Source organism: Lithobates pipiens, unplaced genomic scaffold (genome assembly GCF_037356315.1).
Source record: "Lithobates pipiens isolate NorthernLeopardFrog02 unplaced genomic scaffold, aLitPip1_a1.2 Scaffold_27, whole genome shotgun sequence".
NCBI classification, from domain to species: Eukaryota; Metazoa; Chordata; class Amphibia; order Anura; family Ranidae; genus Lithobates; species Lithobates pipiens.
In genome coordinates this window covers 124,936,888-125,008,976 of record NW_027507788.1, presented here as the reverse complement: position 1 = coordinate 125,008,976, position 72,089 = coordinate 124,936,888, and the positions used below count along the sequence as shown (strand labels likewise).

At 42.7% G+C, this 72,089-nt stretch overlaps 1 protein-coding gene across 1 annotated transcript; it reads left to right on the top strand.

Moving 5' to 3' along the window:
* The first annotated feature begins 17,283 nt into the window (after positions 1-17,283).
* TMEM143 (transmembrane protein 143) lies at positions 17,284-65,251 on the top strand. The gene is made up of 8 exons (XM_077457429.1): positions 17,284-17,384; positions 24,276-24,496; positions 44,192-44,299; positions 45,419-45,616; positions 48,095-48,231; positions 53,319-53,598; positions 57,810-57,999; positions 64,365-65,251. Exons 2-8 carry the CDS (start codon positions 24,296-24,298, stop codon positions 64,529-64,531), a joined length of 1,281 nt encoding a protein of 426 aa, XP_077313555.1. The 5' UTR covers positions 17,284-17,384; positions 24,276-24,295; the 3' UTR covers positions 64,532-65,251.
* Positions 65,252-72,089: the final 6,838 nt, after the last annotated feature.

Here is a 72,089-nt window from a genome sequence, read left to right as displayed (position 1 = left end):
CCTCTGTCTGCTACCCAGCCTGATGTATCCCTGTCTGCTGCCCAGCCTGATGTATCCCTGTCTGCTGCCCAGCCTGATGAATTCCTGTCTCCTGCCCAGCCTGATGAGCCTCTGTCTGCTGCCCAGCCTGGTTTGTTCCTGCCTGATGAGCCTCTGTCTGCTGCCCAGCCTGATGAGCCTCTGTCTGCTTCCCAGCCTGATGAACCTCTGTCTGCTGCCCAGCCTGACGTGCCTCTGTCTGCTGCCCAGCCTGATGTGCCTCTGTCTGCAGCCCAGCCTTATGTGCCTCTGTCTGCTGCCAAGCCTAATGTGCCTGTCTGCTGCTCAACCTGATGTGTTCCTGTCTGCTGCCCAGCCTGATGTATCCCTGTCTGCTGCCCAGCCTGATGTATTACTGTCTGCTGCCCAGCCTGATGAGCCTGATGAGCCTCTGTCTGCTGCCCAGCTTGATGTGTTCCTGTCTGCTGCCCAGCTTGAATTGCCCGTGCCTGCTGCCCAGCTTGAAGTGCCCGTGCCTGCTGTCCAGCTTGATGTACCCATGCCTGCTACCCAGCTTGACGTGCCTGTGCTACCGCATGAAGTCCCGATGTCCCAGTCTGAAGTCCCAGTGTCTTAGTCTGAAGATCCCATGTTCCAGCCTGAAGATCCGGTGTCCCAGTCTCAGCTTGAGGTTTCAGTGCCCGTGTCTCAGCCTGTCATGCCAGTGTCTGTCATCCGGCTTTCTGAGCCAGTGCCTGGCGTCCAGCTCACTGATCCGGGGCTCATTACCCAGCCCATTGGGCCGGGGCCCGTTACTCAGCTTGCTGAGCCGGTGAATGTTACCCAGCCTGCTGTTACGGTGCTCGCTGCTTGGCCTGATGTTACAGTGTCTGCCGCCCAGCTCAATGACCCAGAGTCTGTACCCCCATCTGTTGCTCAGCTTGATGCCATGGACTATGGACACTTACAACTAGTTGGAGCATCTGGAGGCCACTCCTTTGAGAGGGGGTACTGTCAGGAAAGGGTTCTCCCATTGGTGGCGCTGTCGGTCTCTTGGATCGCAGTACCAGTGTCAACCAGCAGGTGTCTTCCAACACTTAGGATCTGTAGTGGAGGGATTCACCTGTTGGTGGCACTGTTGGAACCTTGGACTGTAGTACCGATGTCCGCCAGTGGGGGTTTCCCAGCAGTGTGGAGCAGACAGCACCTCCTACGTTCAGGTGTCACTTGAAGCTAATCACAGGCATACATATAAATACCTGGCAAGCACTCACATGTTTGCCTTGGTTTCATTCTGACCTGCTAGCCTATAACCTGTAACCTGAACCTGAACCTGAACCCATACCGTACCTGTACCTGATCCTGAGCCTGTCCTGATCCTGTCCTCCTGTGTTCCAGTTCCCTTTCATCCTTGCCTTGGGCCCTGATTCCCATTCACCTTTCCCCATCTACTGATTCCCTGTGCATGACCCTGGCTTGGCTTACGTTTGTGATTCTGGAACTGCCCTTGTTTATCTGCTGATCCTCTGTGTATGACCCTGGCCTTGTTTACATTTTTGATTATGGTATTCCCCAGCTACTTTATATATTATTTGTATGTCTATGTGAGTTTATTGTCACTGTTTGGCATTGGAGGTGTTGTGTACTTATATATCACTCATCTTAATAAACATTTATTTACACTTTACATGTGTTTCTCTCTTTTGCAGTCCACACAGTCTGGCCACACAAAACATAGTAAAAATAAAACATTTTTTAACGCAATCTGTGCCCAAAACATATATGCTGAAGCATGGGGGCAATCCGCCCCTATTGTTAGGAGCAAATCGCTCCTCCACCCCTGCCCCCATGCTTTGGCATATGTGCACGGCTTTACGTATCATGGAAGCAAACGTTGTTGCTGTCAGAATATATTAACCCATGCTGCAGCTAAATTGCGTATCTGCTAAGCAAATGATGATTAACAATAAAACAAAGTAACATTATAGTATAACAGTAAGATATACCATACCTTCAAAGCAAATACAATAAAACAGTAAAAATAAAACATTACAGTTCTAAAATACAATAACAATAGAGATAGAACAATCGCTATAGAGCAATAAAGAGCGAACAATAGAGCGGACAATAGAAAGTAAACATAAGAGAGAAAACAATAGAGAGAGAAGAAAAATAAAACCACAACAATTAATTTTTTTGTGTTTTTGTGTGTGTTTTTTTCACTTTTATATAAACTGTAAATGTTCCAGATTAGGGTCTCTCAAAATGTGATGGCCATCTCATCTTTCAAAACCCTGTGTAAGTGTGCCCTAGGATCGTGCAATGCTGTACCCTACAGTAATACTCCACTAGTGTGTAGTAGCGTTCAAAACATTAACCAATACAAAGACCAGGTTGGTCAGGACAGGAGGGACAATAAAAGTGGGTGTCACACCTAAATCCGTGCTTTCTACAGACACATCTTCTTTGAGGATTTCTTTGGGTAGGGGTACTAGGGAGGACATATGGAAAATTCCTCTCATGCAGCCAGCTCACTGCATTTGGATCGGGAAGTTGGGCCACAGCACCGCCTGGAAACAGAAGGGCTGTGATGATCTCTTCCTAGAATTAAAGGAAGTATCCAGTTTGTCCTGAAGCTTTCTATAGCATATAAGCATTCAGCAGAGCCAATTGGAATAAATATACAGACACTTTTTTATACCAGCGTCTTCACCTATGTTGGGGTAGACGTTTTCGGCTCATGGTCAATCATCACTTGGAGAACTCGCGGTGTAGCTGCTGATAGTAAAAGGTGGGCTGTATTGTTTACCTGCCTCAGAATTTGAGCAATACATATAGAAGTGATCGACACTTCCTTCATATGTGCCTTACGAAGATTCTTCTCTGTCAGAGGGCCGATCAAGCAGCTGAAATCTAACTGTGGTTCCAACTTTGTTGGAGCGTGTAAAGAGCTGCAGCTGGACAATTTCCTGGCCAACAATGGATGTACTTGGTTAAGCCTCAACATTCTTCCCATATGGCAGTATCCTAGGAACGAATGATTGGAGTAGCATGAAGAATTCTTGACTCCATGTTGCAGAGCCATACGTTTTTACCATTCACCCATGGGACTTTGTCTACCTTTCCCGCTGAAGTGTCTGCCATAGAGAATGCAAGACCTTTAGTGCCGGTATCTTCAGATCCTGATGCTCCAGTGATCCTTACTCCAGTTTTACTTCTTACTCAAAAGATTGGGACTGCTGTAATATCTTCAAGTGAGATCGACCCCAAGGATATCTACAGGTGTCAATGAAAGCCAATGTGTTTTGACATCTAGCCAATGTGTTTTGGCATCGCTGGAGGAAGGATTATCTTCATCACCTTCAAGGTCTTAAAAAATGACAAACATCTAAGCCCTTGTACACATGGTTGGAAATTCCGACTACAAAATCCATCATGATTTTTTCAGACGGATTTTGTCCGAAACTGGTGTTGCATACACACGGTCGGACAAAGTTGTTGGAAAATCCGATCGTTCGGAACGTGATGACGTTCGTTCGTTCGTTACGACGGGACTACATTCAGGCTAGTAGCCAATAGCTTTGGTCTCGTAATTTGATCTAAGCATGCGTGGCACTTTGTCCGATCGGAATTCTCTATAAACGATCGGACAAAGTCCAATCGGATCATGTTGTCGGAAAATTTTCTATCCAGTTCTCAAACTTTGTTAGTCGGACATTCTGACGGAAAAAGTCAGATGGAGCCCATACATTATTGGATTATCCGACAACACGGTCCAATCAGACATTTTCTGTCAGAATTTCTGACCATGTGTACAAGGGCTTAGACTAGTCTCAAGGTTGGGAATCTCATCCTTCTAAAAGACAAGGAAGTTTGTGGTAATGAGTAGCCTATGGGTCACATTACTAAAGTTATGCCCAGTGATGAGAACAAAGTCAGGAAGGTAGAAGTCAAGAGGACCGACACAAACCTTTTACTCGGCCAATTACAGATTTAGTACTCCTTTTGCCAGGTGAGTTACTTAAGCAAGGACTAGCCCTGCTATTGGCACGGTGGGGAGTACATTGCTGCTAACTACAGGAACTACAGGTTCTACTTGGAACGTTCACATTCTCTGAAGAAGTCATATGTCGGACTACTACATGTTCTTCAATTCTATTGAACAGATGTTTTGCTTGTTGCATGTTTTTCATTATAGGTTCCAGGACATTTATCAGTATGGGACTTATTGAATATATATATATAAAACTTAAAGTTGTGAACTCTAAAGATTTCAGATGGGGAGTGTTGTGTTACACTATGTGATTTATTGTCATTTCATCTGTGTTACACTATTTGCATTATTATTGCTTTGTGTATTTAAACCACCTGCTTCTGCCTAAGCTGAACCCTCTCTCCCACTATACTTCTCCATATCCCCTCCCCTTTCTGCTCTCTGGTTCATTGCTCAGTATTCCACCATGCTGTATTCATCTTTGCATGTGGCTAACAACATCAACATTTTTCTACCGAAGAATATCCTTCATTAAATGGAACATTTGAAAGCCCTCATCGTTTGTCCCCTCAACATTGAGTTTATTCATCGAGTTAAGCTGCCTGAATTGATGCAAGGGATACAAAAGGTCATCGGGTCCTCTAAGCCCTATATGTTGCTGAAGATAAAGTACATGGCCTTGTAGTTGAGTCAGAACAAGGAGAATATTTGATTTCTTTTAGGACAGGGGTAGACAACTTTTAAGAGGTAGAGATCTACCTGAACAACATTAAAGAGATCAGTGCAGTGTCCTTTTTGATAAAAAAAATAAAATAACTAGCAAAGCCTAACTAAATAGTAAAGGAAACTTAGAAAAATATATTATCACAAATGTCACTTATAAACTTAATATTAAGTAAGCCTACCTTAAAAGTGGACAGTGTCAGCTAGTAGAGCATTGGACAGTATCAGTAGCGCAGTGAACAGTGTCAGTAGAGCAGTAGATGGTGTGTGGACTGTGTCAGTAGGGAAGAGGTTACTGTAGTGTCAGTAGGGCAGAGGATGGTGTCAGTAGAGCAGTAGACATTGTCAGTAGCATGGGATCCTCATTAGCATGACAGTATACATTTATTGAAAGAAAAAAATAGCATACTTACAGTTAAAATTCTTCAAAATCAGCATGGGTAGTAGGAAACATCAAGATGTGTACAAAGCAAGGATGTGTGCAGGTACAGCAGCTCCAGATTCCCTGGTCGATATCACAGGGGCCTGTTCTGACAGCTGTCAAAAAGACCGCCAATAAACAGAAATCTGTGCCACTGCCGAATGCCTCGTGATGATTTCTACATGTTTGTGGAAACAGGAGGCAGTAACATGTTTCAAAAGACAATCCCTTCTTTCACAAACCTCTTCACATCTCCCTGTTATTTATAATCGGAGGCATAGTAAACTAAGTTTCCTATGCTTCAGTTGTGAATGAATACAGTGAGTAATCAGTAGCAATAATTTTACTGCGTTCATTCAGTCCAGGGTTGGTAAGGAAAGGACGCAATCTACCAGTCACCTATCCATGAACAACAGGTTGTCAACCCCTGCTTTAGTGGATTAGTAAGAAGTTTGTTTCCCCAGCTGAAGCAAATTGGAAAATAAGAAAAAGAATGGCAAAACCAAAGGAAACTGAGAAGACTGCCGCTAGGCATAAAAAAATATAAAGTCCACCTTTGTGCGAGGTCCAGGAATGTACAGGAAAACATCAGTATTAACTTGTTGGCCTGAGGAAGGAGCAGGCATGCTCCACAACGTGCATCCTATCTCACCACATCTGGAAGTGATGTCACATTTGCCCCTCCACTCTGCTGTGTGTTCCACGCTGATCCAGGAAGTTCATGAGGCCTCCAAGACAACAGGCCCAGTGGCTCACAGTGCATCCATCCAGCGAGATTGGGATTAATGTCAAGCCTTGTTCCATACCTTTGTGAATATAGGGCTCTATATAGAGATTTTCTATTTATTAATTTTTTTATTGGTTGAATGGGATGGACTTGTTTCTTTTTTCAACCTGAATAACTATGTAGCTATGTGATTGCTTCTTTTATGTAGAGCTTTTAAAATCTTACAATGACTTGCATTTTTGCTTTAAGTGCAGAGATCGGAAGGCCAAATTCTGCAAGATATGTAAGAAGCCTACTAATGATTCAATCTGCCTGCAGCTTCCTAAAACAAAAATATCAATATTAACTGACCCTTTAATTTTCTTCCTGATAAATTTATATCAGGTCATGTATATACAGTATGGTGGAAGGGCTTGTAATAATGTATTCAGTGATTGATTCTGTTTTCAAATTCCACATTAGCACGTAGCTCTTAGCAACTTCATTGAATAAACAAATCAATGTGATTTCTAGAGCCCAACACAAATTGATCTTGCACATTTTCCTGAAGCAAACTAAATATTTCATAATTCATTACCATGAACTATATTGAATAAACTGCTGAAAAATAAATAAGGAAATAAGTCACATCTAATATTTTAATGCCAAAAGAAATAAATTACATCCAGTTCCAGTATGGTATTGCTAGAAAGATTCTGAAAGTCTTAAGATTGTGCAGCTCAAGCCTAAATAAAATTAGCAGTAAAAATTTAGGCCAGCACAGCCCTTAGTTTTTCACAGATATATTTTCATTACACTTAAACCCAGGTGGGAAAAGTGGTATTCTCCAAACTGGGGGTCGGCAACCCATCGATTGTGATCTACCTGTCAGTTGCAGGCAGGTGACTGGTAGACCGTGTCCCTTCCTTGCCGACCCCCTGCTGCTCTTCCCACATATTCAGAGCGGTGCAAGGAAGGAACAACATAGTATGCTGTGCCACTGACAAGCAGAAGGAAGGAAAACCTGAGCAGGATGGGTGACAGGGGTGGCATTTACCGGAACTGACTTCCTATAGGTACCTACTGCAGCAGCTGAAAGCGGGCTCCTCTACCTCTCCGCCATACCACTTTCAGCTGCTGTAGGGGGGAACTACAGGGAATTGGTTCAAGTAAACGCCACCCCCACTGCTCGTTCTGTCCAGGTTCCTCTTTCTTCTGCTGCACTGGCACCTCTGTGTCCCCCCAAACCCACCACCACCCCACCTATACCAGTTTTCCCTCCTGTGCCTCCTACTGGCAGCTGCGGATATCATTCCATGATTCATGATAGAGAGCAGGGAAAGGGGTACCGATCACTCACTGTGTTCATTCCTAACTAAAGATAGTAAACTGGGTTTACTATGCTTCAGTTTGTAAATGAACAGAGAGACAGTGCAGAGCTCCCCCCCCCCCCCCCCCCCCCCACAGGGCTGTATTGTAGACAATAATTTATAGACAATAAATTGTAGACAATAATTTAAAAAAATGTAAAAAATTATAACAAAAATACAATAATAAAAATAAAAACCTACTGACACCATTCGCTGCCCTACTGACACTAACCTATGTCCTACTAAAGCTGCCCACTGTTGAAGTGACACCATGCTCTGCCCTACTGATACTGTCCTCTGCCCTATCGACACCGTCCTCTCCCTACTGACTGACACCGCCCACTACCCTGCCAACTCCAGTCTCTACCCTACTGACACCGTCCACTACTCTATTGGCACCGTCCACTGAACTAATGACAGTACTCACTGCTCTACTGAATAGAGAACTGGACAGAGGAAACCAGAGCAAGCAGCTTCAACTCTCCTGCTCTCTGCACCCCCTGTGTTAATTAGGAAGCTCTTTGTTAATTCCAACCCCCCCCCCCCCCCCTGTATGATAATTAACCGCCATTCTGCACAGATGGTAATACTCCCATGTTGTGGTGCACTGCTTTTTGGTAAAATTAGTGCAGGTACATTTTTTGTGTGTTGAGGATAAGTAGGGGGCCATTTGTTTGGAATTAGCTGACAAAGCACAAAAAAACACACAACATAATGCAACACCCAACACCTCTATTTAGAAAGATCTGATTCTCAAAACTTGCATTGCATATGTGAGGAGGGGGATTGAAATTTGAGTAAAGATTTATATACTCAGATTTCAGATTTCTTGAGGCACTATCAAACATAAATACCCATGTATCTGATGTTGAGAGGAGCTGCGAGAGTCGCCAGGGACCCCAGAAGACGAGGTTTGGGCCACTCTGTGCAAAACGAGCTGCACAGTGGAGGTAGCGAAAGTGAAGTGAAAGAAATTAAGGCCTGAGGCGCATGCACGGCAGATCCTAAGATGGCCACATAAACTGGGAGCTCGGCACTGCTCCGACTGCCTAGCGCCCATACAGGCATACAACACACCCCAACACCCACTCCACTAACGGCCATGGAGGGACAACAAGTCACAGCTTTGCATGTTAGCAGGACCCGTCCGCAGGTCCCTGGATGCACACATTTCCAGAGCTAGAACCGCTCCTCAAGAATCCAAGATAGCAGCAGCGAGCCTGCCTTACGCACAGGATACACAGGGTCTCTTTGCACACAGCATAGCTCCGAACTCCCTGCTCTTCAGTCCAGTCCCACAGGCATCTGTGAGTATCCACCACTCAGGGGCAGTCTCACCAGCTTCCACAGAATCCCTAATAGGACACACTGTGGAGGATTTTTTGCTATCCCCTATGGAAGAAAGCTTCATTCTCCCCCAGATGAGGGAGAACCACCAGGCCCTCCAACCCGACCTGCCCACTAATATAGCAGATATGTTCTCCAGATTTTCAGACATGCTCAGCATTGGCCTGTCCAAAATCGCAGCTAAAGTTACAGGGGACATAAGGCGGAAATGCAGAACTTAGGATCCCGCATAGAAAAAATTGAATCGCACCTGGACACAACAATCACCAGAACAAACTAAAACACGGATTGAATACAGGATCTATAAGACCAGCTTGAATCAGCCATATCCAAGACAGATGAGCTCAAGAATAGATCTCGCAGATATAACTTCAGGATTAGGGGCCTTCCTGAAACTGTCATGGATGTGAATGCTGCAGTTCATTCTCTCCCCTCATTCCAGATATTCCCTCTCGCAGATTGGAAATGGACAGGGTGCATAGACCTCTGGGCCCCCCTGTCGGCAGCCCAAACAACTCTTCCTCCCAAACAAAGCCTCTGAATAGCTAGACTCATTCACCAACAAAAACTAACAGATATCTGGAGAGATCTCAATCCCCAAACATGAGACTTCACGCACTTTTCACAACCACACCAATCCTTTTCCAGAATTGACCACATTTTCTTGTCCACATTGTACATACTCCTAGCGCACAAATCATTCATAAGAGACTCAGTGTGGTCAGACCACTATATATTCCTTCTTTCACAAAGACCCCAAGTCCTTAGAGGACACAGTCACTGGAGGCTTAATGAATCAATCTTTAGTGACCCGGTGAGAACTAGTGAAGTTGAGAGACTCATCAATGACTATTTCTTCCTAAATGACATGGAAGGTGTAGCCCCAGAAACATTACGGGCGGCCCATAAAGCCACCATTAGAGGGAAACTTATTCAGATCTCTTCTCAAATTCGCAGAGCACACAGACTGGACAGAGATAAACTAGAAAAATAATTCCTTAATATTCTCAAGCAACATAAGAGGGACCGTAAATCCATACCAGCAGCTAAACTAGACGAAGCTATATTAGCGTTAAATCCAAGGCAGAAAAGAGTCTACAATGGAGTGGAGCCCGATTCTTTCACATGAGGGATAGAATAACTCCCAAGCCTTGCTCTCACACTCTTCCAAAAGTGTTCTTTCCTAATGGCACGGGGACGCATAACACACAGAGAATTATGGGCACCTTCCATGATTTTTATAAAAATCTTTATAGAGGAGGAGCACAGGAAGACCGCACTAGCGTGGAGTCCTTTTTAGACTCTCTACCTATCCTCAAGCTAGAAGGCAGCCATATAAAGGAATTAGAATCTCCAATAAAGGCTGAAGAGGTAGCCCTGGTTATCAAAAACTTGAAATGAGGACCTGCCCCTGGGCCTGGTGGCTTCTCAAATCCCTACTATGAAACATTTGCACCCATCCTTTCCCCATACTTAGCATGCTTCTTTAACGCATTAAGAAAATTAGCTACCTTGGAACGCTCACTTAATTCAGCCTTTATCACTGTAATCCTGAAACCAGGGAAAGACCCAGAGGAGGTTAGCAACTACAGACCCATATCATTGATAAATAATGACCTGAAGATATTAACCAAGATTCTAGCAGAGTTTCTTATTTCATAAGCTTATATATTCACAAAGACCAGGTAGGGTTCATCCTGGGCAGACAAGGCCCAGATCAGATTAGATGGGCAATAAACGGACATTATTTCGCTGTTGCGCTCAGGATAGGATGGGGCAACCACAAGATGAACTTTTTTTATCTATAGATTTGCAAAAGGCCTTTGATTCTGTTTCCTGGTCTTATCTATTTAATATCTTACAACGCTGGGGGTTCGGCCAGAACTACACCAACATTCTAAAAGCATATTTGTTTCCTGAAGCCCGTGTACTATTGATACTATCTACTATGATACTACGTGATACTATTCAGAGCTTTTTCTGATTTCCAAAGGAACAAGGCAGGGTTGCCCCCTATCCCCCCGATCTTCGCAATAGCAATTGAAACTTTAGCAATAGCAATAGAAACCCAGATATCATACATGGTGTATGTTGTGGCCAAAAACACACACAAATGTGCACTCTTTGCAGATGATACGCTGCTCTTCATCACATCACCACCTATCTCCTTACCAAATGTCTGCCGCCTATTGGACGACTTTGGTAAAATTCGTGACGCCTAGTTAACATGTCAACGTCACAGTCCCTCAACATAAATCTTCCAGACTCATTAGGCTCCTGACTAAAAAGCTATTTTCTCTTTTTATGAAATGAGAATAAGATTCCTTATCTAGGGGTACATCTACCACAAAATATAGATCAAATATATGCAAGCAACTACCTGCCATTAATTAAAAAACTGATCAGATTTGTGAGACTGGTCTCAAATCAATCTATCTTGGCTGGGGAGGATACATTCCATAAAGATGACATTGCTCCCACAAATCTTATACCTGTTTCGATCCCTATCCATACCTATTAAAACAGACCATCTGCAACGCTTCCAGGTGAAAATTATTAGCCTTGTCTGGGGTTCGAAGGGACACAGACTAGCTAAGGGGATCCTTTTTCAAGTCTGAAATAGAGGAGGGATGGGTCTACCTAAACTACTCAAATATTACCAAGCAGCCCAGTTAGCCCAGATATCGTTTGTTTACTCTCGGTTTGCTAAACCCGGGTGCATATGGAAAGAGCAGCAGTTCCACAATTCATGCTAGACTTCTTGATGTGGAGTCACCCAAGCAAATGACCTTCGATTCTCGCTCCAAAGCTTTCTCACTCAATGACATTATGGGACAAACTCAAAATTCTCCCAAGGCTGGTCTCTCCGATTCGTCCACTTACTCATCTCTTCCATAATCCCCAATTCCCACCAGGCATGAACATTGGGGCCTTTCAGTGGTGGCAAAACAGAATTGGCCATTTTTTAAATTTAACGGGTCCACTTACCCTAAATCGTTGCGTCAATAAACTTGAAATGCCTTCAAGTGAAACATTCAGACACCGACAAATCTCACACTTCCTACACTCCATGTGGGGAACAAAACCCTTACCACCCAGCATCACACCATATGAACATTGGTGTGGCCAGATTACGGAGCAGAGGGGAGGGATTTCAACAATATATGAGTCACTTTCACTAGTGCACACTAAAGCAAGCTATATGCTGGCATGGGAGTATGATCTCCAACAGAAATGGGAGTTGGATGAATGGCACAGAGCAATAACATGGTCAACCTGAGGTATACTCAACACGTCCCTGATGGAGGCGTCCCCACCAGACTAGCAAAATTACATCCATCAACCTCCCACCTTTGTTTCCGAGGGTGCGCACATATAGGATCCATGGTCCACGTATGGTGGGAATGTCCAAAGCTAAGAGGGTTCTGGGATAGAATCTTTATAATAATCAGAAAGACCACTGGTCTGTCCATTCCTATGTCCCCTCACATAGCACTGCTGAACTTTCAAATCAAAGGAACCACTAAAAGTAAGAGGAGCCTCATTCACTTAATCCTCCTAGGAGCCAAACTGACTATAGTGAAAGCATGGAAAAAGCCTACTGTTTCAAGTACCCAGGCCAAACAAAAAATATCATGGATCCTGGCCCAGGAATAGATGGTCAGTATCCTCCAAGACACAGTTGAAAAATTTAAGTCCACCTTAAATTGGGAACTGTGGGCTGACTACATGCACATATCCCTAACCCCTTCTTAGTACCCTATTAAAATGTGTTAAGAGTAGCATTCCGGCAGGACATCTTATTCTTTTCTTTTTCATCATCCTCTCCACCCAATCTATTCCTACCCTTTCCCTTTTCCACCCTTCTTTTCTCTTCTTTTCATCCTTTTCTCACTTTTACCAAGTACTGAGGGCTACCAAGTTTAGATGGTACCATCTCCACTAGTTCTAGTTAAAAAACACATAACAGAGCTCACCTTGGTAGGGAACAAGACAGTCAAGGGGCGAAAGCGTAATGATCAGAACACTGTTCCATAAGGTATATCTAGACACATACTTCAAATGGACATACTTTCCTTGTAAGGATAACGTTGATGTATTGTTAAGTGATTAAAAATATCCTAACTAGTAACATGCTTTACTGCCTACCTGATGTACAAATGTACCCACAGAAATCTGTACGCTATGTAATAACACTTTGGTAACCTTCACATTATTCTGTCTGCATTATGTTTTTATTTGTTTCTTTTTTTTAAATCTCAATAAAAACCGATTGAAAGAAAAACGTTTAGCAACATTGTCTATAGTAGCAGGGTTGAATAAGGGAAGTGTTGTTTGTACCTGTTAACATGGGGTGCTAAGTGTAGGGCATATCTGTAGAGTGGATATTTCATCACAAATCAAATCAATCTTATTTTTGAAGTGATTGGCGATCTCCTGGGCAGTGAGTGAGTTAGTGAGTGGAGGCAGTGGAGAACAAAATAGAAAGTAAGGCTGGGTTCACACCTATGCGAATTGGATTGCGGGGATGCATAGCAGGAGAATATGACCGCTCTCTATGGAGTCGGTTCACATGTCTCTGGGGTGGCTGCAGAGTGCACTGCACAGAACACTGTGTGTCTTTGCCTCCGTTGCAGGGCTGAATTCAGACAAAGATTCTGCCCTGATTCCTCCCTGGAGAACGGAAAACAGGGACGGACAGCGTTGCACGGCCAGTTTATGTGTGAGCCGAGCCTTAAAGGTGGAGAAGAGTTGATGAGGACTGGATGAGAAGGTGTTAAAGCGGTTCTGCACCTAAAAAAAATATATTAAAAGCCAGCAGCTACTAATATTGCAGCTGCTGACTTTTAATAAAATCACACTTACCTGTCCCAGGGTCCAGCGATGTCGGCGGCAGATGACGAGCGATCGCTCGTCTCGCTGCTGCCCCCACCGCCATCCTCTGTCAGGGAATCGGGAAGTGAAGCATTACAGCTTCACTGCCCGGTTCCCTAATGCGCATGCGCGAGTCGCGCTGCGCGTCTCTTAGGGTCCCCCGCGGTGTCTCTGGGAACTGTGTGTTTCCCAGAACACAACGGGGGGCGTCTGGGGGGGTCTGCGGCGGTCTGCCCGGAAGTGGGTGCAGATATCTGGATTATCCAGGTAACTGCACCCCCCTCCCCCCTGAAAGGTGCCGATTGTGGCACCAGAGGGGGGGAGGGATCAGATTAGCGGAACTTCCCCTTTAGGGTGAAGAACCGCTTTAATGAGAGTGATGAAAAAGAGTTTGGAGGTGTGGAGGGCAGATTTATATTGGCTGAAGTCTTTGTGAGACTTACGCCACAGACGTTTAAGAGTGCAGCTACGTTTTTTCGAGACTTCTAGTGTCATCTGTTTGCCAGGGTTGTAGGGGTCAAGGCCTGATTCTGTGTGTAGTGAGGGGGGTGAGTTCATCCAGGGTGGAGGTCAGGAAAGGGGTGATAAGATTGGGGCAGGACAGTGTTCAGACTTGGTGTTTACAAGTTAAAATGATTTTTTTTTTTGCTAGAAAATTACTTAGAACCCCCAAACAGTATATATATTTTCTTTTCTAACACCCTAGGCCTAGAGAATAAAATGGTGGTCATTGCAATACTTTATGTCACACTGTATTTGCGCAGCGGTCTTACAAGCGTACTTTTTTTACTTAAAAAATAAGACATCAGTGAAGTTAGCCCAATTTTGTTTTTTATATTGTGAAAGATAATGTTACGCCGAGTAAATTGATACCCAAGATGTCACACTTCAAAATTTGGCCTACTCGTGTAATGGCGACAAACTATTATCCTTAAACTTTTACCCTCCAGCTTTGTAGGAACACAGGATCACAACCTTCCCTTCACACAGAATGGCGATCATACATACTTGCTTACACAGGCAGGCCGCTGTTCTGCCTGTCTCTCAAGCGATCCATGGGTCCCGGAGGACATCGCGTCCACCAGACCCACTGATCCTGGGTCCAATCATAGCGGGTCACCGGAGGCATGCGCGGACCCGGAAGTGCAGAATCACATACAGGTATGTGATTTTGCACAGGAGAGCTGCCTTGCCAGTATATGGTCAGCAATCGGTTAAACGGTATAGACATTTATATTTAACCTCTTCAGTGCCGGAAAGTTTTACCCTCTTAATGACCAGGCAATTTTTTGCAATACGACACTGCATTACTTTAACTGTCAATTGAGTGTTCGTGCAACACTGTAACCAAATACAATTGAGGTTCCTTTTTTCCCCACAAATAGAGCTTTCTTTTGGTGGTATTTGATCACCTTTACGTTTTTTCTATTTTGAGCTATAAACAAAAAAAGAAAATTTTGAAAAAAAATAATAAAATTTTACTTTCTGCTATAAAAAATGCCATAAATCTATCCCATATTTTGTAGACGCTATAACTTTTGCGCAAACCAATCAATAAACGCTTGCAATTTTTTTTTTATCAAAAATATGTAGAAGAATACATATTGGCCTAAACTGAGGAAAAAAATTTTTTTTTTTTTTTAAATTTGGATATTTTTTATAGCAAAAAGGAAACAATACTGTGTTTTTTTTTTCAAACTTGTCACTCTTCTTTTGTTTATAGCACAAAAAATAAAAACTGCAGAGGTGATCAAATACCACCAAAAGAAAGCTCTATTTGTAGAGAAAAAAATATAAAAATTCATTTGGGACAGTGTGCAATTGTCAGTCAAAATGCGACAGTGCTGAAAACTGAAAATTGGCCTGGGCAGGAAGGGGGTGAAAATGTCCTGTATTGAAGTGGTTAAAGGAGAATTAACCAAAAAAAGGTTAATTAAATCCAGAAGGTTTTTTTTTTACCACTACTATTCCTTTATATTGGCTTTTAAAATGTACAAATGCAGCAATTTAGAAATTGGAGGAAAGGTTTATTACTGGGAAACACTTTTTTGAAAGATAAAAAGTGCATTTTATATACAACTATATAGATCAGACCAAAATGAGGGACAAATGAGGGGGAATGAAGGACAGAAAGACATTGCTCCAAATCAGGGACAGTTGGGAGCTATGTTCTAGTCTGCATCTCCCCGAGGTGATACATAAAACCTGGCCTGTTAGTGGCCCTGAGGAAAGGGTGGGTGACCACTGTTGTAAGCGATCGCTCCACAGAGAGGCAGAATGCAGATTTGCCTTGTTAACATAGGCAGATCCCTGTTCTGCCTCTGTGGAGCAATCATGGGTGGCTGGCAGAAATTGGGTCCACCGGACCTGCTGATTGGATCTCCGTCTGTGCAGCAGGTGTACGCGTGCCCACAGTATATATGCGGTGGGCAGTCTTTAAGTGCTTAATGTTTATATAGCTATATCTGCAAAAGGGGCCAGCCTGAAGTGATGTAAGAGGACTTAATTCTCTGACTCAGGCTGGGTTCACACCATTGCGAATTGAATGCAGGATCTCTGCATCCAATTCGTAATAGCAGATTTTGACCAGCTCTCTACGAAGCCGGTTCACATATCTCCACAGCGGCGCATTTTGCACAATAACGCTGTGCATCCTTTGGTCCGTTTCAGGTCCTAATTCAGCCCAAAATTTGGGCTGAAATTGGACCCGAAGAGGTGAGCCAACACGCACTGGACCCTTGCTATGAGCCATATGCGAACTGAGTCTAAGGTCCCTTTCACACTGGGGTGATAGGTGTGTCGGTGGTAAAGCACTGCTATTTTTAGCGGTGCTTTACCGTTGGATTTGTGGCGCTATTCGGCCGCTAGTGGAGAGGTTTTAGCCCCCACTATCGGCTGAGAAAGGGTTACAAAACACTGCAAAGCACCTCTGCAAAGGTGCTTTGCTGGCAGTATAACCGCGCTTCCCCATTGATTTCAATGGGCAGGAGCAGTGAAGGAGCGGTGAACCTGTATACACCACTCCAAAGATTCTGCTAGCAGGACTTTTTTAGGCCCCTTTCCCACTGAGGCGTTTTTCAGGTGCTACAGCGCTAAAAATAGCACCTGTAAAAAGCGGCTCCTTTCACTCCACTGTGAAAGCCCAGTATTCTCCTACCCATTGAAATCAATTGGGGAGCGTGGCTATACCACCGGCAAAGCGGTGCTTTGCGGGCGATTTTAACCCTTTTCCAGCCGCTAGCAGGAGCTAAAACCGCCCCCCCCCCCCCAGTGGCCGAATACCGCCGCTAAAACAATGGTAAAGTGGTGCTAAAAATAGCGTCGCTTTACTGCCGACGCCCGCACTGCCCCAGCGTGAAGGGGCCTTAGCGTCCTGCCAGCACACCGCCCCAGTGTGAAGGGGCCTTAGCGTCCTGCCAGCGCACCGCTCCAGTGTGAAGGGGCCTTAGCGTCCTGCCAGCGCACCGCTCCAGTGTGAAGGCCCTCTGGCTTTCACATTGGAGACAAAGCAGCGGCTGTATCAGAGCATTTTGCATGGCGGTTTGTACGTAGCGCCTGCAATGCACCCCAGTGTGAAAGGGGGCTAAGGTTCCACTTTAAAGACACATGAATAAAAAGGGTTAATTGCAGAGTCAGAAGGAATTTCTGGCTGTGTTCAGTCAGAGACTTCATGATAAAGTTGAAAGACAAAACCCTTGAGCTTCCCTGCACAACACATATAGATTTTTATTTGAACGTTCCTTCTGTTTAAAAAAACTTTAATGGTTTGAGACAAACGTTCAGCACATCCATTACATCCCACCATGGTAGGACGTCAGGCACACGCTCACACGTTTTATCGGACGTAATGTTCTATCCTGTTCTGACGTCTGACATTAGACGTAAGCACGCAGCCGTGTCCAGACGCAGGGTCGGAGGTCGCGTAGTGCGCATGCTCGGGATCTCAATGTCAGCTCTGTGCTTCCAGAGGTTAGCGTCTTGTAATGTTGTGTCGGTATGAGGAGGGGGGATTGTTACTATGGCAGCAAAATGTTTGATGTGACGTATAGAAAGAGTCCAGGCTGGGTAATCACTAGTTACGTGAATTGTCTTCATTTCCCTGTGTGTGGGGACGTGCATGAGATTGCTAGCAGGGGGAGAGTCCAGACAGCCCTGGCTTGTTACTTGTCTATGGGGATTGGAAGTCCTAGGTGTACTAGGCAGGAGGTATGCTGGTACTTGTAGTCCTTTATATTGGACCTTCACTTCACCATAGGACTTCCTCTCCCCTCTTACACAATCACAGGGAGGTTGTTTATTTTAGGAAATGGAAATGATCTGTTCTGGTGCAGCTCCCAACTTCCAGATTCCTCCCCTGAGGCAGGATGACAGAGAGATGGGCACCACTGCCTCATGGGGAGTCCAGGTTACACTCCCCCGGGGCATATTTATTATCAATGAATAAGAAATGAACATGAGAGGGGGTGGGAAGGGCTGCTTCACATGTGACTAAGCCAATAGGGTGTATGTGGCTTCACACCACAACGCTGGTGTCATGTGCGACATGCATCCATTGTAACACAATGCATGTCAACACAATGCAATTCTATTTAGACAATATAGCTTTTTTTATTGCTTTGTCCTTTACAGGGACTCATAGCCATGTAATGTGTATAAAAACGCATGTTAAAAATCAACACACATAAAAATGCACACCAATAGAAGGCAATGCACATATATTTTTTTAAAGCATTTTAATGCTTTTTTATTCTGCATGTTAACAGCCTCTGAAGTATTGCATGAGTTCAAACCTGCATCATGTCTGTGCATGCACCAGATATCGCAACACGCACAAGTGTGAAAATCAGAAAGCAAAAGAGACCGGAGTACAAAAAGGGAGGCGGAGGGGTAACAGCAAGGAGAACTTTCCCAAAGAGACGCCCCCTTAATGGGACTTAACTGGACCACCAAAATTGAAATAAAAAAAAATATTTTTTATTTTAATTTATTGTACAAAAAATAAAAGAGTAGAACTTTGGCCGCAAGGAAGACAACGCTGGACTCCATGGACCAGTAATATATAAGGATGAGCTCCGGCATTTTCGCACACCCCACGTGCAGAACCCACCAGGAAGTTGGCACTGCGCTAATCGCAGGCAGTGAGGCATTGTCCCGATGCGTGGCTGCAGAGATCAGGAAATGTCTCACTGCCTATGATTAGCGCAGTGCCGAATTCCTGGCAGGTTCTGCACGTTTTTTTGTTAACCATACAGGAACAGTTATTAGGCCACATGCTGGATACAGCCACCGTTCTGTCAAAACAGGCAACTTGTCAAAATCTCCAATTGTGTCACTTTCCGGTGACTCTCCAGGCTTGGGCCTGTTCGAAAATCCCACATACCTGATCTCACCTGGAAGCTGACACTGCACACAGCTAATCACAGGCAGTGAGATGTTTCCCGGTTCGTGGCTGCACAGATCTGGAGATGTCTCACTGCTAGGGATGAGCTTAGGCGTGTTCGCACACTCCACGTGCAGAGCCCGCCAGGAAGTCGGCACGATGCTGCGCTAATCGCAGGCAGTTAGACATTTCCCGATCTTTGCAGCCACGCATCGGGTAATGTTTCACTGCTTGTGATTAGCCCAGCGTCATGCTGACTTTCTGGGGGATCTGCACGTGGAGTGTGCGAACACGCCCGAGCTCATCCTTACTCACTGCCTGTGATTAGCCGTGTGCAATGTTGGCTTCCTGTCGTGATCGGACACGCAGGATTTCCAACACATCTCTACTGTCCAGCAGCAGTAATCACAGATTTCGACAACTTGGCTGTTTTTCACAGAACACTGGCAGCGTATACACTACGGTGCACAATATAATGAGTGGACTTGTTAGTTCACCCGCTACTAAGCAACAATTTTTTTACTCCTTACCCGGTGTTCTGTCAAAACAGCTAACTTGTCGTGTACCGTAGTGTATACGCTGCCCGTGTTCTGTGAAAACGGCCAACTCATCGAAATCTGCAATTACTGCTGCTTGAAAGTCACCGGAAGTGACGTAACTGGAGATTTTGACGAGTTGGCTCTTTTGACAGAACACCACCAATACTAGTGAATAGCTGTATGTGGCCGCTCTTGGGGAAAACAAAAACATGTTTCAGCGTATTTACACACTGCACTGCCACATACAACTATTCACTTGTATGGGTGGCTGAGCACGGCATGTACAGTATGGAAGCTGTCATTGCTGTCACCCCATGCAGAGACTATTACCTAGCAGTATTGTTGATCCATTAGCCTCAGGAAATTTTAGTCACTCACTGACACCGAATACAGGATAAGCCAAGAACTCTATTTGTGAATAAAGTGGAACTCCCACTCTTATTTAAAAATCTTGTGAGGAGAAAAGAATGAAGAGGAGACATACTGTGACTATGACTCTTCTGCAATAAAGCCTTATTATCTTCCTTCATGCAAGAAGCTTTAGAACAGTGGACATCAACCCTGTCCTCAGGGCTCACTAAAAGGCCAGGTTGTATGTATTACCTTGGGGAGATGCAGACTAGAATACTACAATCACTGAGCAGCAAATGATATCACCTGTGATGTATTTGAGTTATCTTGCAAACCTGGCCTGTTAGTGGGCCCTGAGGACAGGGTTGATGACCACTGCTTTAGAATGTACACTAAGTCGCACAGCTCATTGTACATTGTCGGCACACCTCAGTGGATGAATGAGCTCCTATGTTCGTGTGCTGGACTTGCATCATCCTGGCCCAGCCAATCAAGGTGGCAGAGAAGGCCAAACCTGGAGAGAGGATATTGGTGCTGGCAAGGAAGCTCATGGACGTCTGGAGGAGAGGTGCGGTTTGGAGGGTTTAGTTCTAATTTTATTTAACCCCCCCTAGCGGTAATCCCGAGTCTGGCTCGGGTTAGGAATTTACTGATAGGAGCGGTAACCCCGAGCCAGATTCGAGATCGCTTCGCTGAATGCAGGGGAGGACACAGTGAGACTTACCTTGTCCCCTGGATCCAGCGATGTCCTCTGCGCTGTGTGATCGAGCCGTCCTCCGCTTGATTCACAGTGCCGAATGCCGTCGAGCTCCGTTCCCTGCGATGTTACGGCGCACGGGAGCGGAGATCGGCGCCAAATTCAAAAAAGTAAAAGTACACAAAACACACACAGCACTGTAATCTTACAGATTACAGTGCTGTATTACAAAATGACACACCCCCTTTGTCCCTAGTGGTCTGTGCAGTGCCCTGTATGCACTTTTATATTATAAATACTGTTTTTTTCTGTCTGGAATTTGGAGATTGTCCATAGCAACCAAAAAGTGTCCCTTTTTCAGTGTTTTAGGATTTGATTACATTATTGAATATTTTTTATTTTTCTTTATTATATTATAAACTTTATCATACCCGGGATGTCTGCTAGACTCTGGTTTGAACATATTTAAGAGAGTTATTCCTAAGAATTACAGGACTACAATATAAAACGCAAAATTTCCATGCAAAATAATTGTACCGCTTTCAGCACCTAAATTCAGACTGAATCATACCGCCAGGGAGGTTAATCTAAAGCGGAATTAAACATGATTTAGCAGTTTGCCAAAACAGTTACATTCAAGACATGTCAGCAATAACTGTTGCAGGTGCTTGTGCTCATACCTGATCTCATGTGCAGCACTATGGCAGCTATGGATCAAACAGGGGCAGCTGCCCTTGGCTATAAAGGGGGTTTAGTTCCCCTAAAATTCCAGATAACATGTTTTAAACGGTTACAGAAACAGTTAGTCTTTTCCTTTCGGGATAAAGGTTTTTCATGAATAAAAGCTGATAATTGTAAGCACCTCTGTCAGTGTTTAGTGTTTTGTCTCAGCCCTGTAACTCTCACTTTTGCTGAACAGTTTGGTCTGGCAACGTGGAACTAAACCCACCAATTTAACAGTTTCAAAAAACAGTTACGTTCCCAGCATGCCAGGAATCTTAACTGTCACATTTCATTAGTGGTCAACCAAACTGTCAAACCATGATTGGTGTCATAACTGATCACATGTGCAGCACCATGACAGTTGCAGATCAAACAGAGGCTAAGATGTCAGCATCCCCCCAGGCTGGAACTTCTCTTTAAGCTGGGTACACTGACCAAAAATTGGCAGAAACTGGACAACTTTTGGCCCATGTGTACAGCTCTTCGTTTAACAGAAGCCGATCTCACGACCGGCTTCTGTTGAATCTGCATGCTGGAAAACCAGCATCCAATCAGCACTCACATCCAATGGCCAAGAGCACTGATCACTGTGTTCTGGAAGAGAGGGAGTCACTGTATCAAAACACAGTAGCCCACTGGGGAGATCACTGCACTAACATCCAATGTGTTAGCACAGCGATCTGTATGTTTCTTTTTTTTTTTGTGGGGTTGAACGAAAAAAAGACTTCCTGTGTGTACCGGGCATTGCTGGCTGTATCACCAGCTGAAAATAAAGAGAAAGTCTCATGCCGCGTACACACGATCGGAAATTCCAGCCAGAAAAAGACAGATGAGAGCTTTTCATCGGAAAATGCGACCGTGTGTATGCTCCATTCGAATTTAGCTGTCCGAATTTCCACCAGCCAAAAATTGATAGCATGTTCTCAATTTTCCCGACGGAAAAACTTTCTATCGGTAATTCCGATCGTGTGTATGCAATTCCGACGCACCAAAAATCACGCATGCTCAGATTCAACTACGAGACAGAAGCTATTGGCTACTGGCTATTGAACTTTCCTTTTTCTAGTCCCGTCAAACGTGTTTTACGTCACCACGTTATAAACGATCGGAATTTGATGTGACCGTGTGTATGCAAGACAGCTTGAGCCGAATTCCGTCGGAAATTTGTCGGGAAAACCATCAGAGCTTTATCCGAGGAGAAGTTGAAGTTCAACTTTTCCATAAAATGGCCTGTGCATTCAAAGGGGTTCCAGTAGAGTGAATGTCAAAAAATTGTTCAGCTTTGTAAAATTTTCATTATTCTATTGTCATACCTATAGGCCATTTCCCTTGTTAAAAGATGCTGCAGGTTTGGATGTGTTCTGTAATGCTAAAGATCAGGTATAACATTGACATATAAATAAACCATGCTCCTTACAGGCCTTCGTTATCCATTTACAAGCAGAAAATAGTCTGGTCTCAGATTCAGAGGCGGCTTTACACTGCCCTGGCTGGACACCAATGGGGTATATTCAATTCAAGATTTATAATTGGGGCCTGTGGGGGTACATGGTTTGTTTATATGTCAATGCAAAAAGATTCTAGTAATATTCCTATTGCTTGTTTACCTTGCTGGAATGTGTAAAAACGTGGCCTGCTTCATTATAAAGAGTCTAACGCTTCCCACATATGCTTTCTCTACATCTCTACTGTGCCATCGAGACAATCACTGGTCAGACTGCCCGTTAATGATGCACATATATATATCTAGCAGGACTGTAATATTTCGACAGACAATCAGACACTAAGTGTCACTTTTGACACTTTGTGGGAACCAGTAACACTTATACAGTGATGAGTGCTAAAAATATGCGCTGTCACCGTACTAATGACTCTGGGTGGGAATGGGTTAAACATCTAGGTTAGGGTGATCAAAGGGATACATGTTTGCCTAACCAGTGTTTTTGTGTTTTCTATGTGGTGTTTTATTAAGGGATGTGCTGGATTATATTCCCTGCTTTGCAGGAAAACAAAATCCAGTTTATCCGCATTGACAGGACAAAGCCCTGCCTTGTTCTCCTCACCAGTCAGCGGGTTCCAGTGATCATCCATTGGCCGGCACCCACTGATCAGATTGTGCTGTGACTTATCTCGGCCCGTCTACCCAGAGGTGCCGGATCACGTATTAGGTATGTAATCCAACACGGGAGCCACTTTGCCACCATATAATGGCGCTATGTAGTCGGCTAGTGAGGTTAGGAGACTCATTACTCCTCAATTAACCGTGTGTTTCACATCCCATAAAATTCTCATGACAGCAACAGCAAAAAGAAATAAAAGAAAACTTTGTATCCCACCTTTTGGTGGCTCCAGGATAGAAAATATACACAAAATTAAAGGGCAACTCTACTTTCGTGGGGATAAAAAATAGCAAGTGAAGAAAAAAATAATATAGCGTGTACAATTGCAATACAAGTCATATCGTAATTAAATGTTATTAAAAATGACCTTTCCTTTTTAATCTGCAGCTCTGTAATTTTCTGAGAATGCATTGTAATATGGCTACAAGGAGTTGTTCTGTATACAGAGTACACATTATTTCCTGCTTGTGTGATTGGCTCACCAATTTCCCCAGAAGTTTGCCTAAGATACAAGTCAGATTTCAGGCATCCCCTGCAACAAAAATGTCATTTTTGGTGAAATAATTCCAATAGGAACACAACTAAAGGGATACAGGCCCAGCAGATTTCCTCATTAGTGCTCTGCAGCTGCCACAGCTGACTGATAATTATGAAGCCACTCCCATTAGACCCGCTCAGCACAGAGGAACATACAGGGATTTCTTCACAATAACAAAAGGTAGGAATCTGCAACAAATGTTGTTATAATTCTTACATATACATAGATCACCCAGAGGGGAATGTTTTTTTTCCCAACAAAAGTGGAGTTGTGCTTTAAGAGAATTACAAGGTTTGTATGCACTAGCTAGTGGCAGTAACAACTCTGGCCTGTCATTTACATATATCGTTTTTATTGGTGCTATACAAAGTTTACTGTACAAGAACCTTCCATATCTCTTACTAGCACTAGTTTTGCATTGTAGATTTTCCTTGGCTTACAGGCTCCTGGGTTTGATCCATTCTCCCGTGTATCATTTGTTGATTAGTGTTGGTGTTTTCTTTCTTCTCCAGGGACATTGCTGGCCTTCAACATGTTGCACACAGCCTTGGGGGCTCTCCGCACAGGGATTGGTATAGGCCATTCATTAACCCGCAGTATGGGCTCGCTTTCCACTAAAATGGCCGAATATAGAAAAATGTGGAAACCCAGCAAGCCCAAGGATTGGAATGTACAATATCAGGAAAGATATATTCCTTTCTCTAGGTGTGAACTAGTGGACTATTTGACACAGGTGAGTGGGAAGTTAGTTATTTGTAATCCTGTACAGTTTGATTGATATGGCTTTCGTTCTCTGAACGTATCAGGTATTGTTATTTTTAAAAGTGAGCCTAAGGCAAATGCATAAATACGTAATAGTGCTTGTGTCAGTGGCATCACATGAGGTGGCATCTAAAAAACGTTTGGAATTCATTGACAGGTGCATTTAACCTGCAGTTGAGCTCCTTATGACCTGCTTCAAGTAGGGTTTCCATACCCATCTTTGTATAGGGGATACAAAACCCATCTGATGTAAATGAAAGCCTGTTGATACAGTCCCATTATATACAGAAACTGTTTTCCAAACCATGAGATTTATCATTTTCATCAGTTAGTCTTGTGATTCAGACACTCCAGTCAGGACAGCACAGCCAAGCATGGACCTCCATTACCTTGGCACACTTTGGTTAACCACTTCAATACAGGGCACTTTCGCCCCCTTCCTTCCCAGCCCAATTTTCAGCTTTCATCGCTCTAGCGCTTTCAGTGACAGTTGCACGGTCATGCTACACTGTACCCAAATGAAATTTTTATCATTTTGTTTGCACAAATAGAGCTTTATTTTGGTGGTATTTATTCACGACTCCATTTTTTATTTTTTGCGATATAAGCGCAAAAAAAGCGAAAATTTGGAAAAAAAACTATATTTTCTTTTTTCTATTTTAAAAGAAATCCAATAAAATCAAATTTTGTCATAAATTTAAGCCAAAATGTATTTTGCTACGTATTTGGTAAAAAAAATTCCGTTAAGTGTATAATAATTGGTTTGTGTGATCACGGACATATGTACGCAAATGATCATGTACATATGTGTGCAGGTGATCACGTACATATGTGTGCAGATAATCATTGGGACATGTGATTTTAGTGGGACATATGTGGGGGACATGTATTTATTATTTGGGGACATGTATGTTTTGGGGACATGTGTGGGGACATTGTGTTTACACTGTGTGGTGATTTGTGTTTACACTAGACTGGTGATCAGTGAGTAAAAAGCTGTAAAATACAGCCCATACTCACTGATCATCAGCCGGCTGCAGCGATCTGCTCTCCTCTCCTCACCGATGACTTCTGTGTGAGGAGAGGAGGAGCCGATTGCCTAGCAACCGGCTGTTTGTTTACATCACATGACGGCCGTGATTGGACACGACCGTCATGTGATCAGGAGGGCCAATCACAGAGCCCTCCTGCCGATCTGAGATGTGCCGTGTTTGGGTGACACGGGCGCTTTGGGATCGCGCCGCTGCGTGGGCACGCGCGCGCGATCCCGCTCCTTCTGATGGACGTTCCTGAACGTCCTATCAGAAGTAGATGGCTCCCACCCGGCCATATATGTGCATTGGCCGGGTGGGAAGTGGTTAAGAACACCCTCCCAAGCTTCTGATTGGACAGCAAAGGAGCTGTACACTAACAGGTCATCCTTCTGCATTTCATTGATGCTGCAGCTGGTGGGCTTAAATGTTATTAAAGGCTGTAATGAACAGAGATGTGCTCAGGCATGTTGGGGAACGTAGTCCCAACCCACCCTCCCAATCCGGCCAGGAAGCCAAAACTGCACGCCGCTAATCACAGGCATTGAGACATTTCCCGATCTGTGCAGCTGCGGACAGGGAAATGTCTCGCTGCCTGTGATTAGCGATGTGCCGTTTTGGCTTCCTGGCTGGATAAGGCAGGTGAGTTGGGACTATGATCCCAAGCACACCTGAGCCCATCTCTAGTAGTGAAGAGACTTCTCTGGACTTAATACTTGACATTGACACAATCATTTTTCTGTATGTTGGAGTGAGGAGTTTACTTTGGACGAAATAAAGCAGTATTTTAACCCAAAAGCAAACATTTTATTATATTGCAGCTTACGAATTCTTAGATGTGATACCTGCATTAGCCCTTGTACACACGGTCAGAGATTCCGACGGAATGTGTCAGTTTTGTCGGAATATACGACGGACCAACTTTTCCAACTTGCCGGTAACATTTTCTGACAAAATGCTCCGATCGGACATACTCCGATCATGTGTAGCCTACTCCGACGGACAAAGTGGCACGCATGCTCAGATCAAATTCCTAGACCAAAGCTATTGGCTACTAGCCTGAACGTAGTCCCGTGGTAACGAAATAACGTCATCACGTTATGTACAATCGTATTTTCCGACAACTTAGTCCAACCGTGTGTATGCAACATCACTTCCGGACCTCTTCCGGAATTACTCAGACGGATTTGATTGTCGGAATCTCCTACCGTGTATACAAGGGCTAAGATTAATTTTTTAAGCTTTTCTTTCTTCTATTTAGTGATCCAGCCAGCAAGTCTGTTGCTTTTCAAAAGCAAGAGCTCTTCAGCAGAATGTATCAGTTTACATTGACGGGGCTTGAAATGATCTTATTTATTCATATAACACCTTTAAAGCGGGAGTTCCGCCGTTTTTTGTTTTTAAAAATCAGCAGCTACAAATACTGCAGCTGCTGACTTTTAAAATAAGGACACTTACCCGCCCAGCGCACCTGTGACGTCGGCACCCGAAGCCGATCTCTCGATCGGCTCTTGGGTGCTGCCGCCACCATCTTCGGTGTGGGAATCAGGAAGTGAAGCCTTGCAGCTTCACTTTCCGGTTCCCTGCTGCGCATGCGCGAGTCGCACTGCGCAATAAGGATGGTCCCCGCTGTCTCTGGGATCCGTGTGTTTCCCAGCAGACAGCGGGGAACCCGCAGGAAGTGGCGTAAATACCCACAGAATCTGCGGATATCTATGCCGGAAGTGGGTGCAAATACCTGTATTATATAGGTATCTGCACCCCCCCCCCCCTCTCCCTGAAAGGTGCCAATTGTGGCACCGAAGGGGGGGGGTTCCAATGAGCGGAAGTTCCACTTTAGGGTGGAGCTCCGCTTTAACCCAAAAGGAAAAAACTGTTTGCTGTAACTGATTGTAAAGTATTAGCTGGAGTTCAGTTTCAATGTGTTAGTGTATCTAAATCTGCTAGTACATTTAACACACCACCCCCAGCCTGACAATGCTGCTGTCCAAATGTGCCATCTATGTTCCTTCATCCAGAGTGGGGGTGCTACTGGCCAGATCACCAGGTGAAAACAGAGTGGAAAGAAGCCTTAAAGAAAGAAAAGTAATGCAGCCACCACATTTAATGATGGTAAGCGGCAATAAATGAAGTTTTTGCTTTTGAGTTTAATTCCGCTTTAAGGAATACCTCTTCTACATTACATATAGGTAAGCAAAGTTCCTAAATTGCTGACATAAAGGAGTGGGGTAGATTGATGCTCTTGTACCTGGAATCCCGCACGGCTTGAGCAGGCTGGGCCTTCTTATCAGCCAGAATATGGCTCTCATCCCTCTCTGATCGCTCACCAATGTCACTTGTAAATACTGAAGCCAGCTGCTTCTTCTTTCACTGTCCAGTCACAGCATGAGTGTAGAAGGTGTGGTGTAATGGTGCTTGATCTCAAAGACCCCTTTCACACTGGGGCGTTTTTCAGGCGTTTTTCATGCGCTTTAGCGTTAAAAAAAGCGCCTGAAAGAAGCCGCAACTGCAATCCCAATGTAAAAGCCCGAGTGCTTTCACACCGAGATCCCTTTCACACTGGGGCGTTTTTCAGGCGCTTTAGCGTTAAAAAAAGCGCCTGAAAGAAGCTGCAACTGCAATCCCAATGTAAAAGCCTGAGTGCTTTCACACTGAGGCGCTGCGCTGGCAGAGCGTCAAAAAAAGTCCTGCAAGCAGCTTCTTTGCAGCGCTTTTGGAGCGGTGAATACAACGCTCCTAAAACGCCCCTTCCCATTGAAATCGATGGGAAGCGCTTGTAAAACGCCCGAAAAACGCCTTAAAAACGCTATTGGCAGCAGCGTTTTGTGGGCGCTTTTAACCCTTTATTTGGCCACTAGCAGGGGTTAAAAGCACCCCATCAACACTCAAAAAACGCTGGTAAAGCACTGCTAGTTTAAGCGGCGCTTTACGAGCGTTTTTCGGGCGCTGACATTTCACATTGGGACTGCAGATGAGGCTTCTTTCAAGCGATTTACAGGCGCTTTTTTTAACGCTAAAGTGCTTGAAAAACGCCCCAGTGTGAAAGGGGTCAAAATGTAATGATTTGATCTACAATTGCCTGGCACTGTTCTCAAACAAATTTTTAATGACCCCAGGGTAACTGATTATATAAGCAATTCAAGTCTTTCAACATAGTACCAGTGAACACACACAATTCAAAATAATAAAAGAGCATTTACTTAGATTGTAAAGTCTCGTTATTTTTTAATCAAAAGTTATACTTACCTGCCTATGAGACGGAAGCTACTGGATATTGAACTTCCTTTTTCTAGTCCCGTCGTAAGTGTTATACATCACCGCTTTCTTGACGGGGTTGGAATTTGGTGTGACTGTGTGTATGCAAGACAGCTTGAGTGAAATCCCGTCAGGAATTCCGTCGGGAAAACCATCAGAGCTTTTTCCAACCAAAATTCCGATCGTGTGTATGTGGCATTAGTCAAGTAGAAATTATAATATTTGCTTAGTGCTATCAAAGATAACATAAAATGAAGATTATATCAATCTAGCAAGAGCACTGTAAGTGAAAGTGAAACTGCAGCAGAGAAAGATGGTGTCTCCTCCCCTGCCAGGCAGGATTACACTTTGTGGCTGTGCTATGTAAATCTCGGGGCTGCATGGGCAGAAATTGAAATGTCTTTGACAGGTAAAACAGTTAAATGTTTAGCTTTAAATGGGGAAGTAGATCAGACACTTTCCTTGTTCAAAATCATCCTTCTGATATAGACGTTCACTGTATGCTTTTTCTACTCACAAGCAAATTGTATTTCTAGTTATATAGAACACAGATACTCGGGTCTGGTAAGAAATCCATTAATGAACAGTGACCTTTCTATTTTTCCGAGTAGCCAGTTGCTTATTGCACTTTCTCTCCGGAAAAACCCCTCGGAGATGAAACTATAAACTATGGCCAGGAGCACTTGTCATATTTCGCTGATTTACCTTTTGATCAGCCGGGCTCGGTGAGAACCATTACTGCTAAACTCATTAATTAATAGGAATCTCCTGCCTTAGAGCCGTTCTTCCACCAACATGCAGGTTAAAGGCCACATGGAGTTGGTTGTGTGGAATCCCTCAGGTCCATTTATTTATCTATATTAATTTCCGGAGATAGCCGTGTGTCCATCCACATCATTGTTAATGATGAGAAGACTCGTGATGGATTGTTTACAAAATTCTTCTTTTTAGACCTGTTCATAGCTGTGTCTTTGTATCCATCCGGTGTCTTTAGTCAGTTTGGTGCAAATAGGCGGTCATTGCTAACATTTTATATGTGATTAAAGTTTTATTATATTGGTTTCAAGTCCCCTTTGCGCTGTTCTAAGAGATAGTTGGCTAGTAGAGAAAGATGCAGGTTGCTACTGCTAGTGGCTTATTCACAAGCTAAAGTGTGATTACTTGTTATATTCTTCAGCTGACAGTGAAATCAATGCTTCTTGCACAGTGCTTATGGAGAAGTCTGTGTTTGTCTTACAAAAAAACATATGCAGGGAACAAACTTAAGGGAGAAATGTGGGAAAAGAAAAAAAAATAAACGCGCATACTCCCCTCCCTGCTGCAGCTGTCCCCCGCTGACTCTAAGCACAAGAACTGAGCGATTACAAAGCTGCTGATTGCGCAGTTCTCTGCCTGGAGCAGAGAACAGTGACTGTCAGTCACTGGCTGTCCGCTTTGCCCCTCCAGTGCTTACTGGAGTGCCAGGCTGGGGAGGGGACAAGAGCAGCTGGCTCAGGCTCTCAGTGGCATGTTGTGAAGCTGAGCCAGCTGCTGATCATGGATCTGAGTGGATCCTGACATTATTGTTGGGAACCTTTCAGAGTCTGGAGCTGCTGTGTTGTCAGCCTACAGCAGATTTTAGCTCGCTGTCAGCTGATTCTGGGCACAAGTGCACTCCTGTGACCCAGAAGAGATGTATGGCCAAAAAAGATTTGGCCACAGTTCTCTTTTAACCACTTCAGCCCCGGACCAATTGTCAGCCTAAGGACCTTTTTACAATTTCGCACTGCACTGCTTTAACTGATAATTGCGCGGTCATGCAATGTTGTACCCAAACGAAATTTGCATCCTTTTCTTCCCACAAATAGAGCTTTCTTTTGATGGTATTTGATTGCCTCTGCAATTTTTATTTTTTGCGATATAAATGGAAAAAGACCGAAAATTTAGAGAAAAAAATATATTTTCTACTTTTTGTTATAAGAAAAATCGAATAAACTCAATTTTGCTCATACATTTAGGGCAAAATTTATTCAGCCACATGTCTTTAGTAAAAAAAATGTCAATAAGCGTATATTTATTGGTTTGCGCAAAAGTTACAGCGTCTACAAACTAGAGTACATTTTCTGGAATTTACACAGCTTTTAATTTATGACTGCCTATCTCATTTCTTGAGGTGCTAAAATGGCAGGGCAGTACAAACCCCCCCCCCCCAAATGACCCCATTTTGGAAAGTTAGACACCCCAAGGAAATTGCTGAGGGGCATGTTGAGCCCATTGAATATTATTTTTTATTTTTTTTTGTCCCAAGTGATTGAATAATGACACAAAAAAAAAAAAAGTTTTCAAAAAGTTGTCACTAAATGATATATTGCTCACACATGCCATAGTTATTTGTGGAATTGCACCCCAAAATATATTCTGCTGCTTCTCCTGAGTACGGGAATACCATATATGTGGGACTTTTTGGGAGTCTAGCCACGTAGGGCACCCCGAAAACCAATCACTGCCTTCAGGATTTCTAAGGGTGCAAATTTTTGATTTCACTCCTCACTACCTATCACAGTTTTGAAGGCCATAAAATGCCAAAATAGCACAAAACCCCCCCAAATGACCCCATTTTGGAAAGTAGACACCCCAAGCTATTTACTGAGAGGCATGTTCAGTCCATGAAATATTTAATATTTTGCCACAAGTTGCGGGAATATTACAATTTATTTTTTTATTTTTTGCACAAAGTTGTCACTAAATGATATATTGCTCACACATGCTATGGGCATAAGTGAAATCACACCCCAAAATAAATTCTACTGCTTCTCCCGAGTACGGGGATACCACATGTGGGGGACTTTTTGGGAGCCTAGCCACGTACGGGACTCAGAAAACCAAGTACTGCCTTCCGGATTTAAATATAAAACGCTACCAAAAAAAAACTTAGCGATCGCAGGGATCAGGCCTGACTCTGCGAACGTTGCAGTTATGTGTTTAGTGTTTTGTAAGTGACAGTGATCGATCGATACTGCACTTGGGTGGGCTGGGCGGAGGGGCAAAACGCAGGTGCTAGCACGTATCTGGGCTGATCCTGCTAACAATGCGTTTTTTTGGAACCCTAAACTGCTGGGGACGCTAGTATAGATCTGATCAGTCAGATATTGATCTGTTCAGATTCTATACCACTACGGGAGGTTTATGCTTTGCGCGTGGGTGTTAGCGGTACTGGCACTAACCTAGCGCTGCCTGGGGTGATGCAGACCCTGACCCTAAAACCTAATTGATATCACCCGCCGGGTGATCAGGTGGTTAAACCTTTATTGGATAATAAATGGTGGGCGCCCTAAAGCTATAAAAAGCAAACTAACTAACCAGAGTCACCCGTAACACTTATACGGTGATCACTGGTGAAAGGGTTAACTAGGGGCAATCAGGGGGTTAAAACCATTATTGGATAGTATATGGGGGTACCTAGCGCTATAAAAACCTGGCGGTGAACCTAAAAAAATAACTAGCTACCTAGCGGCACCAGTGACACTAATGCAGCGATCAGAAAAACGATTGCTTAGTGACACTGGCAAAAGGGGGTGAAAGGGTTAACTCTAGGGGCAATCAGGGGGTTAAACCTTTATTGGGGGGTTGTAGGGGGCTACCCTGGACCTAACACTAACTGCCCTGACACTTTTTACTGTCACAACTGACACAGTGCAGTTTAATGAAATTAATGATCACTGCAATCAGTGACACTGTGACTGGGAGGGGGCGGGGGGCGATCGGGGGGGATTTGTGTGCCTATGTGTGCCTACATGTCAGTGTAGTGTTGGTGCACACTTACTTTCAGTGTTCTCCTCGTAGTCCGGTCAAAAAGACCGCCCGAGGAGAATGACATCACTTCCTCCCTGCCTGTGTTTACAATACACAGCGGGAGGAAGCTTCTCATTCGCCAGGAGCGATCGAGAGGGGATGGCCAGAAACCAACGGCCATTCCCTCAACCCTGAAGCGAAACGGACCACCGCATCCAGCGGGAGGGGTCCGATCGGACCCCCCATCCGCTGGAAGGTGAGCACGTACATGTACGTGCTTGTGCCTGTCGGTGCCATTGTGCCAACGTACATTGCCATGTGGCGGTCCTTAAGTGGTTAAACAAACTTATAGCTAAACTAAAATTGTATAAGTCCAATTTAGCAGCAGGTAGCTGATGGCCTAAGAATTATTAAAATGACCCTATTTCTTGTAGGAGATTTGTGAACCAGCAACTCCCTGAAAAAAGATGTTGCATATTTACCTTTGTGGTGGGCAGTGAGCCTGTTTTTGCTTTCCGACAGATCTACTGCTTTCCGACAGATCTACTGATCTCTCTGCCAGTTGTCAAAAAGTGTGTTTCCTTCTGTGCACTTTGGTTAGCACAACTGGCCGCTATGCCACTACAGGACACAATAGTGATATAGCAGCTGGTGGTTGAAAGCACGGCACAAAGGGGAGACGCACATTATGACACGCACAGAGGTGTTGGAGAGCGGTGGGGCTCGCAGATCTGCCAGATGCCAAACAATGGAGTCCCTGTCTGCAAAAAGGATAACTATTCATTATTATTACCAGCTCGCAGACCTACCACTGAACATAAATTGCCGGTTTGCTCCAATGTTGTTTCAGGGGGACGTACCAGCACATCCCTCTGGAACTGTGTACACAGTCCTGTAAATGCACCGTTATTAGGGACAGTCAATCGCATGCAAAAGATACTCAGCCAGTAGGCTCTGCACCACGAGTTCACTGTGACCAATTAAATGTCATTACAGATAAGAACACTGGCTGTAGTTTGCAGCGGACTCTTTCCTTTCACCCTTACAGATCTGTGGGAAGAGGAAGAAGGGAGCTGGCTGCATATCATAGCCAGTGTTTACTGTGTGTGCTAGTGCCTGATTACAGCTTATATACCTGTTAGATGGCTACCAGTTCCATTCCTAATTACAATCAGTACAAATGTCTGATCGCTACCAGTACCATTTTTAAAATTTCAACCCGCACGGTACCACCCCTTATTACAGTCAGTACAAAGGTCTGATCATTATTTGTGATTATATGTAATAGAGCCAGTACAAATATCCAATCACAACCAGTACCATTCCTAATTACAGCCAGTACAAATATCCGATCACAACCAGTACCATTCCTAATTACAGCCAGTACAAATATCCGATCACAACCAGTACCATTCCTAATTACAGCCAGTACAAATATCTGATCACAACCAGTACTATTCCTAATTACAGCCAGTACAAATATCCGATCACAACCAGTACCATTCCTAATTACAGCCAGTACAAATATCCGATCACAACCAGTACCATTCCTAATTACAGCCAGTACAAATATCTGATCACAACCAGTACTATTCCTAATTACAGCCAGGACAAATATCTGATCACAACCAGTACCAGTACTATTACTGATAGCAGCCAGAACAAATGTCTGATCACAGCCAATGCAATTAATGATTACAGCCAGTACAAATATCCGATCACAACCAGTACAATTCCTGATTACAGCCAGTACAAATACCTGATCACAACCAGTACAATTCCTGATTACAGCCAGTACAAATACTTGATCACTAGCAGTACCATTCCTAATTACAGCCAGTACAAATACCTGATTACTAGCAGTAACATTGCTGGCACTTCAAGGCCTCTATAAATGGGTAGTCAGGAAAAGAGATGTGTAATTTCTGCCCGTTAAAGCAGTATTAAACCCAAAACCATAAACGTAATATTTTAGGGTTGTACAGAACATAAATTAGAACTATCGGGTTTAAAAAAGGATCAGTGCTACAGTATATGTACAGCATATGGACATTGAGAAAGGATGAAGCCGTTTTTTTCAGAGTATGAATTTACAGACCGGGGTTACATACCCAGCTGTGGATAAGCACCATGCAACCAACTTTTTTCCCTCATTTGTTCATAAGAGATCTGTATTGGTGGAAATCCAATAATGGGTAAGTATCTATAGTTGAGGTAAGCAGAGAGGTTCCCATTATGAAGATAAGTAAAACCTGTTTTTCTTATAATCGTCCTGTTTGTTTTGTGAGGAAAGAACTAGGTCTTCCATTTTGCTGATATGCTGCACCTTACGTATTCACATGGAAATTGAAGCGGAAGGCGGTTAGGGTCCTTCTATTTTAAAGCTATAGCTCTTTGTATTTTTACCTTTTTAAATTGTAACCCATAAAAACCCAGTGTTTATTTAAATACAATCAAGAGAAAGCTCTAGCTGGCTGAAAAAAATAGTATAAAATAGTCTAAAATTTAATTTGGATACAGTTTTGCATGAACAAGTAATTGTCAGTCAAATTATCACATCACTGAAAATGGAAAGCATGCAAGTACTGAGGTAGTTAATGTCTGAACAAAGATGCTTCTGTCCTCTCTGAGGAGAGAGACAGATGAATGCATTGTCAGTTGGAGTTCTGTGGGAGGTAAATAAACACACGTTATTTAACCACTTTCAGACCGGACCATTTTGCTGGTCAAAGACCAGACCACTTTTTGCGATTCTGCACTGCGTCGCTTTAACTGACAATTGCGCGGTCGTGCGACGTGGCTCCCAAACAAAATTGACGTCCTTTTTTTCCCACAAATAGAGCTTTCCTTTGGTGGTATTTGATCACCCCTGCGTTTTTTATTTTTTGCACTATAAACAAAAATAGAGCGACAATTTTTAAAAAACGCATTATTTTTTACTTTTTGTTATAATAAATATCCCCCAAAAATATATAAAAAAAATTTTTTTCCCTCAGTTTAGGCCGATACGTATTCTTCTACATATTTTTGGTAAAAAAAAATCGCAATAAGCGATTGATTGGTTTGCGCAAAAGTTATAGCGTTTACAAAATAGGGATAGTTTTATAGCATTTTTATTAATAATTTTTTATTTTATTTTTTTACTAGTAATGGCGGCGATCAGCGATTTTTATTGTGACTGCGACATTGTGGGGGACCCATCGGACATTTTTGACACATTTTTGGGACCATTGTCATTTATACAGTAATCACTGCTATATAAATGCAGTGATTCCTGTGTAAATGACACTGACAGCGAAAGGGTTAACCAGTGGGTGGCAGTGTAGGGGTTAAGTGTTTCTAGGGGTGTGTTACTAACTGCGGGGGGGGGTTGGGCTTTCATTTAGTGAACACTGATCTCTGCTCCAATCACATGGAGCAGAGATCAGCGTCACTAGTTGCTAGGCAGAATGGAGAAATGCTGTTTACACGGCATTTCCTCCATTCAGCCGTCCCGTGAGACGATCGCGGGTATGCCCGCGGCTATCGAGTCCGCAGGTCCCACGACCGGACTCACGGGGGCGGCATTGAAGATTGGACGTAAATGTACGCCAATATGCCTGCCCGTGCCATTCTGTCGACGTACATCGTCGTGCGCTGGTCGGGAAGTGGTTAACATACATGCGCCTAACATGAAAAGTATATCTTATGCTAAATTACATTTACTTCTATTAGGTATGACATGTATTAACCACTAAGCGAAAATTGCCCTCATTGTACGTCGGTACTTTGACGCTAAATACTGTTGTTATGGCAGCAGCTAGCCGCCATATCCTCAGTATTTTCAACAATGGCGAGCAGCTGGATTTCAGATAAAAGTGGTCTCTGCAGCGGATTCGCCACAAGATTGCTTTTATCAGGGGCGGGAGAAGCCCCCCCTCCTGCCACATGTCTCAGAGGAGGAAGGACACAATTGTCTCTGACGCTACCGACGGCTCCGGTCATCTCCGCCGCTGACCGGAGCCGTCGGTAGCGTCGGAGACAATTGTGTCCTTCCACCTCTGAGACATGGAGCCGAGTAAGGGAAAGATGGCCCCCACTCAGCTTCATAAAATGGAATTACGGGAAGCGGGGTCAAACATCACTTCCGCCAAATGGTCCTAAAGGGGAAATAAATTTTTTGCAAAAAAAAAATACTTTTTTTTTATTTTTTATATTGCATTTTAGTGTAAATGTTAGATGTGAGGTCTTTTTGACCCCAGATCTCACATTTAAGTAGTCCTGTCATGCTATTGTTCTATTACAAGGGATGTTTACATTCCTTGTAATAGGAATAAAAGTGACCTAATTTTTATTTTATTTTTTTAAAGGACAGTGTAAAAATAAAAAATTAAAAAGTAAAATAAATAATAAAAAAAAAAAAATTCAAAGTGCACTTTTCCGCCAAGCTCGGGCGCAGAAGTGAACGCATGCGTAAGTCGTGCCCGCCTATGAAAACAGTGTTCAAACTACATATTTGAGGTATTGCCACGATTGTTACAGCAATAATTCTAGCACTAGAGCTCCTCTGTAACTCTAAACATGTAACCTGTAGAAAATTTTAAAAGTATGTCGCCATTCCACATGTGGGTGGGTTCTTGAAGCGTGACATGTCGGGTATCAATTTACTCAGCTCAACATTATCTTTCACAATATAAAAAAAATGGGCTAACTTTACTTTTGTCTTATTTTTTCAATCACAATGTGGGAATGGGGGTAGTTCCCTGTCTACTCGGCCTGGAAAAAAAAGGAAGGCAAGACAATGCATTCATTTAGATGAAAAGATAAAAGCACCTTTGGCAAAAAAGGCAAATGGGAACAAAGAACCACTTTGTTTTTAGGAAATACCAGAAACATCTCCCGACATGAAAGAGCCGCCAATTCTGATACTCTCCTTGCTGAGGTAATGGCAAGCAGGAAAACAACTTTCCTATTCAGAGGCACCAACAAAAGACCCTGGATTGGCTAAAATGGGGGCCTCTGCAAGACTGACAAAAACCAAATTTTAGGTCCCACAGAGGTAATGGAGACCTAATTGGAGGAACCATATGTGTGACTGCTTGAATAAATGATTGTACCAGAGAATGGGAAGCAACCGACCTCTGGGGGAAAAAAACACTAAGGCCAGACAGGAGAAAAGACAAAATCCGACCTATAACATACCTGGGGGGATTGAAATTCCTAACCTCACACCAGGCTATATAGGATCTCCCGGTCCTATGGTAAATATTCCTAGAGAACTCCTTCCTGTTCCTTAAATTGATACTAAAGTCTTTTTTTTTGTTTTGTTTTTTGTTTTTGTTTAAAAACAACAAACATGCTATACTTACCTGCTCTTTGCCGTGGTTTTTGCACAGAGAAGCCTGGATCTTCCTCTTCTCGGGTCCCTCTTTGGCGCTCTTGGCCCTTCCCTCCTGCCGAGTGCCTCCCATCAAGCAGCTATGGGGGCACCCAAGCCAAGCTGCTGCTCCATATGTCCATTCAGACATGCTGGCCCATCCCCTCTCTCTCCTCATTGGCTCACTGACTTTGACAGCAGAAGAAGCCAATGGCACCCACTGCTCTCTCAGCCAATGGGGAGGGAGAGTCCGGGACAGCCGAGTCTCTCATGCAACATTGCTGGATTGAGAAGGGCTCAGGCTGAGGGGGTCTGCTGCACACACAAGTTTTTTTTTATCTTGCATTGACTACATTAAGATAAAAAAAAAAAACTTTTGCCCTTAGAATCACTTTAAAGGTGCCTCCCATATGCACACTATGCTGTTTTCTGGTGCCTTTTTGCCTGCTCTTGTATTTTTATTTCCTAAGCTGCATATAGGGTCTAAATATCTTGCCGGATGAGTTGATCAACATCGAGCTCTGAGCAAATACTGCCTAGATCCCAGAAGTCAGCCGCCCCCAAAAGAACTACAGGCCATCTGCTACAGTGGAAGATGGGACTTTATAGTTCATTTACAGATCCCTGTGGATGAATGACATGGCTGTGCAGGCGGAACCCTGCACAGCTGTGCTGTTTTTAAGTTGTGGCAGTAGGTGCAGGGAGAGGGTCCCCCACCCGCTGTCATGGGGGAGATTATGGGGGGCAGGCAGGTGCTCTTTAGTAACATGTTACACCTTAAAGACAGGTGTAATATGTAAAATGTTACTAATGTCGAACTTCTCTTTTAACCTGTCAATGATCATAAAATTATGGCTGACCGGTATATATACAGTGCTCAGCATAAATGAGTATACCCCTACAGATTTGTCAGAAAGCCTTTCATTTCCTTTCAGAATCAACATTTTCTATGGGACACTATACTGCAAAATACTCCTACAAATGCTGGCCATTGTTTGCAACCAATATTTGTTAATTTGCACATACACAAAAGTATTTTTCCTAACAAATGAATTAAAGACCATATAAAAGGAAAACAATAACATTACCGTATTTATCGGCATATAACAGGCACCTTTTTCCCCTTAAAATCAGGGGAAAATCATGGGTCCGTGTTTATACGCGATCCCCTGCCGATTGTGAGCCTTTCGGCCGCTCTCAGTCCTGCGTAAGCCGCCGAGAATGGCCAAAAGCCGTATTTCGGCGCCGCCATTTTTAAAGTCTGTAGATGACACTGGGGCAAGGCTGCAGATGGACACTGACAAGGGTGCAATGATGGACAAGGCTGCATTGATGGGCATTTAAATGTGATTTTTTTTCCCTTAAAATTCCCTCCTAAACTTGGGGTGCGGGTTATACGCTGATAAATACGGTGCAAACCAACATTAAAGTGCTAAAAGTAGATTGTTGATTATAAAATGTCCATACGCCAGAAAAAACAAGGTGCCTTCTTTGCCCCTAAGCAAACATCCTACTCACTGGACATATGACACCCATAATAGGTAGTCATAATATGCAGTATGACAGAGATGTATCCTCCAGTGAAAACAGCCCAGAATGATGTATGCCTACCGGGCGAGGATATAATCAGTCACGTATATCAGGGAGAAAAGTGAGTGTTCATCATAGTGCAGTAGGTAATTTTTATTTAAACACAATAAGAATATCTCACTTACAATGTAGTAAATCTTTAACCACCTGCCTACTGGGTACTTACACCCCCTTCCTGCCCAAGCCATTTTTCAGCTTTCAGCGCTGTCTCACTTTGACAATTGCGCGGTCATGCTACACTGTACCCAAACACATTTTTTATCATTTTCTTCACACAAATAGAGCTTTCTTTTGGTGGTATTTAATCACTGCTGGGTTTTTCATTTTTTTACTTAAAAAAAAAATAAAAAAAAAAAAGACCAAAAATTTTGTTTGTCAGTAAATTTTGTAACTAAGTAATTTTTCTCCTTCACTGATGTGTGCTGATGATGTGGCACTGATAGGCTGAACTGGTGGGCATTAATGAGGTGGCACTGATGAGGAGGCACTGATGGGTACTGCCAGGTGGCACTGGGCACTAATAGGTGGCACTGGTGAGCACTGATAGGCAAGAATGGTGGGCACTGATAGGCGGCACGGATAGGTGGTACAGATGGGCATTGGGGGGTGCAGATGGGTGACACTGGCCATTGATCGACGGCAGTGATGGGCATTGATGGGCAGCACTGACTGGCATCGCTGATGGGCACTGATTGCTGCCACTGGTGGGCAATGGTGGGCACTGATTGGTGACACAGTTGGTGCTATATTGTAATCGAGGCACTGATGATCAGACTGACAGTGTGTGGCGAGTAGTGCCTTTTTACTGGCATCTTTGTGTTTACATGTGACCGGCTGTGATTGGACACAGCCGATCACATGGTTAAAGAGCCGCGGACGCAGCTCTTTACAGAGATCGGGGTTGTGCTCTGTCCTAGCAACACGGCGCGGCCGCGTGAGAGTGGGCGTTCTGAACGAGGGCTGCACCGCCCCACCGTCATTTGACAGTTGGAGGGCAGAAAGTAATTAAAAGCCCATAAAAAAAATGAGCAGGCCCACCTAGGGGCTGGTGAAAGAAGGCACCTTGTTTTTTCCACATATGAATTGTTAAGAAGATCTACTTCGCTTTCACTTGGTTGGAGACATCTGGTGGTGGTGTATTGACATTTTATATTCAACAATCTATTTATACTTTACTTATCTTGGTTTGCACATTTAATATGAATAGGAGTGTGGTATGAACATGTATTGTTGTTCTTACTACAGGTTGCTCTTTTTCTTATGTTCTATTTATATTTATATATTTTTTTACATATATTTCTTTTGTACATCCAGAGAGCGCTGACTGAAGGTTTTACATAAATCTTGTTTTTTTTACTAATTCAAGACCTTGTTGCATAAATGAATACACCCCAATGAAAGCTTGACGAGCAAAGATACATTTTAGACAACAAAATCCTAATTAACAAAAATTCAACTACAGGTGAGTGTAATTATTCATTAAACAGATGTCCAGTAGCCAGTTGGTTATAAAAGGGCATTACTAAACAAAGAAAACCCCTTCCCATTTCATGCTGTCAGCAATGGCACCACATGGAAAAGAAATGACACAAGGCCTGAAAAAGAAAATTATTTCTTTACACAAGAAAGGTGAAGGCTTCAAGAAGATCAGCAAAGCTTTACTTATCAGTCAACATACAAAAGTGATCCAAGAATTTAGCAAAGATTGAACTGCAACCATCTCACAGAGTGGTCCAAGCTGTCCACCAAAGTTAACACTTCGATAGGAGCGTCTTTTGATGAGAGAAGAGAAGGATTGAAGAAAATCGCCATGCAAGTTCACTGCCGTTTAGCTAAAGCAGTAGAAAGCTAAACTGGGGTGATTGTTTCCCATGACACAATATGGTGTACACTACAGAGAAATAGCTTGCGTGGGTTTTGTCCACGAAGGAAGCCTCTCCTAAAGCCCATGCACAAAAAAGTCTGCCTAGAATTTTCCAGGGCCCATGCTGAAAAAGAAGACTACTGGGACTCTGTACTCTGGAGTGATGAGACCAAGATGAATGTTTTTGGAACGGATGGCTTCAAAACTGTATGGCTTCAACAAAGGTAAAGGGCACAAAGAAAAATGCATGGTGTCTACAGTGAAACATGGTGGAGGCAGTGTCCTTCTGCGGAGGCTACATGCCCTTGGTCGCTGTGCACTTTTACTACATAACAATGATCCAAAACACACATCTAAGGCCACTGTTGCATTTCAGAAGAACATGGTGAAAGTGATTCAGTGGCCAAGTACTGTATGTCTCCTGATCTGAACCCAATCGAACACCTATGAGAAATTCTGAAGAGACAAGTTGAGCATCACTCTCCACCCAGAATCCCAGGCTCTAAAAGGTCGTTGTTGAAGAATGGAAAAAGATATATGTTGCAATGTCACCAACTTGTACATTCCATGCCTACAAGACTTGGTGGTGTCCTTAAAAAACATGGAGGTCATATAAAATACTAGATGTAGTAGTTTTTGTTGCAGGTGTATTCATTTTTGCATCAACTAATTTGAGTAAAAATGAATATTTTGTAATCTTAAGTTTTATATTATTAACCTTACTTTCATGTAATGAGCTAAACAAATGTTCTATAAAACGTTTTTTGTCAACATTTTGGAAATTTTTCTTGTGTTCATTGAGATATCGATTTAAAATCTTACTTTTCGAGAGGGGTATACTCATTTATGCTGAGCACTGTAAATAGAGCTGTTTCCTCAGAACTATCAATCAGATTCAAACCATCATGGCAGCAGGTGTGAATATGATTGGTGAGATTATGGACATAATCCATTGTTAGTACTGAACCTCTGTTATATGAGACTCATCGATTGCTGATGAAAATGCTTACTAGCACCACAAGTTGACTGTCCTAAACAAGCAGCTACAGTTCAAAAATGATGGAAAAGGGCCTTTGCGCTACTATATAAAAAATATAGATAAAAACCGAGTAAAAATACCTCTCCAGCTAATCAATGTGAGTAAATGTGGAAAATATGAATAAATAATCAAAAAGTACACGTGCAAACATAAGGTGCAAAAATTGCAGCAAAACCTGATAGTATGCACAAACTACCCAATAAAGTGACAAAAGTAAGAAGGTTCTGCGCAAATATGCCAAAAAAATAGTCCTTGGAACAGCTAAGTGCAAAATTACTAAACGAATAAATCTCTATAGATAAAACAAAAACTATATTAAAAGTCCATATAATATAGATCACGAGCACCAATGGTGAAAATAAGTGGATGAAAACAGTGGTGTTAAATCCCAGGATTCAGGGCTCTCAGAACTCTCACCTCAAAAAGAAGAAAAACGTGCACATCAGAGAAAAGCTATCCCACTCCACTCCTCGTCTCCAGAATAAAAGATAAGGAGAGAGAAGGGAGGCTCCAATAGACTTCTTCCACATGATTGACATGTGATTGACGCAAAGCGTAGGGAGTGGCCGTATGACGTACCGGAAGTAAAGTAGGACTGGCGGAAGACGCCATACCACCATTTTTACTTCTTGTGCTGTTGTTTACTTGTTTTAATGTGAGAGTCCGATTTTGCTTTTCTTTTATTAAACCATCATTTATTCTAATTACTACACTATTGGAGCCTCCCTTTTCTCTCCTTATCTTTTATTCTCATTTGAGCCGCATATTACGGAGATTATCTTCCTGGTTACCACAGTAGTGTGTGCATGCAGTATATGGCCCCCTAGGGGCCCGGTATAGAGTTCATCGCCGTGTAGTCTGCCACAGTAAAGGACCCCCCTGGTGGTTGGAGACGAGGAGTGGAGTGGGATAGCTTTTCTCTGATGTGCTCGTTTTTCTTCTTTTTGAGGTGAGAGTTCTGAGAGCCCTGAATCCTGGGATTTAACACCACTGTTTTCATCCACTTATTTTCACCATTGGTGCTCGTGATCTATATTATATGGACTTTTAATATAGTTTTTGTTTTATCTATAGATATTTATTCGTTTAGTAATTTTGCACTTAGCTGTTCCAAGGACTATTTTTTTGGCATATTTGCGCAGGACCTTCTTACTTTTGTTACAGTTCAAAAATGCTGCTCTTTTTTGAGTACACCACAAGGTGACTGTCCTAAGTACAGAGCCATCACAAGTGTCCACATCTCAAGAATGCTGCTTTAATAGAATACTCCACAAGGTGACTATCCTAAACACAAAGCCGTCACAAGTGGCTGCATCTCAAGAATTTTGCTATTCTAGAATACAATGTTTTTAGCTCAGTAGGTGATTATAGAACACAGTTGAACCTGTGCTTTGTTCATTCCCCCCCCCCCCCCCCCACCTCTTTAGCATCACATAGTGCTCTTTCCTTCACTCTCCTGCCAAGTATGAGGAAAAGGAAAGCATTACCACGAATCCAATGAAACAGAATATTTTTATTTTGTTTTACTTTTTTATGTAGTCAAAACTGGGCAAAACATTTTCTTATTTCTCTCAGACCTTATATATATATATATATATATATATATATATATATATATATATATATATATATATATATATATATATATATATATATATAGAAAATGTTATTGATATTTTGTTTTATATATCATATTTATATTTGTACTTTTTATGTTGAGTTATTTACTAACTAGGATGCAACACTTTAATACTTTTCAGGAATTCCACTCCTCTAGTGAGTTTGATAAGCAGACATTTCTTTCCTTTGTCAAGAAGTTAGAAGGGACTCTCCTCCAGCCTTACCACGCAGTACTGGAGGAACTTCAGGTGAATGTTCTCTCTTTGGTTTGTTGTTAAAACTTTGAAAAATATATTTACAGGAATGTTTGTTCAAATTCTACCATTGTTTTCTATAAGTCCCTTTTTAGACTTTCACAGATTCTGGCTAATCCCTGTCTTTACTTACAGTATATGGTGTTTGCCACAGGCCACTTTTATGTTAGAAGTCTTCATATCTGACATTAAAGTGACTCCGGCAAAGGTTTTGGACATTCACTCCATGAGACCTTGTTTTTTTTGCTAGTGCCCTGTAGGTGATGGGCCTCTTCTCCCTATGGACACGTTTCTATACTTAACTAGTTCTCACTTACTTTGAATTATTCAATCAACTCTTAACCAACTTTTACTATAACTACAGAAGCAGTGCATGTGGATCAATGCAACCTCAGTAACACTTTGGTAACCATACCTGGGCCCCATACTGTGGGGATGGTCTGTAATGTTGCTTCGGGTATTAGATCCTGCTTGGGCGCTCACCTCAGCACTTGGTGCAATGCATGTAATTAGCTGCAGAGTGCTATACAGGTCCAGAGCAGTGGTCCATTCCCCTGGTTTCTAGACCCTGAAGACCCCCCACCGTGATTACCAACATCTGGACCCATACAGGGTCCAGTAAAGTGAAAAGGTAAGACAGGTTTGTCCTGTTGTCTGAATGTTACTGTGGTCTTATAGCAAATATGAGACTTTGCTTTGATAAGGTTATTATGGATCTCTGCACTGACACCTTTACGTTGCCTGGTGTAGTGGCTGGTGTGATGAAACACTGCTTATTACTGACTTGGAGAACACTTGTCCAGTGTACGCAATATAATTTTGGGCCCACACAGCAGCTGGGTGGATACAGAACTGAAAAGTAACAGTATTGTAGTTGGTGCTAAAATATGGTTCCCCACGTAGAACAAGCTTACATTTTTAGCATATTTGCCATATACCATTTTTTCTGTGTATACTTTTTTCCCTTCTTTATTTGCGCATGTAATGGAACAGAGATCTGCAAAATTATACAAAGCTATTGCAACATAATGAGCACTTGTATTGATTGCTTAAAATTTGTTTTTGTTTTTTTTTTGTTTTGTTTTTTATGGAATATACTTTGTCTCTCTTTAGACTTTGTATGATCCCATCAATCCTGACCGTGACGCTGGGCTAGATTCTAGCAGCCTTACAGATAACGAAAAGCTATCCAAAGAAAAACAGGTGTTGGAGCATCTGCAGCCAGTTCTGGATCAGGCTAACTTTAATGTTTTGTCTGAGGATGCTTTGGCTTATGCACTAATTGTGCACCACCCTCAGGATGGAGTGCAGGTATTTGATCTGTCCTTTTATGTATTAACACAATATGTCTGAAATGTATATTTGAATGCTTCTCTCTAGTTTGCTTTGTAATGGAATCTATTTTTGATCCTATGTGAAAGGTTTGAGTTGTGCAGCAATTCTCCATTTAAAGAGCATATCCACATTCCTACACTGCATATGTGACTGAAGTGTCCTATCACATTTCATGTTATGGTGCAGGCATTAAATGTGTCCCCAGAATCGGGGGATTTTTTTTTTTTTTATGAACATTGATCTTTGGGCATGAGGGAGGGATGTAGAATTGACATTCCTATTGACAAAAGCTTGGAATTGCAGATCATGGTTATGTAAGACTATAAGCTAAACCTTCTAGTGCATCATGAATAATACTGTCTTAAAGCATTTAGTAGTTCTCTGTGAACTAAGTGATGAAGTAAGAATTTGTTGATGCTGTATTCCATCACTCACCGAAGAGAGCACTGTTAAAGTATAACTAAACTCTGAACTAAACATTTTATATATTGCAGCTTGCCACTCCAGTGGTTGGATTATTTTAACCTGGTGATCCTGCCAGTAACACACTTCCTCGCCTTGGGTGAAAATGATTACTCCCTGCACTTTATAGAGAAGCAGCATTGTTACCCTGGGACAGACAGTGTTTTTGGACCATAGTATGTTCCTCTCTGTCTTAGCTAATAACAGTGCAGCAGAGGCAGAGCACACAGGAATTGGTTAAACTAGATGGACTTGTGTCTTTTTTTCAACCACACTAACTATGTAACTATGATGTTCAATGAAACCGGAATATATCAGCAGAATTGGGTTTCTGGGAGGACCAACAGGTATTGCTTGCCCTAATCAAAGAGAAATAACAAACAGGCCGAAAGTTGGCAAAAAAAAAAGAGAAGTAAGTTTTTTAGGAATTTCATACAGTTCAAATGTGTTATGCTGGATGCATAACTACCTTCATCTGTCATGTGCGGTTACACATGGGATGAAAACAGGCTGACATCAGCTGGTACAGTAGAAAAATTCTTGCTGGCGAAAAGATGCTTGAGAGCAGAGATCATGGCGATTTACAAATACCTCAATGGCAATCCCAGCATAGGAAAAAACTATTCAGTCTTGAGGAGTGTAAGAGGGCAAGGGGCCACACATTAAGATTGGAAGAGAAGCAGTTTAACCTTAAACTGCGAAGAGGGTTTTTCACTGTCAAGGCAATTAGGATCTTCCACAATTGGTGGCTGCGGGGAGGATGGATATTTTAAGAAACTCTTAGGCCGCGTACACACGCGGGGACTGTTCGCCCAACTTTGTCCGTCAAACAGTTTCGGCAAACAGTCCGCTCAAAATTAGCATGGACGGACATGGCCACACACGACGGACGAACAGTTTGCTGAAACCGTGCGCGATGACGTGAACGGCACGTACGACGGGACGAAAAATACGACGTCCTATACACTGCATTATAACTTTCGGCGTGTAAATCCTTTCTGAGCATGCACGGAACTTAGTTTGACGAACAAGCCTACACACGAGGGGACTGTTCGCTGAAACAAAGTTTCAGCGGACAGTTTTTCGGAATTTCCGAAAAACCTTGTTCAGCGGACTGTTCGCTGAAACTGTCCGCTGAAAGCCCACACACGAGCGGACTGTTTGCCGAAACACTGTTCAGCGGACAAAGTTGGGCGAACAGTCCCCGCGTGTGTACGCGGCCTTAGATGTGCTTCTTAAGGAACATGACATACAGGGATATAGGAAATAATTATAGACACTGACACATGTGCACCTACACAGGTTGAACTAGATTGACTATTTGTCTTTATTCAACCTTACCTACTATGATACTATGATCCAGTGTGTACAGGTCCCTGTTTGACAGAAGCTGATCTCACGACCGGCTTCTGTCGAACAAGCATGCTGGAAAACCAACAGCCAATCAGCATCTAATCAGTGCCTGCAGCCAAAGGCTGTGAGTGCTGACCGGTGTGTTCTGGCAGTGGGCGATCCCCCTATCGGAACACAATACCAAAGTGAGAAGATCGCTATACTAACACCGCAGAGTTAGTACAGCAAGCTTTTTTTTTTTTTTTAGCCCGCCGTGTTAAAGGAAACAAAAAAACGTAGCAGGTATACCATGCATAACAGAATAACACTGTCTAAAGTTTAAAAAATTTGGTACACACACACACACACACACACACACACACACACACACACACACACACACACACACACACACACACACACACACACACACACACACACACACACCCTTGCAAAAGTATTCACCACCTTGGCTTTTTACCTATTTTGTTACATTACAGCCTTTAGTTCAATGTTTTTTTTAATCTGAATTATATGTGATGGATCAGAACACAATAGTCTAAGTTGGTGAAGTAAAATTAGAAAAATATATAGATAAAACTATTTTACTAGAATAAAAGTATAATTTCTATAACATGAGAGCTTGCTGTGGCTTTTTAGGTTCATGTGAATCTTGATAAATACGAATATATCTATTACTGGGCACTTGGACAGAGACTTGGACCCTTAACCTTCCAGCTGAACCCCAAGCACCAGGAATCGATCTTCTCCCGAAGTCCTCGCACCCCACCAGAAAGGCAAGACTTGTTTCTGGGTGGTCGTCATGTACAATGTAAATATAGAACATTGCAATAACTACTAGTATACAGTACAGAACACATTGTATGACTTTGTGGATATACTCTTCCTCTGTTCTGGGAATTGTGTATTTATGTTGATGCACTGTGAGTTATGTTAGGGAAGGGCCATGCCACACAATCTATTTCATGGAAAAGATTTGTAGCTGCTACAAACCTCCTCATTATATTTATGTCAACTTGTGGTTGGCTGTGGTGTTCTTACTGCTGGCTTCTGTAATATGCGAGGTGCATATCTTCAGGCGTGCCATGATCATCAGCAGCAGCTCTGGATCACGTTCACTGATGCTGGCCGTTTTTGTAAAGCTACTTTCACACTGAGGCACTTTACAGGCGCTATAACGTTAAAAATAGCACCTGCAAAGCGCCTTGAAAGAGCCTCTCCTCTCGCACAAGGGCTTTCACATTGGAGCGGTGCGCTGGCAGGATGGTAAAAAAAAAAGTCCTGCAAGGCGCATCTTTGCAGCGCTATCCCCTGCCCATTGATATCAATGGGCAGCGGCGCTTTGCGGGTGGTTTTAACCCTTTTTTCGGCAACTAGCAGGGGTTAAAAATAGCGTTGCTTTACCGCCAATGCCCCAGTGTGAAAGTAGCCTAATTGAAAATGTTGCTGAAAGGGAATTATTACAGGAATCATCTTAGCCGGGTGTGTCCAAACTTTCGACCTTCCTGGGCCATATTGCAAGAGGAATTGTCCTGGGCCATACAAAAAGCACACAAACAATAAGGATAGCTGATGAACAGAAAAAATTAAGCAGATCGCAAGTTAAAGATTTATTATAAAAGTAAAAGAAAGCATTAATATATGGTTCAACAACTGTAGTAACAATTCTCAATGAATTCTTAAGGTGCTCATCAGATATTGTGGTTCTAATTTTGCCCTTTGTATGCTTAATCCTTCAAAATAGTTGCTCGCATATATAGTTCCTGCCGAAAACTGATGACATGAATAAGGTGTGACTGTGCAGAGTGGAATGTTTTTCTTTGGATAGATAAAACTTATAAAAGTCCAGTAATGAGACACTGTCACATTTTGCTTATGTTCGCTAAGTGTAAAAACATTTTACAACATATTTGACCTCTTCAGCCCCGGAAGGATTTACCCTTTTAATGACCAGGCCATTTTTTGCGATACGGCACTGCGGCGCTTTAACTGACAATTGCGCGGTCGTGCAACGTTGTACCCAAACAAAATTGATGTCCTTTCCTTATATATATATATATATGTATTTGCCAGTTTAGGCTAATATGTATTTTTCTACATATTTTTGGTAAAAAAATTGCAATAAGCATATATTGATTGGTTTGCACAAAAGTTATAGTGTCTACAAACTATGGGATAGATTTATAGACTTATACTTTTTTTTTTATTGTTTTTACTGATAATGGCGGTGATCTGTGATTTTTAGCAGGATTGTGACATTGCGGTGGACAAATCTGACCCCAAGTGACACTTTTTGGGGACCAGTGACATTATTACAGTGATCGCTGCTAATAAAAATGTACTGATCAATGTATAAATGGCACTATCAGGGAAGGGGTTGAAACTAGGGGGAGATCAAGGGGTTAACGGTGTTCCCTGGGTGTGTTCTAACAGTGTGGGGCATGGGCTTACTGGGACAACACAGAGATCGCTGTTCCTGATCACTAGGTACAGCTGATCTCAGTATTATCCCCTGTCAGAACAGGGATCCACCTTGTTTACATAGACAGATCCCCGTTCTGCCTCTTTACCACGATGGCTGTATCTCATGCAGGACCGACATAGAGGTCAGTCGGTTCGAGCAGCCAGGCCGCCGTGCCGCAGTATATGTGCAGTGGGCGATCTGGAAGGGGTTAAGTAGTGATTTTGTGTTGGACCGCATTCATAGCTGTCTTGAGACGCAGGTTGGACACCCCTGCCTACAAGCACCTAACTTAAATCCTTGAGTTCAGGCCTTGCATGTCAAGGGATAAGTTCTTGTTAGGTTTAGAGAGAGCTACCTTACTCCCACTCCAGCGCACCCTTCATTTCCCTTCAGTGCTTATGCTGATCCCTCTGCATCATCACATACAGTACAAGGCTATTAACCCTGCATTGCACAATGAGTAGGCAACAAGTGTGTATGTATCTGGAAGTGCCTTAGAGAGCATGGCACTGCTGAAGGGATTCTGCTGGAATGTGGGGAGGCAGGCTTAGTTTACACTGAATATACTCGAAAGTGTGTCCCATCGAAACTGCCCAGCATTCTGGTGAATCAGATGATTCTGAAATAAAAAAACTTTTATACCTTTTAGCAGCTTTCAGTATTATGTACCGTATATACTCGAGTATAGGCCGACCCGAATATAAGCCGAGGCCCCCAATTTACCCCCAAAAAAACTGGCAAACTTATTGACTCGTGTATAAGCCGAGGGTGAGACATGCCTGTCCATCCCTGTGTGTGTGTCCGTCCATCCCTGTGTGTCCATCCATCCCTGTGTGTCCGTCCATCCCTGTGTGTCCGTCCATCCCTGTGTGTCCGTCCATCCATCCCTGTGTGTGTGTGTGTCCATCCATCCATCCATCCCTGTGTGTGTGTGTCTCCATCCATCCATCCATCCATCCCTGTGTGTGTGTGTCTCCATCCATCCACCCATCCCTGTGTGTGTCTCCATCCATCCACCCATCCCTGTGTGTGTCTCCATCCATCCACCCATCCCTGTGTGTGTGTGTGTGTGTGTGTGTGTGTGTGTGTCCAGCCTACCTTTGTCCCGAGCCTCCGTCCCGTGCCTTGCCTCCTTGCCTCCGTTCCGTCCCGTGCCTTGCCTCCGTTCCGTCCCGTGCCGTGCCGTGCCTTGCCGTCGTGTCGTGCCTTGCCTTGCCTCCGTCCCGTCCCGTCCCGTGCCGTGCCTTGCCTTGCCTTGCCTTGCCTCCGTCCCGTGCCCTCTTCGGCGGCCATTGTAAAATTCAAAAGCCGCGCCTCCTCCTTCGCCTGTGATAGGCGGAACACTGAATTTCCCAGCAGCCTGTGTTCCGCCTATCACTGACGTCGTATCATCCTCGTCCGTAGTACGAGGATGATACGATGTCCGTGATAGGCGGAACACAGGCTGCTGGGAAATTCAGTGTTCCGCCTATCACAGGCGAAGGCGGAGCCGGAGGCGCGGCTTTTGAATAGAATGGCCGCTGTCTGTCTGCTCGACACGCTGATCGAGCGGGCAGACAGCGATGACTCGAGTATAAGCCGAGGGGGGCACTTTCAGCCTCAAAAAAGAGGCTGAAAATCTCGGCTTATACTCGAGTATATACGGTAAGTTCTGAAAGATTTCCTTTTTTTTTTCTAGCGGCATCATGAGAGGTTTTGCAGCTGCTTCAAACTATGGATAAAAAAATGCTCTTGTGACAACACTAATAGAAATTACGTTTAAAAATTCAGGATTATAAAAAAGTAAACCTGTCACAGATAGGAGCAGTTCAGACTGGTAAACAATTCAAAATCTGCATATGAAAACCATCAGTAGACCCAGAGCTATAGGCAGCTGAAGATAAATCCACTTTCCCTGGAAGAGCTGAGTTTACTTCTTTCTATCCCTCCTTCCTTCTGTTGGTCAGCAAGGCGGTCCACTATTATTATTATTTTTTTTTTTTTTAGGTGTTTAGAACCAGGATCAGGTTATTTTATTTTTTATTTTTTTTGCTGTCTGTGTTCTCATTAAAGGGGAACTGCAGTCTGCTCACATAATTTTGTAAAAACATCTTTTTCATTCTGAAGCTTCCCTACAACTACTTTGCATATTATTTTTATATATACTGTGATTCTGTACTTGCCAAATATGCTGCAGAAATCTCCCTCCTCTAAGTCTGGCTGCAGCCATTTTAACTGTGGGCAGCTGGATTTACACAGAGGCATACCTCCAGCTCTGCAGCTCTCATGACTCAACCCCCCCCTCCTGTCCAACTCGCACGAGAGTAAGAGAGAGAGAGCTCTGCATGATGTCATAAGCCTAGGCTTTTTTCCAGACAAGAAACAGGAAGTGGGCTGTATAAGGTGTTTACTGGCAGGAGAAAAATGTTTTACTATCCAAAGTTAAAACAACAAGGGCAGATTTTACAAGATTTAATAGATGGAAAGATGAAAAATGACTGGTTAAGCTTTTAGGAGATTCACTTTCTCAAATTTGTCCTCATCACCAATGTCACTATAAAGTAATACGAGGGTGACTCAAAATTTTTGAGATTTCACCAGAAAATAGATAGAGGGGAAATCTTCCAATGGGGGCACATTTTTTGTGGCACCTGTCTAAGAGGTGATTTCCCCTCACATTGGAAAGATATCATTTCAGTTTCTGCTGCAACGGAGAGGAAGTGAAGAGAAATCTCTGTAATGAGACACAGATGGGGAAAAAAATCATTGCCTACTCTAGCCAAAAAAAAGTTTTAGAGCTTTATGTACACTGACAGCAGTTTTTACTCTGTCCAAACTGAACAAATAGTTGTGGCTTTAGCTACAGTCTAAATTTGTCCAGTTCTGTAACTTTAAGAAAAATTATTTATCATTTATATACACCGTTCAACTAATTCCTAATTAGCGCTGCTTATTATGTAATATGGTGCCCTTCAAGTTAAAAAGGAGTTCTGCTCCCCCCCAGTAAAAAATTAAGTCAACAGCCACACATACTTCAGCTGCTGACTTTTAATATTAGGACACTTATCTGTCCTGGAATCCAGCAATGTTGGCACCCCTTGTCGATGTTTTCAGCGGCTCTCAGGGGCTGCCGCCGCCATTCTGCGCTTTCTGAATGGCCCGGCGGTGGAGGAAGGTGCCACATGTGGAACTTTTTGGTGCAACTTCGCTTTAAGCACCCTGAACCACAATCTATGAGCTATATATGAAGTCATCCGAACTTGAAAAACCCTTTAGAATATTCAGGGATTTTTTTTGGATCTTCCTGTACGTTTAATAGGACACGCATGGTGAAAATTCCTAGTATTTGATAGCAATTACCTGTTATTCATTTATTGTTTGCAGTTTTAACTTCTAATGGTTTAATTTCTCTTTCCACAGGCGTTACTTTAAGCGGGTTCTATTAGCAGCTCGACCTAGAAATTCCCATATGATTTTAAAGTGCTTTAAAGATATACCCCTGGAAGGGTTAGAGCAGCTGCTTCCTGTGATAAAAGTGCGAACGTCCAGCTTTGATCGTACTTTGTTGAACATTATGCTGCTAGTTAGCGGAAGCATTGTGTTTGTCAATGTGGGGATGGTGGTCCTTTCAGACCTGAAGATTGAAAGTTCCTTGCTCTTCTTCTTGTTTGCTGGATTCATGACTTTCCGCACTTGGAAGGTGAGTAGTCAGATAATAAATTCATGTATATTAATAAAGTATTCTGAATCGAAAGCAAAACCTTATAATTTTCATATCAAGCTATAAAAATTTGACAAGACCTAGTATCACAATACTAATATTTGGTAAAAAAAAAAAAATTCAAAAACCAAAATGAAAATTGGCTGCTTCCTGTTAGAGAAGAGGCAGTATACTTTTCAGCAGCCCATGTGCCCAACTTGCACTTAGTCATCAACCTCATGTAATCTTTAATGACATCAGACACTGCTCTTACACAGGGTTTGGACTCCTGGCTCCAGCAGAGGAACGTATGCTTGCACATACACACGCATACACACGGGCCGAATGCCGGCTGACATTTGCTGGTTCAATAAAAGCTGGGCGACATTTGGCCAGTGTGTAGGCCAGCTGGTCTGACAGAAGCTGGTCGTTTGGCTGGCTTCTGTTGGACGCGCATACTGGAAAACCGGCAGCCGACCGGCTCCCAATCAGTGTTCTCAGCCAGTGATGGAGAGCGCGTCCCCTTGTCAGAACACAACAGTTCAGCGGGAGAGATCACTGTACTAACCTCGGAATGTTAGTACCAGAGCTAACAGTTTTTGTTTTGTTTTTTTGCTCTACCCGCTGGGTTGAACGGAAAAGAGCTCATAGTGTGTACCAGGCTTAAGGCTGACTTTGGAGTGATATATCCGAAACCCATGCGGGCAGGACATGCATGGCAAGCCTGAAGCTAACCTTCCTACACTGTAGTTGCCATTTTCCAGACTAGAGTGTACTCTTTTAGCCATGGACTGCTCTGCCCCTGGTGTGACCCTATCTATGAAGACTCACTCAGATTTACGATGAAAGTTCAATGTTTAGGGATTGAGAACTGCCACTATCTGCTTGGGGAAGTTTCACATGTGCTCCACACTTTTACCCCTCATGCAGTGTTAATCTCTTGACCGGCCGTACACATATATGTGGCTGCTCAGTGGGCCTTAACACTCACCACATGCCTGACAAAGGGGTCCTGTGTGACTCTGAAACATTGCACTACCTGATCTGTGATGTGATCAGGCTTCAATAAAAAAATCATTCGGATGCTTCTTGTCGATCTGTGGTGTGGTGGCACATATCCTCTTTGTGGATTTCTGATCCAGTTTCCAGCTGGTGGTTGCTGCAGCACCCAAATCTTCTAGAGCTTTATCCAGGAACGTGTGCAATGGGAATATAGAGTATTACCCAACTATGAAGACTCACATTTACCGCAGACATTTAATGATTAGGGATTGAAAACTGACACTATCTGCTGGGTGGAATTTCGCATGTGCTCCGCACTTTTACCCCTCGTACTGTGTTAACCTCTTGACACTGGCCATACACATATATGTGGCTGCTCGTTGAGCCTCAACGCTGAGAGGCCGCATATATGACAGCTGGTGTCAAGAGGTTAACACTGAATAAGGGGTAAAAGTGTGGAGCATGTCTAAGAGCGCAGGGCCTGCACAATCCCAGCATGGTAGCCGGCGGGTGACAGTAAGCTCCTGATGCATACTTGCGATCAGGAGCTTTCCGAACATGTGACAGCCAATCGCAGCGGTCACATGACCCAGATGCCCACCTCCCAGCTTTTAGAACTCTTAATGGGATGGTAGGCGGTCAAAGCAAATTGGTTAACCACTTGCTTACTGGGCACTTAAACCCCCCTCCTATCCAGACCAATTTTTAGCTTTCAGCGCTGATGCACTTTGAATGACAATTGCACAGTTATACAACACTGTACCCAAATGAAATGTTTATCATTTTTTTTCCAACAAATAGAACTTTCTTTTGGTGGTATTTGATCACCTGTGCGATTTTTAATTGGCTGACAGCTGATCACATGGTAAGCGGCCAGGACCGGTGGGTTTTAGCTATAGAGTTTTGGTCCAATACCCCTCCTAAGTTCATGGCTTCCAACCTACCTGTGTCGCTCCACAGGTTAGGACATCTCCATACAGCCCTGGTGGGTCTTTTGGAGAAGGGCGTCATCGCCTCAGTCCCTGCAGCAATATGGTCCCAGGGGTTTTACTCCAACATGTTTACAGTTCCCAAACAAAAAGGGTGGCATCTGCCCCATCTTGGATTTCAAGGCCATAAATGTCTACATTCAGCCTACTAGGACAAACGGAGACGGTGAATCTACCCAGCAGGGATGCAGACAGCAGTAAAAAAAAAACTTGAAAGAAGTATGAACCCTTGCCCTTCACATCATCCAAAACTAAAACAAATAGTTTTAGCTTTACATACATTTTAAAGATATATGATTCCACTTGCTGATCCTTCACTGGAGTTTTTATAATTGGTATACTAATTACTAATGGAGTGCTAGTTAAGTGCAGCTCTTGCAAGGGTTAAGGCTGTTCATGCTTAGAGTTATGCTACTTTGTTTTCATTGGAGTTTAACCACTTGAGTTCTAGGTGCAATTTTTAAAAATGTTGGAACAGCAGCTATTTGTACCAGCGCTGTTCGTTTTAAGACCAAAAGGTTTTTGAAGGTTCTGACCAGCTTCTGCATTGGAACCGCCAGGTGTGACAGCCGGGGTCCAGTATTAAGCCAGGGAGCTAAACTAATCAGCTTCTGAGCTTTTGTTCCAGGTACACAGCACTCCATAGGAATGCTCTGGAGCAGTCAATGACCTTTTCCTAATGTTATGCTAAAAAAAAATATACTAAAATAATTTTTTCCTGCATGCATTGCACTTTGGCATCAAAGGGTGAATCCTAAAATAAAAGCAAGCCTTCCCGGTTCACTGTGTTTCTAAAAATCACATTTTATTGATATTGTTTTAAGTTATATTTTGGGCATACATAACTGGAACTATGCAAATTTTGTAAAAGCTAAATTGGGAAAAACGACAAAGTACTTTTTTTTTTTTTTATCCCCCTAATATGTTAGGTTAGCATTCAAGCGTGTGGAACTGAAACCGCTTTGAGAAAAAATACCATTGTGACTTGTCTTGTATGGGAGTTTATAGGGAGTGAAAGGTTCGGGGATTCAAATGGTTAACATACCTGAAGTATTTTATCACATAGGAACTAACCTTTTAACAGGGGATTGTGTTAAAATCTCATCTGTAATCTGTTGCAACCTTAATACTCATTATGCTGGCCAAACATGGATCAGTTTTTAAATAGCCATAAAGGCTGATCGAAAAAAAACTAAACGGATTTCCCCATCCACACAAGCAAGGTGGATGGAGGAATACTCCTCTGTGTTAATGTATTCTGATTGCAAGACTCCCCTGACGTCAGAGCTGCAGTGATAATCAAAGGAAAATTTTCAAACAAGCTAGTTTAAGAGAAGTTTATCATTAGATCGGCTTCTCTGAAACAGGGACAGCCATAGATGGATCAAAACTTGTCCAGTTCCTGCTGAACCTGATGAATTTCAGGCCATCTGTAGCCAGCATTATACTGTGCTGAATAGTTAAGTGCCTTATTTCATATTCCTGTTATCCGTGAATATTAGGCCGCGTACACACGGGCGGACTGTTCGCCCAACTTTGTCCGTCAAACAGTTTCGGCAAACAGTCCGCTCAAAATTAGCATGGACGGACATGGCCACACACGACGAACGAACAGTTTGCTGAAACCGTGCGCGATGACGTGAACGGCACGTACGACGGGACGAAAAATACGACGTCCTATACACTGCATTATAACTTTCGGCGTGAAAATCCTTTCTGAGCATGCGCGCAACTTTGTTTGACGAACAAGCCTACACACGAGCGGACTGTTCACTGAAACAAGGTTTCAGCGGACAGTTTTACGGAATTTCCGAAAAACCTTTTTCGTCAAACTGTCCGCTGAAACTGTCCGCTGAAAGCCCACACACGAGCGGACTGTCCGCCCAAACACTGTTCAGCGGACAAAGTTGGGCGAACAGTTCACTAATTTTCTTGTTTTTTGTGACAATTCCTTTGGATATATTCCAATAAAGAAATGGCAGTGCAAAATCCTCCATTTAGAATGATGAAGCTTCATCACTCTGAGGATCTCGCGCTGAAATGTTTTTGTTGTTTAAGCTCCTTGTATCTTCCCGGATCTTTCTCTGGCAAGCTTCAGGACCCTTGTATGTTGGACTGAACATTTGTCCTCACCATGCTGATACCATAGACTGCTGTCTGTTGGGCTGGACCTTGTAGTGTGCACTTTACTGGTGTTTTTTTTTTTCTTATATATTCCAGGTGTTTGCGCAGAGGAGAAGAGCCAATTCACTGGAATTAGCTCATATGTTGTACTACAGGAGCACATCTAACAATGCGGAGCTGTTGGGTGCCTTGACTCTCAGAGCACAAGAAGAACATGCTAAAGAAGTCCTCTTAGCCCACAGCTTTCTAAAGCAACTTAACATACCAAGCCACGGGTATAACACAGGTGTGTCAGAAAAATACTGTTTTTTTTTTTTTTTTTTTTTGCTGAACCTGCTGGACAAGTTGGCAGCACTGTGTCTTAGTGATTGGCTTATAGCACTGCTTGCTGTAATTCCTAGAAGGGTACTTTCTACATTGAGTTGGTATATTTTCCTCCAGCTAGCCAAAAACCTTTTGATGCTGTCAAGTAAAAATGGTGGTAGAGTATGTATGAATATAGTAATGATGTTTAGAGGGTATGAATCTGTGTTCCCTATAAATCAGAATTCTAGCTCAACAATTCAAAGCATATTTCCCACTGAGGCTAAATAGTTTTGGATATGTGCAAAGCTACATTTGTTGGTTACTGATGTCAACAGGTTCAGCTTAATTGCACAGGACACAATGGGGTTGATTTACTAAAACTAGAGATTGAAAAACTGGTGCAGCTCTGCATAGAAACCAATCAGCTTCCAAGCATTTTTTTGTCAAAGCTTAATTAAACAAGCTGAAGTTAAGAGCTGATTGGCTACCATGCCTAGCTCCACCACATTTTGCACTTTCTAGTTTTCGTAAATCCACCCCCATGTTTCACAACATACTCTTTCCAACTGACTTTTAGAGTTTTAAATATTTGAAATTTTTTGTATATCCTTGAGATGCGGGCAACATTGCCAGACAACACCAGCCACATCATTGACCTTTACTGCAGCAGCAGCATTGCTGAATCAAAAATGCATTACAGTCTGGTAATTGGACAGTGAAGGAACAACAGACCACTGATAAGTCATCATTCTGCTCTCCCTTCTTGATAAAAAAAATATAGTGGTTGTACATGTGTCCTGTTCCGGGGCCTTATTGGCTCCTAGTGGTACCCCTACTTCTCATATTCTGAGTCTTGGTGTGAAGTGGATTACAGAAAGGTAAAACCATGTTAAATTCAGGTACGTATTCTAGTTGCATTTAAAGGGTTGTTCCATCCAACACTAATATTTCAGTTTTTGGTAGATACCCGAGTGTTATACCGCCTGAAGATTTCAGCTGTCTTGGGAGCTTGTTGATTTAATCTCTGCGCTGGAGTACTTGGGTCCTGATGTAGCTATTATGAGGGGTGTCATTCATTGAACTTATTGATATAATATAATAAATGCAACAGGAGATACTGGAATATGCCAGTCTTGGTGGGAGCTACCAAAACTCCCGAATAGACAAGAACAGAGCCGGGGAGATTTGAGCGTTGGTGTACCTAAAACACTGAAGAAGCCAGGGGCTGGTTCAGACCATCAGGCATCATTTTTAATTAAAATATAATTTATTATAGGGGTTTACCCCTTAATACTATCGCTGCCTGGCTGTTTTTTCCCTCCACATGTGAAAATGTACAAATTTGACTCAAAAGTTTTCAAAGACACAAAAAACAATATATTTTCTGCAGAGGAATTCTAGAATGAAAATATGGTAGTCTGTTTGTTTTGTGCATCACGATATTTTGTGGAATTGTTCACAAGTTACATATTTTAGAGTAAAAAAAAAAAAAAAAAATACACACTTTATTAATGCACATAAATGCAAGAGAGTCTCCAGATGTTTCACTAAACATAAAAACTGAGACTGGATTGAGTTAATTAAAAATTAAATATAAACAGCTTTATAATTGGAAATGCTTGAAAAACCTCAGTACTCAAAATTGTAAATAAAGGCCACATTTTAAATGTTTACAGCTCACCAGTTTAGAATTAAGTTAAATTATGAACCTAACAATTTACTTTTACTTCTGGCTTAGATAGAAGTGGCACTAAGGGAGCCTTGAGCCTGCATGAGTCTGGAAGGGGCAGCATTTTGCCAGTCTGTAGAATTGAACAGGTGGCTTTATATCCATTTGGAACACTTTTCCTTAAAAGGGGAAGGCAGATTAATTTAGAACAAGCCCAGGGAAGCTATTTTTTAACTCTATCACTTCCATGACATATACTATATGGTATGTCCTTGACACCAGAAGTGTTATTTATTCATATTTAAGTGCATTCATTTTTTTTAACTTGCCTGGACTTCAGCTTTAACATTTAAAAACAAATCTGCACTTTTACCTCTGTAGACTGTCACCGGTTTCTCTGTGCCTAGAGGTAACGTTCGTTTCTTATTAGAGCCTCATAGAATCGCAGAAAACACAATTATGCAAGTACCAGCTTTAGCCCAGAAGTCAGAGTTTTGATCGCTTTTTCATCAAATCAATTTTTTATTTATTATTGCTGAAGTTGATGTTTGCATAATGAAACAAAGAGACTACATGATCGGTTTAAACTTTGTGCCACATCCAAAGGAATCATATGAACTTTTTTTTTTTTTTTAGATACCCAGGAAAGACACAAGAAAAATAATTATAAAATATATTTTTTTACAAAGTTTTTATTATAAAAATTATTAAAATTGGTGCAATGGCTGATCATGAAATGTTGGGTTTGAAGTGGACTGCTAATTATCTCACCGCACATAAACCGAATATATTGAATTTCATACTTTAACTTTGTATATCACTGATGGGTAGGACCATCCAGCAAAATGAACCACTCTTACATGAAAAAAACGATATACAGTAAACATCAGTGATCCACTGACTAATCAGCAAGTAGGTAGACAGTAGATTAAGTAACATTATGTCATATGTGATGAAAGTTACATGAAGGATGCCCACTATAGAATAATAGTAGATACTAATCCCCAACGCGTTTAAATTGCACATCTTCCTCAGGGGGAGATGAGTGAAAATTCATGTATAAAATAATGGAAACAAACTGAATTCTATGAACTGATATATGAGGATGTGATGAAGAGAACCACTTACCGTATTTATCGGGGTATAACACGCACCGGCGTATAACACGCACCCCAAATTTAGGAGGGCATTTTAAGGAAAAAAGTTTTAGGAGGGAAGTTTAAGGAAAAAAAAACTTACATTTAAATGCCAGTCAATGCAGCCTTATCAGTGTGCATCTGCAGCCTTGTCCATCATTGCAGAATCATCAGTGTCATTTGCAGCTTGCCCAGCGCTATTTGCAGCTTTGCAGTGTCATTTGCAGCTTGGCCAGCGCCGTTTGCAGCCTTGCCCATGTTTAAATTTCCCGCCGCCTAGACAGACCGAGCGAGCGCCGCCGAAAAAGACCGAGCCGACTTGCTCGGCTCCGCTCGTAGTCCCGCCTCCCTGCTGTTTCTCTAGCGAGCGCTGCCGAAAAAGACCGAGCCGTCTGTACTGTGTATTCGGGTGGGCTCCGCTCGCAGTCCCGCCCAGTATGGGTGGGACTGCAAGCCGAGTACACAGTACAGTCGGCTCGGTCTTTTTCGGCATCGCTCGCTAGAGAAACAGCAGGGAGGCGTGACTACGAGCGGAGCCGAGCAATCGGCTCAGTATTTTTTGGCCGCGCTCTGTATTTTTCGGCCACGCTCTCAGTATTTTTGACTCGCAGACAGTGGGGATCGGCTTATAACACGCACCCACGACTTTCCCCTGATTTTAAGGGGGAAAAAGTGCGTGTTATACGCCGATAAATACGGTACATACAGTACCTTGAAAAAGTATTCATACCTCCTTGAATTTTTCCACATTTTGTCATGTTAACTAAAAACGTAAATGTATTTTATTGGGATTTTATGTGATAGACCAACACAAAGTGGCACATAATTGTGAAGTGGAGGGAAAATGACAAATGTGTTTCAAAATGTTTTACAAATAAATATTTGAAAAGTATGGAGTGCATTTGTATTCATCCCCCCTGAATCAATGCTTTGTAGAACCACCTTTTGCTGCAATTACAGCTGCAAGTGTTTTTGGGTCTGTCTCTACCAGCTTTGCACATCTAGAGAGTGAAATGTTTGCCCATTTTTCTTTGCAAAAAAGCTTAAGCTCTGTCAGATTGGATGGAGAGCATCTGTGAACAGCAATTTTCAATTCTAGCCACAGATTCTCAATTGGATTTAGGTCTGGACTTTGGGACATTCTAACACATGAATATGCTTTGATCTAAACCATTCCATTGTAGCTCTGGCTGTATCTTTAGGGTCAATGTTCTGATGGAAGGGGAACCTCTGCCCCAGTCTCAAGTCTTTTGCAGATTCTAACAGGTTTTCTTATAAGATTGTCCTGTATTTGGCTCCATCCATCTTCCCATCAGATCCTGTATTTGGCTCCATCCATCTTCCCATCAAATCAGACCAGCTTCCCTGTCCCTGCTGAAGAAAAGCATCCCCACAATATGATGCTGCTACCACCATGTTTTACGGTCAAGATGGTGTGTTCAGGGTGATGTGCAGTGTTAGTTTCCGCAACACATGACGTTTTTGCTTTTAGGCCAGAAAGTTAAATTTTGGTCTCATCTGACCAGAGCACCTTCTTCCCCATGTTTGCTGTGCCCCCACATAGCTTCTCACAAACTGCAACCGGTACTTCTCATGACTTTCTTCTTGCCACTCTTCCATAAAGGCCATATTTGTGGAGTGCACAACTAATAGTTGTCCTGTGGACAGATTCTCCCACCTGAGCTGTGGATCTCTGCAGCTCCTCCAGAGTCCTCTTGGCAGTTTCTCCGATGTAATGCTCTATCTGCCCTGCCTGTCATTTTAGGTGGACAGCCATATCTTGGTAGGTTTGCAGTTGTGCCATACTGTTTCCATTTTTGGATGATGGATTGAACATTGCTTCATGAGATGTTCAAAGCTTGGGATATTTTATTTTTAATTTTTTTATAAAATAACCCTGCATTAAACTTTTCCACAACTTTATCCCTGACCTGTTTAATGTGTTCCTTCGCCCTTATGATGCTGTTTGTTCACTAAAGTTTTCTAACAAACCTGAGGGCTTCACAGAACAGCTGTATTTATACTGAGATTAAAATACACACAGGTGGACTCTATTTACTAGTTAGGTGACTTCTGAAGGCAATTGGTTCCACTAGATTTTAGTTAGGGATATCAGAGTAGGGGACTGAATACAAATGCATGCCAAACTTTTCAGATATTTTTTGTAAAAAATCTTGAAAACCATTTTATATATATATTTTTCTTTTTTTACCTTTTTGGTTGTAATGTGACAAAATGTGGAAAATTTAAAGGCCTATGGATACTTTTTCAGTTCTTTCCGTTCAATTCAATTAATTGCAATACAGATTCACTCAGCCAACATTAAAAATAGAGTTACGGTAGTTACCCGCACAGGTCACCCACCGTAGATAGAGCGCACACAGATCATAATACATCTCAGCTCAGCCTAGAATCACCAGTGCTAGCGTGAAAAGTCATGGGATATAAGTTGCTTGCAACACAAACCGTAATATACAGTAGGTCACTCATACCAGACCATAATAGGCAGCAATACTCCTAAGGCAGTAGTCTCCGAACTGTGGTCAGCGGGCTAGATGAAGCCCTTTGCTTGCTTTTATCCATCCCTGGAGGCACGATTTCATCCACTGATACCACCAAGAGGAACAATCTGTCCCAATGACACCATCGATGGGGCACAATTCCTCTCAATGAGATCAGTAATGGGGCATTATTTTTTCTCTGTCGGAACCTTGTCTACTCCCAAAATTCCACCCCCCCCCCCCCTTTTGTTTATAAAGATTGGAGACCCCTGTTTGGGGGTACTAAGGCAGAGGATTCTAGGGAGGCTTCTAAATCCTCAAAGTATGTGCAAAGTATAAATAGAGAAGGATTTCTGGGACTGATATTTATTACAAGCACCTAGAGGAGCCCATTGTTTCTTCAAATACAATTTATGAAGGAAAGCGAGGATACATTCAAGGTGAATTTTAATTTTGGGTCCTGAGACATACAAATGCTAGTTTCTACCCTACTCCTAAGAGTTCTTCAAGCTAATCTCCACACTTTAACCTTGGTTGACCCTTTTAGATTACCATTCCAAAGGAATGGGGCGCAATATCATTACGGATAAAGGTCTTGACCTGCGTTCATTTCAGTGTAGCACAAAGCTATAGATGATTTGCTGAGTGCTCATGCATATTTAGACATTGGTAATGTAGACAATGACATCAGAAAGTGCTCAGTATGCATCAAGAATATGCACCAAGTGCTAGCATATAGAGGATCTTATAACTGACGTTACTTAATCCTGATTTCATAATACCCCATTTGTTCAATTATTTCATTTTCTTTTGTAAACAAAGATTCAACATTTGTATAATTCAATACGGTTTCAGTCTTGATCCTTCAACCGTTGTATTGTCAAGGAGACCAACCTAACACTTTTATAGTCTGCAGCCCAGCATACATGATACATCGCTTGGGTACTGCATAAATTCATGACTATAGCTGAATGCCAAAGTTTGCTGCATTTGAAGTTGTACATTATTAACAATTTATTTTGTTTTTTTATTCACCAAGATTCTGAAACAGTTCTACAGATGAAAAAGCAGGTTGAGTCATGGCTGCATGAAAAATCTGGACTGGAGATAACATTCTCTGCAGATCGAGCACTTGAGAACTTGAAGAATATGAGTAGCAAAGAAGAGAGAAGTTCTGAAGAACAGACCGTACATTTGCACAACTGAGGATAGAAGGATGCCTTCTATGGACTAACATTTGTTTTTGTAATGCAAAGCAGATCACACTCCATGTCTCTGGGTTGTTGTGCTTGTTCTGTAAGTGTATAATGACAAAGACACAAGTTACTACTCTGTTCATCAGCTTGTCTTGAGCTTGAGAATATTGATTGTATATTTAAATATGCTTCTGCATTTTCAGAGGCCGACATTATCATTGTATTTCTGCTTGATGTATTTATTATTTGGTGGCAAAGCTTTCACTACAAACAAATCTATACATTTTGTGCTGCAATGTTAAGAGCACTGAAAGCCCCAAAGTGTCTAGAAAACCTGTGTCCGTTCAGGTGCCTCCTGTCCTGAAATATGAAAGTTGGAGAAATAAATAGACAATCTAATTTGGTGCTTCTGAGCAACACCGGTATTTCTTATTTCAGTTACTTTGGGAGATGAGGCCAAGTAATGAATTTACTGGAAAGGAAAAGTAGACGTTGTCCACAACAACCACAGTCCAATCATCATTTGTTCTAGTGCACACTCATTTTTTTATTTCAATTCAATAAACTGCAAATAACTGTTGCCAAAATAACTTTTAAAAACGAAAACATGCAAGCTGTCAACTGCATCAGAATTTATGATCATCAGTTATTTTCAACACCACAACTCCATTTACTGAGATATTTGCACATAATGCTTTAATACCAATAAATGTAATAATATGGAATAAGACATTCTTGTTAATTGACATATTTAACAAAACTAAGTAAGCAAAAGAAAAGACGGGAATGGAAAGGTACGAGCTGTGTGTTCACATGGCCCTCCCCTTCAAAGATCTCTTGGGCTTATTGCCAAAGAAAAAGCTATTGTATGTTTGTCAAAGTTTAGACCCTTGCAATGAGTTGGGCGTAACCCCCTATACGTGTGTGATGAATTCAGTGGATTTGATATTTTGCTAGACATAATAATCACAAGTTAAAGCGTATCTAAACACAACAAAACTGTAATATATTTCAGTTTATCAAACCTTAGATATGGTTGAATTAATTTTCAGGCTTTTTTTTTTCTTTTAGTTTTCACCTAATAAGCCTGCAAATAACACCCTTTCAGTTCTAGGGTTACTTTTTTTTGTTTTGGCTAGGGTAGGGAATGGGTCTCAAAATGTTATTGGTCTATTCCCACTGGAGAAATTCCCTATCACTACCTGTTCCTGTGACCTCTCCCCTTAAAATTGTTTTAAGTTTCTTAAAATTGATAATGTTAGCTGTTCAGGTTCTTCAGGAGAGGAAGTAGCTACAAAATGTTTAGGTACCTTGGAATACATAAAATTTAGAAATTACGTCATATTTTCAATTTCCCATTCAAATGAAACGGGTCCCTTGGTTATGGGCTCAGCATGTGATAATGGCAACTATATTTCAAAACGAACTTAGGCAAACAAGAACAGTGGCAAATATACTATAGATCTATGTACACATAGATGATCATACCTTTCCCTATTATACAAACCTGCAAGAGAGCAGCATTAGAAGCATCAGCACTGCCAGCTATGCTGATTGAACTCCATGCAACTGGCCATAAAACAAAGGCTATTGTTAACAGCATATCCTAAACAATGTGTCCCTACTAAAAGCAATAGTGAGACTTAACTAATAATGAGAGCAACAAGATGGTTTGCAAGATCTTGCACCCATACTGCTTTCACCTGGGGACCCCACCCTTCCCCATGATCATCTGCCCAAAAGGGTGTGGTCAATCTTACTAACTCTGCTCTTGGATCGGGAGTAGAAATCAGAAGAAATTCCTCACTCCCTAACTGAGGCTCAGGAAAAGGGGGCCTTACCATACCTTTGCTGTTTATGAAAGGTTCTGGTACTGGATGGATATCAACATCCTCCTGTAAAAGCAAGTAATCTGTATACACTAGGGTTTGGGCACTCATATAAGTCCCCTTTCGTCAAGAGGGAGCACTCTGTCAAGAACCATCAATTCCTGAGGTGGGGCACTAATTAGTCCATGATATTCCTATGCAATGACATGTGGGGACAACATCCTACCTAAAGTAGGAGAAAACAAGCAATTATGCAGCACAGTTTCTGACATGGGGAGATGTTGAGGGGCATACACAGTATTTCCAAACTCAAAATCATTAAATTCAGTGAGGGGGCATCAAAACTCGCTATTTCTGGAGTAATGTGTATATCAGCCTGGGGGTATGTTTACAAAAGTGGTAAGTATGAGGGCTTCTAATAGTGCAAAATATTCTGCACCGAGGGAAATGGATTCCTTAATTGCATGCCTAATTATATCTTTTAGTCTGACTGTTAAAGACGTATTCCTCCATCACCTGCTGAACTAACTCTGACCCTTCTCCAGGTATCCTACATTTGTGGTATCTACTTGTGACGTTTGAAGTCAGCAAGGAGATAGTTAATTTGATTTAAGCCAGAAGAGAGTGCGGAAAGCTGAGGCTTGTTTCTTAATGTTCTGCGTAGGAATTAAATAGTTTCATAGGTTGAAAAAAGACACAAGTCTATCTAGTTCAACCAAAAAAATAATAATAATAATATCCCATATACACAAACCTATACCCACAATTGATCCAGAGGAAGGCAAAAAAAAACACAGCAAAGCAAGATCCAATTTGCTACAGCAGGGTAAAAAATTCCTTCCTGACCCCCCGAGAGGTAATCGGATTTACCCTGGCACTAGGAATTCTCCTAGATACCCTCCATAGGCCGTTAGCTGTCTGCTGTTTCATTCTAACATTTGCTTTAAGGCCAGTTTTCTTTACAAAAAACACATTTGTCTGTAAAGTCTGAAACAATCTATGTTTTTGTAATAATTTATTTCCCTTGTTGATTTTTATAAAAATGTTGGTGTGGGCCTCCCCTTAAAATCCATACCAGAACAAAGGGACAAAGTGCTTGGTAGGCATTAGGGGTGACCCCCATGCCGTTGTTTCTTTCCTGATTTTTTTTTTTTTTTGTTATTGCAGGCAATTTTTGCCGCTGACAGCTGACAACTCATCAGCTGTTAAGGATGCGGCATTTACCGAGCCGTTTTAGTATTTTTTGGTAAATACCATTCAAATGGTCTAGTGAAGTGACGGTTTCAGGATCACATGAGATATTGAGGCAAAAGTGTGTCCTGACACCTAAATATCTCATGCGAGTTCATTCTGTGAAATGAGCCCATTGTCTTATATGAATACTACCATGGCTTTTAAAATGGAAGTTCAGCCAAAACCTAATGCTAACCTAATATATCAAACCCTGTAAAGAAAAATTTGCTATGCTTACCTTTTCTGAAGCCTCACCCTGCTCTGCACATGCTTAGTTGCTTTTTTGTGTCACTGTGCAAAAAATGAGAGCCAAAAGGGACAGATTTGCTAACAGCCTAAAGATTTACTGTTGTTCAGGGGCCCCAGACTTCAGAAAAAATGGTAGCCTTCAATAAGAAGAAACATGAACATGTTGGAGGCAGTTTAGAGCACACACTGGTTTTGGTAGTAAAAATCAGGATTTTTTATTTTTTTTTATTTTTTATTGAAAAGCTTATTTTCACATTTCCAGAACAAGCAAAGGGAATAAAGTGCCATCCAGATCACAAACAAACTTAAACCCATCAGAAAATCCGAGCACGTCATATTACCCCAAAAATGCAGGACTGACATTGATTCATACAATTATCATACTGTTCACAATATTTCAATGGCACTCTCATTCTTTCTATGTTTCTTAGACTACTCTGGAGACCACAAGGTCCCCCGAGTTGACAGAGAGCTTTTGCCTAATCCCAAATCTCAAGCCCCATCAAAGTTCTTGGTCCAGCACTCTACCAACATATACACTTACGGGAATTTTTTTCATGTAACACCAACACTCTTTTGGTTATGTGAAGCACCCTAATTTTTTTTTTCTTTCGCAAAGAGTTTTATTTTACCTATCCTGTTTTACTTTAATATGTGCCTGAGACTTGACACTGTTAATCACTGTAGATCACTTTGTATTTCTGAAGATTAAGGCTTGGTTCACACTGGTGCAACATGGGATCCGACTTGTGAGAGCACAAGTAGCATGACATGTTTCCTATGAGTGCTGTGATAAGTCCCTCCAACTTTAGAAAAGGTACTTTGGTCCGATTTTGATGACTTCAGTGCCAACTGTAAAAAGTCAGATTAAGTTGGATCAAAGTCAGACTGAAGTTGCAGAGAACTTTCATGTCGGAGCAATGTAAACCTGGGCTAAATTAATAAAATGGCTCTGAAAACCAATACGTTTCTCTTAAAGGAACCCTGTACTGAGAGAATATGGAGGCTGTTGTTCCTGAAATCTAGAAATGCTAGTTGCCTGGCTGTAATGGTGAATTAATAACTTACCTGAAGCAACCAGAACACGTGTATGCAGATCAGGGGTTCCAACTTTACTTTGACTTTCTAATCTACATATTTGTTCTGGGTAATTGATTTAGAAGGAATTGGAGTCAAAGACTGACAGGCAAATTGTATTCTTAGGATATCAGAAATGGCAGCCCTGTACATTTCTCACTACAGGTTTGCTTACAAAGGCAATATAGTAGGTTCACTTTAATAACAGTCCACCCAGGTGCATATACTGCATATTCCCTGCCTCGTCCAGGGAAGCAAAGTGACATGCCTAGTATTTATGCAGATTGGGAACATGTGACTCTCCTTTCTCTCAAGTGACAGCACTAGTGTTTGGTGATTGGGTGTTCAGGCACCCAGCCCTGTTGCATGGGGACTGGGAAAGAGTCACATAATGATCCTGTTGCAAGTGGCAAATTACTAGCAACAGGATTACTAAAGAGAACACTTTTTGCTTCACCAGCATCAGATAACATTGGAGCAGGTAAGTGCTCAATCCTTTGCTGGTGAGGTGCTGCCAGTGATGTATGACATGGCTCATATGGTAAGTGATTATCCCACAACCTGGATCTTTCAAGATTTGTGACATATTTTAATTTTAATGCCTTGGATAAAATTGTAAAGTAGGAATCACTTTTTCCCTAATCGTCTTTCAGGACAGCCACTATGAGAGATAGACTCCTCCTCTTCCTCTGGAAACACTGCGCCAGCCCATAAATTCTTACTTCCCCTGCCGGACCTCAGTTATTAGTGTTTCCTCCGGCGGGGAGACACTGTGCAAGGAACCAGGCCGATCAGTCGGGGAGGCTGTGGCCATTTTTTCGTTAAAGAACCCGGTTGAAAGAAGCAGGGGCTTTGTTTGGAGAAAGCTGGGTTCAAACCGTTCGAAACCGAGCGGGCCGAACGGTTTACTTACCTCACCAGGTACTGCCACCCCTTCCTAGTCGAGCGTGGCTTCAGGTCGTGGGGGACTCCTATCGCATCTACAGGGACGCAGCTGGCGAGCCATTCGAAAGATTTCCCTGTACAAGGGTACAGTCCGCCCCTTTTTTTCTTTGAACCAAGCGGGCCGAACGACGGGCGACGTCGTATCCGGCGGAAGCGAAGGCTTGACCTCGAATACGATCGACTTCCGGTTCCGGGTCGTGGAGCTGATAGGAGGGCCGGGCACAAGCTGGAGATGAGTTCGGAACGCGCACAGGCAGCGTGGAACTCTGTAGTAAGCAGCCACCTGCAGTCATGTCGGAAGCTGAGGCTCAAACAACAGACTCTATCTCCAGCATTCCTAAGGTAAGAGCACCCTGGGGAGGGGTACTCTCTATCTAGGATCCCCCCACCCCAATGTATGGTTCTATCATGGGGGGGGGGCAGACCCCCTGGGTGGCCAGGGGGGAGGGGAGGCTCAGATTCCTTCTTTTAAAAAAGGGTCTAGTGCACTCCCAGGGTTGTATCCCGAGCTTTGTATTGACTTTGTCTTTTTTCTGTTTTTTCTTTTTTCCTTTTTTTCTTATTTCAGAAAGCTACGGAAAAAACTAGGTCTACGCATAGCTCTAAAAAGAAGTGTGCCTCCTGTAGGGACATTTTAGGGGAATCTTGGACCAAAGTGTTGTGCAAAGGCTGTATTGACTCCCTCGTTAGGGAAAGGGAATCTGAACAGGAGTCAGGACTAGCAGCTTCAGTCAACGAGCTCTCGTCCACCTTCTCTTCTTTTAGGTCCCTTTTTGAAAAATTTCAGCTTCCCACGGGTCCATCTCCCCAGGATACAACCCCACCTCTAGCACAGAGTTCTGCTCCGGTCCAACCTGCTAATACAGGGGGGACAGAGGTTGCAGGCCCTTCAGGGACAGGTAGGGAACTTCCAGACAGTTCCTCTTCCAATTCCCAGGAGGGTTCAGAGGGGGAGGACCAGGACAGGGGGTCCAGGAAAGCCTCCAGATATAAATTATCCCTTGATGAGGTAGAGGACCTCTTAAAGGCAATTTATACAACCCTCGGTATCCAGACGGATAAGAAGCCCCTAACCCTTCATGACCAAATGTATTCAGGTTTGGGGGAACCAAAAAGAAGGGTGTTTCCAGTGCACAAAGTTTTAATGGAAACAGTTAAAAAGGAGTGGCAGGATCCGGAGAGAAAGCCCTTTTTATCTAGATCCCTCAAAAGAAGGTTCCCATTTTCAGAGGACCCGGCATGCCTTTGGAATAAAAATCCCAAATTAGATGCTGCTTTCTCCCAGGGCTCCAGACACACAGATTTGGCGTTTGAAGACATGGGGGCCTTGGCAGATGTCATGGACAAAAGGATTGACTCTCTGCTTAAAAAAACGTGGGACTCGGCTATCGGCAATCTAAAGCCTGAAATGGCAGTTACAGTTGTGGCTCGAAATTTAGAGCACTGGCTCTCACAGATCCAACAACATATTGAGGCAGGCACAGATAAGGAAACCATTCTGTCCTCCTTTCCTACTATGCTGCGAGGGATCGCTTACATAGCAGATGCCTCTGCTGAGTCCGTCCGCATGTCGGGCAGAATGGCGGCTCTAGCCAATTCGGCCAGAAGGGCCCTCTGGTTAAAAACATGGCCAGGGGATAATGCCTCCAAGATAAAACTATGTGGGATACCCCTGACGGGGGACCTCCTTTTTGGCCCAGGGCTAGAAGCTGTTCTAGACCGGACAGCAGACAGGAAAAAATCCTTTCCTCTTAAACGGAAAACCCCCGTACAAACTAAAAAGGGGTTTCGTCCGCAAGGGCGTAGGGAAACCCCTAAACCAGAGGGGAAAAAGAAAACCTGGCCCCAAAAAGGCAGGGGCAGAGGAGGGGCGATTTTTCGCCCTCCTGTCCAGCCCCGTAAAACCCAGTGACATTCCAGCTACAGTGGGAGGAAGACTGGGGGCCTTTCTACCACAGTGGGAGACAATATCCCCCAATCAATTTATTTTAGGGGTAATAAGAAGGGGGTACCTCTTGGAATTCTTAAGACCACCCCCTCAAAGGCTCCTTGTCACGCATCTACCCAGGTGCATGGTAAAGGCCGAGGCCTTGCTAGAAGCTCTGAGGGAATTGGAGAATCAGGATGTTATTCTCAGGGTCCCAAAAGCAGAAGAGGGAAGGGGGTTTTATTCTCACATCTTCGTAGTAAAAAAACCCTCAGGAAAGTTCAGATTGATTCTGAACTTAAAGCCCC

Excerpts from the sequence above, each read along its gene's own strand:
- TMEM143 (XM_077457429.1), top strand. The coding sequence starts at position 24,296 with ATGTTGCACACAGCCTTGGGGGCTCTCCGCACAGGGATTGGTATAGGC. Across the intron at positions 48,232-53,318 it reads CCTCGCACCCCACCAGAAAG|GCGTTACTTTAAGCGGGTTC; the intron begins GCAAGACTTGTT and ends CTCTTTCCACAG. Across the intron at positions 53,599-57,809 it reads TGACTTTCCGCACTTGGAAG|GTGTTTGCGCAGAGGAGAAG; the intron begins GTGAGTAGTCAG and ends TATATATTCCAG.